Here is a 72,089-nt window from a genome sequence, read left to right as displayed (position 1 = left end):
ATCTAATTTAGAGTTATGGAGGACAAAATTGATAAATCATAACCATATGAGTTACCTACACTACATGTAAGAGTTATTGTACGAATTTTATGGGCTCAAAGTTTTTGCTTTGTAATAAGTCTGCCAACCTTACCCTAAGTTACCCTATACTGTTGACATTTACTCTCAAACTCAGTTTTCCCATAGTTCTTGTATGGAATTGGAATATACATTTTAGAAGTGGAAAATACATAAAATTTCATTTGAACTTCTATTTTCCTCCTCACTGCAAGATCACATGTGCCATTCAGTGCTTGGAAATCTCAGGTATCTTCTAGTAGCCTTAGAAGGCTTACTTCCATGAAGTTATTCCTTGTGAGGGCATGTTTCTTACCTTAGTTTAATTCCATGGTTCTTAATTTCTTCTCTGTATGACATGCTACATGGCTGAGTTCCCTCTGAGTTGGTGATCAGCCAAGGACAATGTAAATGGTATTAATTACTGCAGCCCTAAAGTGTATTGGAAAGACCCAGAAGCTTCGGGGTATTCTAGGAAAAGAGGAAGGCATTCATAGTGTGGGGCTGTACTTTGGGAGCTTGGAGAGTTCCCCACTTCATATACAAACACCAACTGTGCAACAGTTGATTGCACAGAGAAACACTGGCAGTGCTTTTCCTGAAAATGGCACAAGTATGTTCCTGATGCAATGGCTGCAGTCTCTAACTTTTCTTTGACAAACAATTAAACTACTTTGAAGAAAATTTTTATTTTAAAGACGTATATATTCCTGCACCTGAGCTGGAAAATTGGCATGAGATAATTCAGGTAGACAGTAAAATGGTAATAAAGCTATCAGCAAAGAAAACTAGGCCATGCAGTGTGACCAGGTGTCATGCCTACATTTCAGCTTCTACTGCCTCTGTCTCATCCGATTCTTTAAAACATGAGAGGAGTTGCCATGCATGTGTGAAATCCAATTGCTTACTGTCGGTCTCCCACTGCCATTCCCAAGCACCAGCACTGCCTGTAGATATTATCTTTAATCTTTCCTACATGTATCTTTTTTTTTTTTTTTCTTTTTTTTTTCTCCCCCCTTTTTTTTTTTTTCTGGAAGCTTTCCCCTCCTATGCTCTGGTAAACGTCTAATCTGCTAACAGTGAGCACAGCTGACTTGAGCAGTTCTGAAGCTGAATGCACGTCAATTTTAATTTGGGTTGTTATCACAACAAAATCCAGCCATGCTCCACTAGGAATGCATGTGCTGTACACCCAATTAAACCTAGCTCTTTGTTTAAGGTAAAATACCTTACAGATTAAGAATGATAATAGCGAGATATCAAAAGGGCTGGGCCACTACCCAGCCATGTTTAATACCAGCTTTTAAACAAAGCTTGCAGGCAGGGCTAGTGGGAACTGAAGAAGTGACAGCAGAGAAAAGGATGGAGCCAGAGCTGTCCTGTTGTCCAATCAATGTCCAGTCATTTGCTTGATGGGTCTTGGAAATTTCCCCCAGCAATGTTAGCACAGCTCTGGATTGTGTGGTGGGAAGTGCAAGCTGCTGTATAAAAACAGGGACATTATGCTGTTCGATAGCATGAGAGCTGCACATAACAGCTGGAATGCCTTAGAGAAAGCAAAGGAAATATCTGCTGAACAAGGAGTGCTTCTGGTGGCGTGGAAGTGTCAGATCAAGGTGGCACACTTGACGGCAGTGTTCCTGGGTGCGTAGCTGGTACAGCAGGTCTCTAGTCCTTGCTTCTCATCAGCTGTGCTCTGGAACAACAAAAGTGCCTCCCTGCCTCCTTGGCTGCCTCTCTCCAGCCACTGCATCTCTTGGAAAGGTGTCACGAATTTGGGTCTCATGGGGTCCTTAAAATAGCACTGTAAAAAATATTGATGATGAATGAGTAATAAATCCTTGAGAGCTTTTTTTTTTTCTTTTTTGTCTTTTTTTTTTTTCCTTTTTTTTTGTTTGTTTCCTGCTGAAACAAAAATGCAATGCAGGAAATCTGGATGTTGCTAATAGTTGTCTTCTTCAGTAAGGTAAACCTCCATTATGAGTCCAGCTCCGAATATCTCTGTACTTTAGAACACACATTTGTATGAAACATGCCAAGAAAAAATATCAGAATAAATAGGCATGCTACGCAGAAGACGAGATCTATTTGTTTAGTCTATATGCAAAATTGAATTGAAGCACAAGACCTGAAGTAAATTAATCCCATCCAAAGTACTACAGCACTATGTTATGTATTAAATAAATTTACCTACAGTGTTGCTGGGGAAAAAAAAAAAAGAAAGACCAATTCCAGAAAAAATGGCTACTGCAATTTTTGTCAGTTGGCAAGAATTTGGCAATACAAGGGATCCTTAGGACATTATTCTATTTATTTATTCATTTATGGTCATAAGGGCTTTTTTCCTCAAATAGTACACAGTCTAGGTAAAAGCTGAATCAGCTTAATGAAATACACAATAAATTAAACTCAGTATCAAACAAAACAACAAAACAAGTTTACTTAGGCGGTGACCCAGTGAGAAGACTTAACTTCCTAAACGTGAGAAACAAAGGACTAAAACCTCATTATGAGTGTGAGGTCAGCACAGAGCTCCGCCACTGCTCCTTTAGTGGCAGGGATTTTAATCATAACAGAAGCTATCTCAGCATTTAGTGAACAGCATAAATGAGCTGTAGATGGCTGATACTTTTAGAAGCCTCTGAGAATACAATAGTTGCTAACGGACATTGTCAGACTGATGAAGAAAGACCCCAGCAAGCAAAGCCTTGACACACTTTTTATAATGATGCATCCATTGAGGAAACAGGAGTTGTTTTCCAGGGCTGCTCTGACCGGTGTTAAGTACCTTTCCCTTTTGCAAATGGTGTCCCTGGTCACCAGCTAAAGAGGTGGCTGCCACCACCACCATGGTATAAAGTAGAAATAGGCTGATTTCTAGTGCTTCTTTCAGTTTTAGCAGTGTGAAGTCTTTTCCTATATAACAGCTCCTCATAAGCTTTGCAGCAGCCTGCCTTGCTTTTCCTAAGTAATGCGGACACCAAAGGTTCAGAAAGTGTCTGACTGCAATTGTTTTCTTTTTGTTTGTTTGTTTTTACATGTGATCTTATTCTTTTCCCAGCACACTTTCCTGCACCTGAAGAATGAACAGTATTTGCTGCAGCATTGAATTTCCTGGTTTGGGGAGGGAATGATGAGTAGATGGTGTTTTTCATACATGGCCTCACAGAACCTGAATCCACAGAGCCTCTCATGTACACTACTGGGAGTACCGAGTCTCTGGCAGTTTTCAGTGGTTCTAGGAAAGTACTCTAGAAAAAGAAATTCTGTATTGACTTTAAGCCTGAGTGCAGGTTAAAAGGCCTAGGACCTAGGACATTGTTAATAATACAAGAAAAGACCTGTTATTTTCTCTTCAACATATAATGAGGAATGCTTAGACTAGTAGAAAATGAGCCAAAAAGTAAAAAACCAAACAAACAAAGAAACAAACATGTAAAAACCAAAACAAAATGAAAAAGGAAGGAAGAAAGGAAGGAAAAAGGAAGGAAGGAAGGAAGGAAGGAAGGAAGGAAGGAAGGAAGGAAGGAAGGAAGGAAGGAAGGAAGGAAGGAAGGAAGGAAGGAAGGAAGGAAGGAAGGAAGGAAGGAAAGGAAGGAAGGAAGGAAGGAAGGAAGGAAGGAAGGAAGGAAGGAAGGAAGGAAGGAAGGAAGGAAGGAAGGAAGGAAGGAAGGAAGGAAGGAAGGAAGGAAGGAGAGAAAGAGAAGAGAAAGAAAGAAAGAAAGAAAGAAAGAAAGAAAGAAAGAAAGAAAGAAAGAAAAGAAAGAAAGAAAGAAAGAAAGAAAGAAAGAAAGAAGGAAAGAAGGAAAGAAGGAAAGAAGGAAGGAAGGAAGGAAGGAAGGAAGGAAGGAAGGAAGGAAGGAAGGAAGGAAGGAAGGAAGGAAGGAAGGAAAGAAAGAAAGAAAGAAAGAAAGAAAGAAAGAAAGAAAGAAAGAAAGAAAGAAAGAAAGAAAGAAAGAAAAAAGAAAGAAAGAAAGAAAGAAAGAAAGGAAGAAAGGAAGAAAGGAAGAAAAAGAAAAAGAAAACGATCACTGTTGTTTCTAAATGATCAGTATTGTTTCTAATAGTGTACAATACAATATAGACTTTTGGAAAGTAATGAATAATACTGTACAACTGCAGCCCATCAACTTTTTCTAACATTATTCTAATTTTAAAAGTAGATCCAACAGCAGATTGAGACGATACATCTCTTTAACTTAAAAATAAATATCAAATGGGAAGCCTACAGTTTGGAAGTAAAAACAAACATTTCTGTTGGGTTTTAATACCCCCTCTGAAGCATGCTGTAAATCCAGAAGACCAAAAGCAAATTGATTTTAACATACATACAGCAAAGGCAAGCCCTTGACTCTCCAACTATTTTTCAGCATGCATAGCTATACAAGTGCAAACACAAAAGAACTGGGTGATACAAAAATCAGTTGAAATAAAAGTGTTGGACAGCTGAAGTGTGTGTGACATTGCTGGGTTTCACTTCAGGACACCACGTCACAGAGCCCAAATCTTCCATCCTTTCTGTTTGCTAAGTAGTCTCTGAAGCAGTGAAGCCACAGGTTTCTGGGGCCTACAGGCCTGTCCGTTACCATCCTTGGAAGGAACTGCACAAATGTGGCTTCCTTTTGTCCCTTGTGTCTTCTCCTCATTGCTCTGTTCCATCTATGAACATCTGTGGACAAAAATTGCTACCTGCTACCTGCAGCACTCATCCAAGAGATGGCCTCTAGTCCGCCTCGTGAGCTGCCACTGACCCGTGCCATCACTGCTGACCACAGAGCACATGCTGCTTCTGACAGGTGGAAAAAGGATGTAGGTTTACTGTCAAGACCAAATGTAATCTGAAAGTGAAAACCTCAGCTTCTGATCTGCAAACTGAGCTAAATGACATCAGTTCAGACAAGCATGAATTTAACTTCTTGTTGTTATACAAATTAATTTGTTTGCTTGCACTGTTAAATGTGTTTCATTTTTCACTCCTTCTGTGTTGCAAGTGTTGCGTGTACCTTCCTGGTTTGCCTAAGTTTAGAAGTGGAAGTAAGGAATTTGGAGCATCCCCTCTGAGCTGGCAGTGATTGTCACCACAAGATCTGGATCTCCCTCTGGATCTGGCTGCAGGCTGCAAGCCCCCTTCCTCTCCTGCATAATCCCCTCCGCATGCCCTGAAATTTCACCCCAAAAACTAAACCATATTTAAATGGAAATCCTGAGGTCTTCTTTCAGGTTGGAAATCAGGACAAATTTCTTCTCAGAAAAAGTAGTTAGGCATTTAGCTGGTTGCTCAGGAGGTGATAGAGTCAACGTCCCTGGAGGTGTTTAATGAAAGGCTGGACGTGGTGCTTAGGGACATGGTTTAGTGGGTGATAGTGGTGGTAGGGGGATGGTTGGACCAGATGATCTTGAAGGTCTTTTCCAACCTTAATGATTCTATGATTCTATAAATGCACTTGATTTATTCATATATGAAGCAAGAGGTGCCTTCTTCAAACTGCCTCTGAAATGGAACAGAACAATCAGAAATCCTCCATCACTTTTTCTGTAACACAGTGCCTGAGGGAAAACCTTCAAGTTTCTTCTGCTCAGTAGAGGTAGAAGAAAAGCTAGGTGGAGACCAGAGTGCAGCATCTTCTAAAGCCCAAAGAAAATGGAGAACTTGGAAGGGGAAGAGAAAGCCAAGCTTCAAAACATGTCAAAGGTAAAGCCTTTAATATTTACAATATTTAGGTTAAAAAAAATGTATTTTATTTTTATTTGCCATGATGGAATAGTCCAGGAGATAAAATACATTTGTGAGTCCACTCTTTTTCATCTAATGATATTTCAGTAGTCTAAAGGCATAAGATGAGCACAACTTTAACTACCATGGCTTTAAAATTGACATTCCCTATAAAAAGATCAAGCACAGCACACTGGTGTATTTCTGTGAACATTGTCACTTCAAAGATGAAGGTTTTGCAACAACCATCAAAATAAGAAAATGGAGGGACTGACTCTTGTCAGGAGACTGTAATCTTACAAAGCCTGAGTAAAACAGGAAACAGATGTAGAATGACATTGGCTTGGAAAATATTGTCTCATTAAGGATGAGCTACTCTGGCAAATAGGGCAGATGGATCTTGTGCTCTTATATACTTAAATCTGAAGATTTAAATTCAAACATCCCACATGCAATCCATGAAGGGACTTCAGGGCGGATGAAATGGAAAAGCAGCAGCCTTGAGCACACTGCTTGTTGTGGCACATCAGCAGGAGATCTCATGGTTTCCAGGAGCCTTTTCATGCCATCTAAAAGGCAGACTTACCTTAACAGATACCCAAATGTCTCCAAGATCTCCTCCGCAGAAAATATTACTTTCTAATTCTTCAGTCGGATCCTCCACCTGGGATCATGTGCTAAGATTCACCTGTAAAATTTAACAGCTGAAAGTCGAGGAGCCTGCCCCTTTCCACTGGTGGGTTAAAGAAAGTTTAAGACAAGAAAGTTTAAAATACTTACATCAAAGATATCCTCACTGAAAAATATTTCATCTCTCTTTCAATAGTAATGGATTGGTAATGGGTCAACTCATTTGCCTGTTTTGGTTCCTAAAGAAGGTCAACTTCTCTATTCAAACCCTGGTGTTACTGTACATCCATTCAGTGTGACTGTGACTGTAGAAAAAAAGGAAAGAGATAAGTTAGCAAACTAGTGGGGAGACTAGAGGTCCAAACTTAAAGATGGTTTCCATAAGGGCATGATACAAGATGACTAAGAGCAAAACACAGAAGCCACCCTACAGAATATACTGATGAATTATCTATTGATGAATTTTTAAAAATTATCTATTGATGAAGTATCTATTGGGTTTTTATTTACTTGTCTCTTACAACAAATTTTAAGAGAATTCAGTAGAAAGTCATACCTACCTGGCATCTGGAATTTACAGTTATGGGAATTAAAGTGTGTACTTGATGAAATATATTTCTACCCTTAAGATATATTACATTTAGCCACTAATGGGATCTCCTGCTGTTTGTTATACTTAGCTGCCGCCTTCTTGTTAAAGATATCTGTTTAAAAGATGTTTAAATGGTTAACACATTTCAATTATAGATATATTAGTGAGGAAAATTAGTCTTTGAATATTGACTGTTGTGCAAATATTTATGAAAAATAGGTGCTCCGCCATTTTTATAGTAACTTGAATTCATAATGGTAACTTGTAGCCATTTCCCCAAAGTAATGCTAGCAGATATGCACTGTTTGCAAAGTGATCAGTCATTCTGGTTTCAAGGCCAGTCATCTTCAAGGCCAGGTTGTATGGGGCTTTGAGCAACCTGTTTTAAAGGGAGATGTCCCGGTCTTTGGCAGAGAGGTTGGAACTAGATGATCTTTAAGGCCTTTTCCAACACAAACCATTCTGTTTGGAGTCTTTCCATGATTCCATGATACTAAGGTTCTACGATTTTAGATAACCTGCACCAGTTAACATTTGCAAACTCTAATTTCTAGGAAGCACAATCTGAAAGTATTGAAATATTTATTGCACCCCTTTCACCTGTTTGTGGGAGAGAATCAGTTCACTTCTAGCAGTCCCTAAAATATTCTTTCAGCAATACCACTTCTGTCTTCACTTCTGGTTTTGTGGTTCTACATGTGTTAGGGAGCCCTGCTTCCAATGTAAGGTTATCAGTAGTCAACGTCAGCTGCAGGGACTGAGTCACCATCAGCCTTGTATGCAAAAACTGCTCTAAGATAGGTAGATATCACAGAAGTTAGTTGTGCTTGTGCAAAACCAGCATTGCTCGTTGTTTCTGCTTCCACAAGAAGAACATCATGTGGAGGAAGTACAAGGTTGAGGAATTCTGAAACACAGTGTCTGCACAGCCACCACCTACCTGTGGCAGCCTCTCTCTGCAGCTAGCTCCTGCACTGAGAGGAGACATTTACTAGTAAGGGGTCAGAATCATTTCCCTCATGCCTAAAATACCCTGAAAACATCAGTCTAAACAGCATATCTAACCAGGTACACAAAAGTTGATTTTTATTTTATTTATTATTATTATTATTATTATTTTCCTTCCTGATCCTTAAACTTTGTGTCCTGGGCTAGGAATTGGGCAAACATTCCCATGAAGAGAATCTCTTAGGCTTCAGCAGGTGAAAGAAAGGAGCCAGTATTGAGGAATGAGCTCTCCTGACACTGAACAGAGCAGACGTGGTTGGCCAGGGTGTAGCCGTCCTGTCTGCATGCCTGTCCAGAGCAGAGGCATTTGCTTGTCTGTGCTGAGAGCGCATATATTTAAGTACAACTCTGAGACTGATAGAGACCTCTGATAAGGACAGGTCATGCAGATGTTCTTGGCTTTGTAAAACACGTTTTTTTTCCTTCATGTCTCTCCTTCCATAGGTTTGGGCTTCTGATCGACTTTGCTAAACAGTCTGCTGATATCTAATTCATTTATTGGTAAGAAATTTAGCTATCCAAGTGAATATGCAGACCTCATAGCAATATAACCAATGTCATGCTGGTTTTCAGCAGTGGTCTTGTTTCTTGGAGAAGCTATTATCATTTCCTTCAGAAGAGAGATTGTGCAGTAGGGATCCAAGGCAGGAGCTGGCAGCTGCTAGGATGTATCAAAGGACATACAAATATTTTCACTGCATTCTGAACTACATTTCAGACTTGGAAATGAAAATTGCAAACTACAATAAAACTCTGGAAATCACCAACCCATGATTTAACTTGTAAGTTAGTGCCATGCTAAAATGCCCTGTAGTGTCAGGAGTTCCTGTCTGGCTGACTGGGAGAGCTTCTGTTCTCCCCAAAACTTTATTTTTTTCTTTTTTTTTCCCCTAGCTTCTACTACAATTGTGTAGTTCTAGTTTTGCATTTTGTTTTTCCCTTCATTTCAGTGATCCTTTAATAAACGGAGCTCATTAATTTAGTTTGCACTGTGAAAATTACACTCTTTCTTACCATTCTGCAGTTTATTCAATTATGTTTATAGGGTAACTACCTTACCCATGCTGACATTACAAGAAAAAGTGATGAATTTCTTGCTATGCCTTCATTAAGCCATTCATTATTTTCTGTATTGTATCTCTTTTCTCCTTCCTCGGTATTCCTCAAAAGCTGTTGTGTTTTGTCTCAACTGACTTCATGAGAAACACTGAGGTTCTCATGGTGCTGTTGGGAAATGTATACTGCAGAAGCTCATTCGACTGATTTATGTAATTAGGAAAATGTACAAGCCATGGCTCCAGGTCATGTCTGTAATGAAATCCAAATGCAGGTAATGAATTTGAATTTCAGATTAAAAGTTTTGCAAGCCATGTTAAACAATTCCAAACTTGCTTGAAAAAATTGATGTTAAAATTAAAAGCAGAGGAAATTTCAGAGAGATACAGCTGCTTCTACAGTTCCATACAGCTGTAGTAGTTGTCTCTATCTTTCTCACCTGCCTCCATGCAGAGCTTTGTCACAGGCTTTGATCAGCTGCAGTTTGGGTGTTTCAGGATTGTCAGAGTGAAGTGATGAAGCAGAAAGCAGTTGATGTCTATGTGTGCTGTTTAAAAAATGTCAGCTTGTAAACACATGTCAGCAAGTTTATACTCAGACTCAAAACCACAAATGATTTTCCCACAAGATGAGATGAGATACAAGCATTGTGAGTAGCAATGGTCAGAGTTTACTCAGGAGTTTATAGAGTATTTTGAAGAATGAAAGAAAGAAGCAGTATTGGAAAATGAATGAAAAGGAATCCCTGCTGAAATGTTTTTCATTCATTCCTCATGTTGTTGTCTACACATATGGTTTAGACCCAGGGAATTGTCTGTGCTTTTTTTTTTTTTTTTTTTTTCTTCCCATGTGAGTAATACAATGGACTTAGTGGTTTCAGATAAAAGTCTACTAAGCTCAGAAAATTTTATTGCCACTGCTGAGATATCATCATCACAAAGGAAAGGAAAGATTACCAGTAACGTTCCCAAACTCTGCATACTACCTAATTAGAAAAAGTAATCAAAATCTAGGATTTGAATTTTGCTCTTAGCCTGTCTTTCTCAGATGGGCTCTTTGCATCTTTTCTCAGATGCTCTCTTTGCATCTAACAAATCTTAAACATGGAGAAACATCAGGAAAAAGAACATTGAAATTTCCTGAAGATTAACAGCAAGTAACAATGCAGTAAGATAAAAGAGGCAAATGGAAAGTAGAAGGATTAAAAGCTAAAAACAGTGAAGGATGGCTGTTGATAAATTTCAGGGAAGATTCTATACTATAAAATTTTGTTGTCTGCAGAAGATGCTAGGACAGTCATGTGTCACTGGCTGAAGCAGTCTTGGTAATAAGGCATTTTAATAAAACTAGCATCTTTTAATATTGCAACCCACTACAGATTTCCAGGCCACTATGAACCATTAGGCTGACCTCCTTTCTAACACAGGCTGTGCCATTTCATTGACTCTTTTCTTCAGCTTTTATTCGGTTGTAGCATGTCTTTTAGGTCAAATGCAATTTTGACTGAGAACTCCCAGAAATGTAGAGCCCATCACTTCTCTTGGTAATTTGTTCTCATTGTAAATCAGCATCAAAAAGATCTGTGTCTTACTTCTGGTTTGATTTGCTAGGTTGTGATGTGATTTGTTCTAAGACCTTCCCAACAGGTTAAAGAAGCATTTTGAAGCTGGTATTTTGTGGTTCTTGAAAACAGTTCTTAGGGGGGGTTGTTTGTTTGTTTTTCATTTTGTTTTTAAAGCGAGAATTATGCTTCCTTAAAAAAACAACTCACATTTTACCAATTAAAGATTAAAATGCCTTAAAGTATTTGAACAAAAGTAGGATATTTTATACTAATTGGCTCTTGCTAATATTTTATAATCTATATTTTAAATTTACATAATATGAGCAAACCATTGGAAGACACATGCACACCTTTAAGATTTTACCTGTAATCTGTCACTGAGGAAAAGATTCAGAAGGTGACGCATAGGTTTGGCATAATAATATCATCTAAGTGCAAGGGTAACTGGCAAGTCCTTAATAGAGGATCAGCCCTAAATGAGATCAGAAGAATTTATTTCCCATTGCACAGAGCCAAAGTAAGACTGACCCTCATCCCTCAAGGCAAACAATGTAAACAGAAAAAATCCCCATCCCTGCAGATTAACAGATTTAACAGACTTAAAGCACTGATCCCCACAGGGTTTGTACATAAGGCAGTGGGAAAGGACTGGATTTGTGGCAGAAGGTCCTGGCTCCTGCAATGAGGCAAGGCAGAGCATCTCCATTTGCTTAACCTGCTTCTGTAGGAGCATGAAGATGTGGAGGGGGAGATGGAGGAAGCTAGGGACTGCTCTAGAGAACACTATGCTTGGCCAGGTAGAAAGCACAGCCCTCTAGGCTGGGGTCTCATCACACTTTTGCTTCTTTCACACCCATTTAACTCCATTAAAAGATGAAATAACAACAAGCAATGCACTTGCCAACATCATGAATCTTTTAAGTACCTCTGAACTACTGTGAACATGCCCAGGAAACTAGGCAGAAACAGGCAAGGCCCTCAACAGCCCCAAACTTGTGTCAATTATAGGAAAAAAAAAAAAGGCAAACCAAAACGACAAAAAAAAAGACCAGACACAGACTACCAGAAACGCTACATCCCTAAAGCACGTGTAAGTATGGTAGCTGGCAGTAACCACGAGGCATGTTTTGTGCTGGTGGGATTGCTTTTTCCCCACCACCTCACCCCCCACTCTCTTTTCTGTTAAAGACAAGGTGCTTAGTTTCAAGACTATTTTTGCCACCATTATTTACAAGCAAGGTAATTACAGTGCTCCGTCCCAGCTCTGGCCTTCTTTCTAATTGACAACATTTCACTCACAGAAACATTATTCATCATGTAATCGAATGATTGTCTCTTTTTCCTAGCTTGCCCTTCACTGTCGGTATCCATTTATCCTACTGACAGTATCCATACGTCTTTTTGGATTTCCTGTAATCTGTATGCTAGGAAAGCAAGAACATTTCAGAAGGGAACAAAAGAGAGAGGAAGGAGTCCTCTCTAAGTTGTTTCACTGTTTGTTGACCTAAGAGTAGTCATCGCCTTTGCCCCATATGGCTGGGCAGCTGTCCCTCATTTTATCAGGAGCAGAGAGAGGCATGCAGTCTGCTGCCAGCAACATCAGTGAGGCAAAAAAATCTCTGAAGCAACAAGGTCAGTGCCCCCAGTGCTTCCCTTCACACCCCAGAGGCCAAACCTAAACAAACAGTTGTGTCTCCATCTCCCTTGTATAACCTTAACTTCAAAACCTGCCCCGTCCCAATATATCTGGTAACAGCAATAAGTCAGCAGAATTGAGCCATAAAACTTCTCAAGGGGTTAGTGCTGAGGATCACAGTCATTTGCTACGTGTCATCTGAAAGACAGGGGCTTGTTTCCTTTTTAGACATCCCTAGCTGAGGAATCATTTCCTGTTTAAAATACAGGATTTATTACTAGCTTGCTTGCTTCTTAAGGGCTGTGGTGGTGGGGGGGTTGTACAGATGACAACTGATAACTGAATCTGCTTCTCTGGGAACTGTTGGCTAACAGTTTCAGAAGTGTTTGATGTCCCCCATTCCCCCAGCTTCTGGTTTTCTTACGCTTCAGAGAAGCTGAATTACTAGAAATTGTCAACCTTTGAAAATCAATCCACTTGACAGACTTTTTTTCTTTTGTTGGCCTGTGTCTGTGTGTGCATGTGTAATTTTCTGGTAAATCAGGTTTCAACTGTAATTAACCCATTCAAAACATTGTTTTTCTGTGCTTAGCTGTCAAACAGTGCTGCACAGAGACTTTTCTCATGTCAGATTCTCATTATATTCAGATTTCAGCATATCAGTTACTGGCCTGAGGAAATCAGAGCTAGGTCATGATTGCATTATCTGATCCGCACACGCACACAGGTAAATCTAGACTCATGCAAGTGAAGAATTTCACACTGGGTCTAGGCCATTAGGCTGCTAAATGGAGGGAAAGAGTTGGAGTAATTCCTGGAAACTGCAAAAGTGAACATCTTGCACATTACTGTGCTTGTCCAAGCAGAAGTGTGTATCCCAAGCAGTGGGGAAGAATCATAGGAAGATGCTTTATATTTATACCTGTATGAATCACTACGTATAAGGGGTGCTTAGGAAGGGGTGCTTAGGAGATGTAAAGTTTAGGTGAGCTTTTTAAAATCAAGGTCATCACCTCTTTCTCCCTAAGAAGAGAACTAGAACCATAGAGTCTACAGAGATTACTCTCCTGTGAAAAATCAGGTATTCTGCATGTCAACAGCTCTACCCTCAGCCCTTTGCAGCGTGCTAGTTTTGAGCATGATGGAGAGCATTTTTGTTAAAGGCAAATAGCTTTTGAGTGGCTCAATGATTCTTCTATGGCTAGGGTGATTAGTGGGCCACAAATAACTGAGATTTCCTTAGTCTCCTCTGTGGGGCCCGACCTAGCCTTGCTGTAGCAATGAGCCTGCTTCTGCAAAGTGCTGAGTATCTTTGGTTCCCTGGAGTTTACTGAAAGAGCAGACGGTGGTCAACATCTCATAAACCTGTGCCAATGCTCAGCACTGAAATGAATGGAATGGAATTACTGAATTAACCAGTTTTAGCTAAACTTCATTAAAGAGAAGTATGCCTTCCTAGGTCATAATTTGGAAAAAGAAGTTCTAAATGAAAACAAATCACATTAAACTGTAATGTTGTCTTTCTTCTGAGACTGCACAGCAGATCCATGTGTATGGTACCATTCTTCTGTGAGGGCAGGGGATGGGAGGGCAGGGGATGGGAGGGCAGGGGAGGGGAGGGCAGAGGAGGGCAGGGGAGGGCAGGGGAGGGCAGGGCAGGGGAGGGGAGGGGAGGGGAGGGGAGGGGAGGGGAGGGGAGGGGAGGGGAGGGGAGGGGAGGGGAGGGAAGGGAAGGGAAGGGAAGGGAAGGGAAGGGAAGGGAAGGGAAGGGAAGGGAAGGGAAGGGAAGGGAAGGGAAGGGAAGGGAAGGGAAGGGAAGGGAAGGGAAGGGAAGGGAAGGGAAGGGAAGGGAAGGGAAGGGAAGGGAAGGGAAGGGAAGGGAAGGGAAGGGAAGGGAAGGGAAGGGAAGGGAAGGGAAGGGAAGGGAAGGGAAGGGAAGGGAAGGGAAGGGAAGTCAAACATTTATTGCAAACCCTGAAAACACTTGGACTAGTACATAATTTTACAATATCAAATGAAGTGAACATGCAAAAAGAGAACACAAAAAGATATCTGAACACACAAAGATATCTAATGCATTTATTAAGCAAAAAGGGAGAATTGTGAGTGATGTTTTTTTCCTATTGTGACATGTAGGTATGGTGACTTCTGAAACATTATTTGTAGGAAATAAGAGGTGATAAAAAGTCTTCAGAAAAAAGTTTTTGATTGAATTAAAGCACATTATTTTAGCAAAGTGTGCTTTTGTCTGAAATGGTCTCTCTGCTGTTGTCATAAGCACACACCTCTTATTCTCAGCACTGCAAGGGATGAGAAAGAAAAAAACAAATCTTCTCTATTTTTACATTCTGTTTATCTCTTTCTTTAGAATGAACTTTAAATCTGTCTTCTGTCATCCAGGTCAGTCAGCACTTGTACGCCAAAGGATTCATCACTAGGCAACATATTTCAAAAATCTGGAAAACAGAAAAAGATCTACTTAATACAACTGAAATAGAAGAAGTGAATAAAATTATTTACTTAGGAAACTAACATTTTGCTATGCCAACTGCAAAAACAGCTTTTACCAATCAGTCAATGTATCACTTTTTTTCTTTCATTTTCTTTTCTTTTGCTTCTATTTTACCCTGCATTTCTTTCATCCTTAAGTGAAAGAACTTCATTTCTTGTTAATTTCATGAAGAAATTAATTTCATCCTAAAATGAAATTCCAGGCGATTTTTCAGTTAACTTCATGAACTGTGGTCAATAAACAGGCTATGTACTAGGTTTAAAGACAATAATAAGCACTTCATTTCATGCAGTTGTTATCAAAACTTAAATAGTCTGGGAATGTAGAAGTTTAATTTCTCAGCAAGCTACTGTAACACAGAAACAAGCCTGTGCTCATCAGTGAAATATTAGTTGGCAATTGGCTTGTGGATTGTTAGTCTGTAAAATAAGCAAACCATTAATCAGCCTCTCCGAAGCACTAATGCTGAATCAGCTGAAGAGTTCAAACAAAGCAGCAGTCCTGCATGGGAATATTTAAAAATGATTTAGCTGGTGGAAGCTGCTGCAAAGTGCCAGCTGTTGGACAGAGATCTGGACATCTTTCCAAAGACAAATGTCTTTTAATAGATGTGTATATATAAAAAGTTAAAGGTGACAGATTCACCCAGGCTAGACAATGATCTTGAAGAGTTCGTCCTGATGTCTCCTGGTAGCAGTGAGAACATCTTCAGCGATACTTTCTCATATGTCTCCTTTTAAGCAAAGCGAGCCTGTGTGAGTGCTGGGCTGCCATTTATAGCAGTTTCTTCAACAGTCAGAGGGCAAAGAGCTTGGGTGACTTCAGGGAAATACCCTGTCGAAGCCAGATCTAAGTGACATGGAGAAAGGAAAGAAAAAGGAAAACTGGATGAAAGAGGGATGCTGATGGATAGTGAAGGTGGCTGAATGTTTCTCTAGAGTACAGCAGGCAAGCTGTACGTGTAGTGGGCAAGAGGGTGTCCAGCAGTCACTGGCACAGGCTCAAGCGTCATCTCAGAGGCTGATCTTGGCCCAAAACCCCAACTTAGGGCCCGTTCAGATGTGTGTTCCCAGAATGCACAGCGAGTGGAAGGGGCTGTATCCCCATGTGGTATGTAGCCTTATCCATACAGGAAAGAATCATTGGGGTTTAACAGAAGATTAGAAACTTGGAGACATCTCTTCTTGTGGTTGACTCTGCAGAGCATTAACCAAGAATAAGGAATAACCTTTACATGACCATCTGGAAAAACAGAATGTTTCTCGTTTCTGGTAGGTCCTGAGAGACTCCTCCAGAGTTTTGGGGACTTTATAAATGAGAGTGTGAAGCAAATGGGTAAGCATGTGTCCTTTGTTTTGTTTGTGGAATGTCACCACAGCCTCTGAGATAAAAATTAGAACCAGTGTGTACACATGTAGCAGTAATACACAGAGAAATCAAAATAGGAGCTCTTGTGTCAGAATTTCCTGCTTGGAAAACAGAATGTTTCATGAATAATAAAAACATAATGTTATTACAGCATAGCTGTGCTTTTAAGAGGGCTGCAATAAAATTTAAAAATTAGTTCAATCTTTCTTCATTCTATGTGTGCACATACATAAATGAGCAAAGTAATGGGAAATTGTTCACCCTCAAAACGTTTTGTCTTGTATTCAGATCTTGGACATGAGGATTGAGTAACATGCCCATTGGGGTTTTTCCAAATCTGCACATAAGCTGAGATTTTGCAGTTCTTTTTTAAGATGCATTGTTTTACAATGGAGATGCTAGTCATCCAAAATTAAACTTGATAGAGGAGCATGTGAAACCTCATCTTCACTGACACTCCTCAGCAAGAACTTTGCTCAATCTGTTGCTGCATTTGGAAGGGAGAGATTTTACCCGTCTGCTCTAACACATCAGCTATTTTACTCCATTCAGCTGATGTTAGAGTTGTCATTAAGTTTTAAAACAGAGCTGGCATCAAAAGTAACTGAAGCATGCCATGTGCTTGAATCCTAGCCATGTGTGAAAGGTGGCTTTAGCCACCAGTGGTAGTTATTCCCTGTGAGAACTGGAAACCTGGAGAAAGTGGTGAATCAAATATTCTTCACATTTTGTTGGGAAGATAAGAGTTAACACGGACCCTTGGCAACACATAGAAAATAAGTTTAAACTGTGCTGCTTTGAAAAGTACTTACATTTTAGTGCATTGTCAGCTATTTCTTCATTCCTTGGCCCAAACTTTCCATTATTTTTTCTTGTCATAACAGCACCACAGTATAAGTGAAGCTGCCTTGGTTTTTACCAGCTAGTGTCTGAAGCCTGATATGCTCACCAGCAACTTTGGCTAATGTAGAAGTGGTAAAGAAACCCACATGGAAAAGACATTACTGTTGCATCAAGAAATAAAACAAAGTTCATATTTAAGAACAGGTCATGTAGTAGGTAGCTTAATGTTTTTATGGTCCATGCATTTGATTAAAAATCACTGTATATGTACCAGCTGTCTGCCAGGGAGCCCAGAGGCCCAGGAGGGGTTGGGGTGTGCTGTGCACCTGTGTGGGAGACAGGCCTGGGGCTGGGTGGTGCTCAGCCCCACAGGTGGTCAGGGAGCATCCACCTTGGCACCTGGAGGCATGGACAAGAGTGTTCTCAGGTTTGTATGGCCACCGTCCCAACACATAAGCATTGTGATCCAAGCTGCAGTGTTAGCCCTGTCTGCAGACTCTTGCCTAGGGTCCGGGTGGTTTCATCACCAGTATATCTATCACCAAACAAAACTGTAATTTGACACTTTCCTTTCCTTATGGTATCCCTCCTCACTGATCATTTTGATTCCCTTCAGCTGGTGGAGGTAAATGTCTGCATAAACCTAACAGTTCTCAAGTACAGTCAACAGAGAGGCACAAAGCTACAGCTCATGCTGATCTTGGTTATGCATTCCTGTGCTTCCAGATCATATATGAAAAGCTGTACGGAAAGCCTTTGTTGTAGAGCAGAACAGATGAAGCATTCAAAATTACATTCCTATGGACCCACAGATTTACAGTCTCTCATGGGTTAATCCTGTGTTTTATTTAATTTTAATTTATTTAGAAATCCAGATGCTAAGCAGATGTGCTTGTAAAACAAAACAAAACAAAACAAAACAGTAATTTCCTATGAGAGCTGAGAAACTCACACAACAAACATAACCTTCTTGAAGAGTAACTGAAAGACCATTTTTTGTACTATGTGCTATACTTGACTCAGTATGACATGTACTGTGACCTGTGTCATGAAAACAGAGTCAGGCTGCTGTCAGATGTCCATGTGAAGAACAGGAAGGAGTTGAATGTGCTAAAGCAAAACCAACCTTACTGAGAACTTTTTTGAGGTGAAACTTGCATTGATCTTCAGCACAGTTCACGTAGTCTTTCCGTGGGAGCAAACTGTCCCCTAGACTTTTTCTTGCGTTGTAAGTCTGTGAGACAGATCAGCTGCCGAACCACCCATCAGCTCCACATGCTCATCTGCCTCTGCAGTTCCCACCGCCTGCTATGGGGAGAGCACAGAGCAAGGAGCACCAATGCCAGGTCTTCCCGCCCCTCCACCCACAGTGCCTTTGGGGAGAGATGAGAAAATAGTCACATGTTTTTGTAGTGAGGCTTTTACCCACAAGCGCTTGCCCGCAGTCACCTCTGAGGGGTTATTTGATCACCTCATGGCTTTCAGGGGCTGCTCACCATTTCGAGTTCCTGCTCAAGAACACATATCAAGCAAGCACTGCTAAGTACGCTGTGCGTACTTCGGGATTTCGGTAGTTCGGTCTCCTTAAAGACATAGTTCTCCTATCTTCAAATTGAGTAGGTCACTCTGCAAGTACCTAAGTCTATCCACAGGAATGGTGGGAATGTGAATGCGAGAACCACGCAGCAGAAAGCAATATGACTGCTGATTATTGTGGGAAATTCTGATTTTATATGCCTCCCAGAAATCCAGCCATTGTCAGTTAATCAGATTCTGTAAGTATCTGGAGTGTTCTCAAAAGCATGAGATTGCAAGATTAAGTTACTTATTTTGAAATTTCATAGTCCTAAGCACAGTAAGGCTAAGCTAAGGAAAATACTGCTGGCATCAGTTTACCTTAATAGTAGTTTCAAATTGTAATCATCATACCATATGACTGGACTAAAAGTCAAAATCATTTCTCAGAAGTGCAGACAGGAAGATTTATAATTAGCCAAGCATTTGGTCATCTTCATTTTTTAAGTTAAGTATCCTGGTTTATCAGTTGGAAATTTACAGTATTTCCCAATTATTTTTTCATGTCATTATGAGCAATAAGCTCAGTGAATCATTTCTATCAGAAATATGAGCTGATCACATTACGATGTGTGGTACACTCGGAGAATCTGACTTGGTTCATGCATTCCATCATACCAAAATGTTAATTTTTCTTCATGCCACTTTCTAGCCCAGAGCAGCTAAAGCTGCATGTGGCTTTCCTTGAATTACAGATTTATTAATAAATAAAGTGTCACTGATTTCTCTAGGTGCCTCATCATAGATGTGTTACTTGAAGAAGCCAACGTCTATCTATCACACTACTTGTCAGAGCAGAATGTGAAAGCAGACGAAGAAGAGAGAGACATGCTCTTCTCTAAACCCGTTGACCTTCAGATAACCTCTCTTTGACAAAAGAGGTTTTGCAGTTTGTGTTGCTTCTGCTGCTGACAATAAGTTAAGCTCCCAAAGAGATCTTGTCTAAACCTCTACATCCTTTGTCTGGTAAGATTATTTGCTATTACTCCTTTGCACACAAAGAGACTCTGAAGAGGCACAGCACAGGTATTTAAAAAAAATAAAAATAAATAAAGAGCAAGAGAGAACCCAAGACACACCATGCAGAACTTTAAAAATGTCTCTCTTTAATGGAGCAGAAAACAAGTTTCCAAAGATAGAAAAATCATTACATTTCCTTGGAAGATTAGTCAGTATAGTTACATTTCCAAACTAAACAGATTACATTTTGCTGCATTATAAAATACATTTAGAAAACACTGTGTCAAGTACCACAGTACCATAGCTCTGAGCTCAGAGGGATTCTCATCTGTGGTACTCAGCAGTGCAGAATTAATGCTGGACTGCTGCATTTCTCTTCTGCTTCTACTTGATAGAGCCAGCTAAGGCTTTCTGGTCTAACCTTTGGCTTCTCATAGCTATTGTCTACCTCTCCAATCCCGCCTTCTGCCAGAACGTTCAGAGAGACAGCCCAACAAATTACTGTGACATTTCTGGAACAGCAGGAAAGGCACAGGTTACTGAAGCCTATTAACAGTATTTGAGAGGAAGATCTTTAGAAATATGGTGAAAGAACTGAGGAAGTAGCAAATTGCCTTCTTTTTCTGATAAACCTGTAAACACTTTTTTTTTTTTTTCTTGGAAATTGTTGGAGCTTGGCTGCGTGGTTCAGCTCGTGTCTAAAGGGAGTTCATCTCACCTTGTTCTTTGTATCCACTCCAAGGGCCAAATCCACAGAGGGCAATGACAAAACCCTCACCAGATTCAACTGTGATCAACTGTTTCACATAAGTAAATAGAAATTGCTTTTAAGAACAGTTTAAACATTTCAAATGGGAACCAGAGCAGTTACTGTCCTACTGAGTAAACATGGAGTTGCCCTTCAGGGCAGAGAGATGTACCAGGAACTTTTGTCTTAAAAACTTTTGAAAAATAAACCTTTCCATTGCTTGACTCCTGTTTCCAGTCTTAAAAAGTAACATTTCTGCTGATGGTAGACTTATGGAAAATGTTTTAGAGATCTAATAGAGAGGTCAAACTGTAATACCACACCTTTAAAACCACATTCAATTACAGCTTTACATGTGTAGGTGCAACTTTATTAAAAAAAAAAAAAAAAAAAGAGCTTCAAAAAGAACCAAGAAAAAATGTTATTATTATTATTATTATTAAATTTAAGGTGGTAAAAGTAGACAGTGAAATGTCAAATTCAAAAATTCAAATTGTCAGGAAACCCTTTGTTTGTGGTTGTAAATTAATTTTCACACTTACATGTACATTTCTGACCTAATGAAATAGCAGAATACTTTGCTGTTAAATATTTGTTGTCCATTCGGTATATCATATAAATGAGGTCTTTTTCTTCATATTTGCTTTCCCAACATGTCTTCTTTCCCAACATTCATTCTTTTTTATCCTTCTTACTTTATCTTCTCCTCTGTTTCTAATTTCTAATCAGCCTTCCACCCCACTCTTGCAGCAGTAGCTTTTCTCTCAGCACTTTTCTCTGTACTGTGTAATTGCTTCATTCATTTAATTTTATCTGTTTCTAGTCCTTCAGTTTGTAACTGCTGTTTGCTACCTCCATTAGCCTTGCTCTTCTTTGTTCTCGTTCTCTAACCTTACTTTTATTTATTTATTTATTTATTTAATCCCCTTCCAACTTTTCTGTAGTCAGGATATGAAAAATAAGCATTACAGGCCCACTTATAGGACCAGAGGTCCTGGAAAATTATATTAAAACCTCGCTTCATGTTCTTAAATTCCTACCCATTATCATTGCCAAAAGTCTTGAAAGTACTGCTGTAATTAGTGTAACAGTTTTAATGGATGCAATTGGTTAATAGATGTAACTATATCTGCCTGAACTTGTGGAGATTCTGAAATATTAGTCCACAAGATTTTCTTTTGTCTTGTACCCCCCCCTATTTCCCTGCAGGAAGAAAAGGAGAAATAATGCCATTTTTTATAGTAGGCATATAGAGAACTTCTGCTTTTAAATTATTCTGGCTGTAGGAGAGGTTAACATACGCTGTCTGGGTGTATATAGAGGCTAGCCTATTGTGTCTGTTGCCACAGTTGCCTTACTTCTGTCCTGTCCATCTTCATTCCCTGCAGATCACACACACACAGGCTCTTCTTGATCATGCTTTCTCCAAGGCCCCTGTCACAGAGACGCACAAACACATGCCAGCTCTTGGAAGATGACCATACTTTATACCAGTGATGAGATCTAGGAGATGGGTAGAAAATTCAGATAAGCAGAAGGTGATCATAGATAGTTTTTGATGTAGAATCATGGAATCATTTATGTTGGAAAAAACCTCTAAGATCATCAAGTCCAACCATTAACCTAGCATTGCCACGACTACCTCTAAATCATGTCCCTAAGCACCACATCTACATATCTTCTGAATACTTCCAGGGATGGTGACTCAACCACTCCCCTGGGCAGCCTGTTCCATTGCCTCACAACCCTTTCTGTGAAGAAATGTTTCCTAGTATCCAACGTAAACCTCCCCTGGTGCAACTTGAGGCCGTTTCATCTTGTCCTATTGCTTGTTGCTTGGGAGACAAGACCAATCTCCACCTCGCTACAGTCTATTTTAAGGTAGCTGTAGAGAGCAATAAAGATGCTCCCCTGAGCATCTTTTTCTCCAGTCTAAAAAACCACATTCCAACTTATCTCTAGACCCTTCACCAGCTTCATTGCCATTCTTTGGACATGCTCAAGCACCTCGATGTCCTTCTTGTAGTGAAGGGCCCAAAACTGAATACAGTATTCAAGCTGTGTCCTCACCAGTGCTGAGTACAGGAGGACAGTCACTTCCCTAGTCCTGTGTAAGTGCAAGAGAAACATTTAAACCCTTGTAAATTTTAACATACATTAACTAGGCATAACTAAAACCAGATATTTACTAGCAGATATTTACTAGGCAGATATTCTTCTAGGAAGAAGGTGGTGCTCCATTATAACTGGCACCATTTATCAGTTTTGTAGGGTCAGAATTTCTGCATTACATTTTCTTAGCCTTTAACAGATTAAGCATTTCAGGCCCTTCATGAGTTTGAGAAAAGAAGAAAAGGAGCAGCAAGACCAGCTCTTTGGAGGTGACAAGCTGTGGTAGGATGGAAGATAGGTTTGGTTAGCAAAGTGGCACTTAACCACAGCTGGCAGAAACAGGACCATTGGGGACCTTGTTTTGTGTGTCACTGCCATAGCTCATGGGGGAGACAACTGCAGCTTGCGACAACCATTTGTATTTTTGCAATTGACTTTATTGTGATGAATTAGTTTGTTAACAGACTCATTTTTTCCTATATATAGACTTGGCTAGTTGCACTCTCTGTACTGAAAGCGGTGTGGTGACAAGTCAGTGAGGATGCTTCATCATGATGTAATTAGTACACATACCAACCCTTCAGACCAGCAGCCAGCTGTGGCTCATTAGGATTTTGGCTGCAGGCTGCCTTTCATTTATGAGCAATGTTCTCCCCTTCGTATCTGATCAGCACATCCTCATGAAAATAAACCTCAGCAGCACATACAAGGCATAACGTGGTGTTCTTGGAAGAGCCAGCAACACCAGCCAAATGTCCTGGTATGAATGCACAGACCTTGTCACCTACAGTTGTGAGCCTCAGAGCAACCCGCCAAAAAAGAAACTTTCCACTGCTGCAGTTGTGCTGCTGTGAGAATCCCTGGGTCATATCTACCACAGTTATTTCCTCATGAGGTGCCAGATGGAGCTGAACATTGATCCTTTTGTCCTAATGCCTTTTCCATGCCAATACCAGCTCTGATATGGGGGACTAGCAAAGCCTGTGTCCTGCTCCTTGTTCCCCTCTGCTAAGTGTGACCAGCAGAGAGACCAGGTGCAGTTCACAGTGACCCCTCGCCATGGCCACCTTGCAGAAACCCCCTGCAAAGGGCAGGACAAACGGCACAGAGAAAGACAGCCCCCTGGTTGCGCTCCCTGGGAAGTCTGGGTCCAAGCCCAGCTGCACAGGTGACACCTACCTCCGCAGTTCAAGTAGCAAACTGGACATCCCCGGGTAGCCTTTCTGTACATCTTGCTCAGGCCTCACTTCATCAGGCAGCGGGACCCCTGAGAAGGGTGTGGACCAAGCATGGAGCTGCTTCTGCGCAGGGAGAAAAGGAGGCTTTCTGCTACGGAGGGGTGCTGGTAGGTGTGTGTGGGGATATTAGTTAACAGATTAAATACCCATGTCCCAGTCAGACCATTACATTGGGAAGTCATTTTTCCTGTAAGTGCTGCTGTGCCACAAGGGCATGCCTTCATCTTTTTTTCTTTCCTGTAGTTGAACTCAAGGCCTTCTCCCTTCAGTAGAAAGCCCTTTTCTGCTGTCAGAGAGAAAATGATTCATGTGTTAAAGACACCCTTCCCTTCAGACAGCAAGGCCCACAGCACTGATAAATGTTCCGGTGGTCGCTCAGCGGTAGGCACGGCTGCCATGGTCATCCCGGCCTGCAGTGTGGGGGCAATGGCGGCCGCAGGTGGGGAGGCACAAAATGGCGCTTCCCCCCCACTGCGCTCCAGCTGCAGGACTGCCCCTGCTTGCTGTGGGATCCGTGTGCGAGGGGATTTCCTGCGTGACCGCCGCTGCGTGAGCGTGCCGGAGCGTTTTGGAGCGGATTGATTTTTGTTGGAATTCCTCCAGCTGAGCTCAGTAATTGAGATGTTCCTTAAGCTGCGGTGGGGCACACTATAGAGTATCATTAGGATTATTCTTGTGTCGGAAATATAGGAAATTGAGCTGTTTAGGCAAACAGCCAGTGTAAACAAATATTGGTGTATGCTGTAGATAAAGCCAGGCAATCAAGCTGCTTCCTTCTAGGGAAATAACAAAAATATGTATGAAACTACCCTTACCCTTTTAATGGACTTTTAAAAATTATTCCCTCAAGCTACATATGGGTGACTTTAAATGCATTGTTAACATCTTTAGACCATGTTTGGTTTCCTAGTACAGGAAGTAATAACAGTAAAGCAAATAAACTCTTTAATAAAACTGGCACATGAGCAGAAGCAAGGATAATATCATGATATCACATTCAACAGCACTAATAATATTAATGAAGCAATAGTTGCTAATAAGTACTTTAAGATGTAGCAACAACTCATTTCTAATTAGCCAGGGTTTCTGCTAAAAAAAAAAAAAAATCATTAAAAGGAGATACTACAAAGTTCCCCAGGGTATACAAGGCACAGTGTGCCAGATGTTTCAGTTGAATAGTGTCTTGGTAAAAGGATAAGGACATAAAAGAAATTCCTGCTCCGTGTGAGAAAGTATAAAAGAAAAGGTGTGAGGGGTTGCCTGGGAAGTGAATTCCAGACTGCTATGTATAGCTGCACAGTGCTACTGCTGGTCCATTGGAGCATGAACAAGGAACCAGGGGGAAGCATTTTACCGTGGGTCCAGCATGGTGTTGTGCAGCCAGCTTCTCTGATCATGATGCAAGGTGAGTGAGAAGTTCTTCTTTCTGGCTCTGCCCTCCCTAAGTCATAAGCCATCCATCAGTGCAGGATCACAGCTAATAAACTGTCTGAAGAAACAGGCGAAGTGAGATGAAAATGAGGCTTACGGAATCAAGGGACTGCCATGTCCTACTTGACATTTCTGAACGCTCGGGCTATGACCTTTGGCAGAACACCCTGAGTCCTGTGCTGGGCTTGTTTCACAGGCTTGCTGTGCTGTCACCGTGCTTGTTCCTACGCAAACAACTGCAACAACACAAAAACATGTTTCTTTTCATTACACTGTATAGAGATATGTCACTTGCTGGTTTTTTTTTTTTTGGTTTTTTTTTGGTTTTTTTTCAGAGCTGCATGTCAGAAGCTTAGGAAAACTATGATCTGTGGGAACATGACCTAAAAATGCAGCAGAGGCATTGAGAACAACACCTCAACAGGAGGTTGCATGGTGGCTGGCGCTATGCTCCCTCACCCACACACAGGACAACATGGAGCACTGCCTCCCTGGGCATCAACAGCCACTAAGACCAGCATGCCTAGCTCTTGGGAGGGCACAGCCTGGTGGGACATACCTCCTCCCCAATACTGCCCCAGAACCACAGTCAATACAGCATATATGAATGATTTGTGCCAGGGCTAGAAGGCCATAGACAATTCCAGTCCAGATCTTTCCAAGTCAAAAAAATAGCTTACTCTTATTACTGCCATTGACAGTTTTCTGCAATGGCCATAAAATGCAAGATTCAAGCTGATTACAATCTAATTTATGTAATCTCACACAATAACAGTACTTTAAAGCAGTAAGATTTGAGAATAATTCCACTGAGTTGTCAGCAAGTTACAAGTCTGCTGTAAGCAGAAAATGTCACAGACAAAATTGAAGTTTTTACCTGTCAGGGTAATTGCTCCACAATTCAAGGGCTGCAGAAAGGTTTCAGCAAATTCAAACTGTTTCTCTGTTGTGAAAGAAAGCAGAAAGTAATGTTAAAAAAATAAAAAAAAAGAAAAAGAAAAAAAAGAAAGAAAAAAGAAAAGAATCTTTTTAATGGTACAGTGAAACTCTGTATGGCTTTTGAATCAATGAGAAGCATTACTAACAAGTTGGAGGGAAAGCTAGAACTTGCTCTATTTCCAGAGTTTTTGGAGACTGTTCTATATTACAGTTAAGTTTTATGTGTTGAGATGAAAGAATATTTATTCTTATTGTCTTTAACTGTAACGGAAACTGGGCCTGGAAAAATCATGTCAATAAATCAAAACATCACACTGTATTTACATATACAATCTCTATTTCTTCCATAACAGTCTGAAAAGTTCAGAACTCCCCCCCCCCTTTTTTTTTTATTTTTTTTGTTGCTGGACCTTCATGTTAGAAGATCAAAAAGATCTGATAAAATGCAGATGCAGGCAATTTTGTTTTAATCCAGACCACATGAGCCACTAGCAGACAGCACATAACCATTTGGAAATGTATGATTTGTAAGCAGCTTTGGAAACAATGTATACCAGATTGCACTATATGGTTGGCCATTTTCCTCTTGGTAAATGATACAGTTCTGAACTCATCCTCTCTACTTAAACTGAGAATTATAGTATACACTTGTACAGTCTCAGTGGCTAGTGCAGCTTTAGACGAAAAAGGCTAGAATTCGTAAATTGTTCATTTTGTCTTCTTCCTTCAGTAGAAATTTGCTCTAACCCTGTATCTCATGAAATGCCTTTAAAAAGTTTATTTTTTACATAACATAATGCAAATAAAAAGACAATTAACAAATACTAAAAAAAAAAAAAAGTTAAAGCAGGAAATCCTATTTCAAGATAAGAAATAAAAGCATCATTTTTTCCTACACTCAGGTGGACATTGCAGAACTGCTGTCACCAGTAATTCCACAATGCTGGGAAATGTCACGAGTGTTGCCACTTTAATTATTTTTTTTTTCCCAATCCAAGATCATCCAGTTTTTGTTGTTTGTTTGTTTGTTCTACTGTTTTTTGTTTGTTTGTTTGTTTCCTTTAAAGAAAGTTTGAGCCAAATTTTCAAAAGCAGCCTTTGTGCATGAAGGTTTTAAACATGAGCTATGATGTCTGGAAACATCATCACAAGAATTTACTCCCTCTGTGTGTATGTTCTTATACATGCATGAACTGTTGGGAGGCTGTATACATTATGGTTAGCCATTGGCTTCCAGGTTGTAACACAAGGCTTTGATTTCTTCTCTGCTGATTAAATTGACAAGTAGTCTCCATTAGGCTAAATGAGAGCATGATACTCTTCAGAAGCAGTGCTAGATCATTTCAAGGAAGGTAAATTTTATAATGTATCTTTCTGTTCCTTCACACTGATGATGCAAGAATGCAAGAACAATAAAAAAGTTTGAATATAATTGTGGGAAAAACAAACTAACAAACAAACTGGATGCCATGTCCATATGAGCAAGTGGTAAGAGCTTTATTTTGGCCACCAGCCAAAGAGGTCCATAAAGCTGACATATAAATATGAAAGAAAATGACGTGAAAGGGGAAAGTCTTTATAGAATCATGGAATCAGAATGGCTCAGGTTGGAAGGGACCTTAAAGGCCGTTCAGTTCCAACCCCCCTGCCATAGACAGGGACACCTCCCACTAAATCAGGTTGCCATGGGCCTTGTCCAAATTGGTCTTAAACACCTCCAGGGATGGAGCATCCACAACCTCTCTGGACAACCTGTGCCAGTGCCTCACCACCCTCTGAGTGGAAAATTTCCTCCTAAGCTCTAATCTAAATCTCCTCTCTTTCAGTTTAAAACCATTCCCCCTTGTCTTGTCATTATCCAGCTGAGCAAAAAGTTGCTCTCCATCTCTTTTATAAGCCCCCTTTAAGTGTTGAAAAGCTGCAATAAGATCACCCCAGAGCCTTCTCTTTAAGCTGAACAGCCTCAGCTCTCTCAGCCTTAAATCATCTCAGTCTTGATCATGTTTATACTATTCAACTTCACTGGAGTTATTTTGATGTACATTGTGAAACAAAAGTTGTGTTGCTGTGTAGATATGTCTCATAGACAAGAAAAATATTAGAGCATTTTCTACACTGTGAGATTTTTTAGAGCACAGTATAGGAAGAAATCTGTGCTCTTAGATCTGAAGGTCCCCCGCCAACAGACAACAAGGCATCCATTGCTGCAGAATATGGACTATATATTTTAGTGGTTCCACACTCTCACCTTAAAATGTACTTAAAGAATGTTTAAAGTAATTGTCAGAATAGAATGAGCTGCCAAAATGGCCAAAGGTGGCCATGCTGTGATATGAGAAACCAGGCATTTATTTAGGACACTGATGATAGGGACTGTCCACGGGTCTATTGCTGGAAGTGTCTATCCCACATGATGCAGAAACCTTGTGGGTATGTGCCTATCACATAGTACAACATCTGACAGAAATGCTCACTCATGATTGCTGGAAATATGGAAGGTTTCTGGGTATCTGATGGCAAGCAGAAATCATTCAGATTGGTGTCACAACTGTGAGGAACCAGCTAAAAAGCTTCTGGGAAGAGCGTGGCAGAACTAAGCCGTCTGGACTGACCGGTTCTAAGGGCAGGGGCCCCCTCTGTGCCTTTCCTTCCCTCCCACTGAGACTGTCTGTCTCCTTTCCCTGAACAGCTCCTCTGCTAACCATTTGTAATCAATACCTTCCAAAGGCTTTGCACTCGAATGGCTGCAGTGCCGAGATCTGGCTGAGCTAAGGGGAGGTATGGAAAGGGTGCTCAGGGTATACCAGCTGGCTGGTGCATTTTCACTCTTTCAGCAGAAGCGCTGTTTTAATTTTGACCAACAATGTGAACAGTTCATTTCTTCCCAAAGAACAAACGAGTGTTTCTTCAGGGAGCCAGCACAGCAGTGCTGCCTGTGTTCGCTGTCAGGAAGCGTTGAACAGCAGGGCAAGTTCAGCTCTCTCACAGGGCTGGTGTGCGTCATCCCCTGTGACGCACACTTCCTGTGGAGCCCACTCCACCTCGGAGCATCCTTTCAGAAAGTCTGTGTGAACTCCACCAACACAGGCAGGGGGCTGCCAAAAAAAGCCACGTACTTCTCACTTTGGGACAGAAACAGCATCTGCTGAGTATTTCCCTGAGTCTGAACACTGCAAAGTCTGCAGTTTTTCAACAACTCTTTTATTAGAGGAGGGGAAAAGTCTTCAAATCTTTTGGGAAATCTCTGGACAACTATTTCCATTAATAATTCCTGAAGAAGTCTTGAATCCCTCATTGACTAGGATAACATTCCCATAGCATGTTCCAAGTTCTGCAAAAGCCATTAATACAGACTTCTTTGAGCAGCACAGCTCTATGGGCTAGAGAACATTTGCCATGCACAGTATCTAATTGGCTCCATATAGCTTGAATAACTGTGTCACAAAAGAGTTGGAAGAGGACTGAAATCTTTTACCATGGCTCTCTGTATCTTTAGATATGAGATCAATGTGGGATTTGTTTAAAGTGTAAAAGGCTTCTTTCTTACCTCATATTTCTGCAAGTACCTCAAGTGCTATAGAGCAGGCAAAATTAAAATTCACAAGAATAAGCTGCATGTCCTCTATTCCTCACAGCAAAACAGCAAATACACAAACAACAATATGGACAATATGGAACTCAGTCACAGCCTGTCAAGAACACAAGGTGTTATGCAGGCAGTAGGTAGGTTTTCAAACACTGTGTCCAGGTTTTCCAGTATAAGCTGCAGTTTGGTGGGACAGACTTTCAGAGTCTCACAGATACCTAAGAAAAATAATCCAGACAGTGAGTTATCCAAAGTGAAGTAGTTTTGAAAAATCTGAATGTGCTTTGAGATTTTTTGTTGTTGTTGTTATTGTTGTTTGTTTGTTTGTTTGTTTTAACATTTAATAACATTTTTTCAAGTTATACAGCTATCAGATCTGATATCTTTATCTGAAGAGGAAATTGGACGACAGTTTCTCTGATCCCCTCCACACTATCACACATTAGCAGGACAGGAAAGGCAGCAGAATTACACACAAGGGAGCTCTGGGAGTGCATGAGCAACTGTTATTCTAGATGGGCCCTGTCAGAAGGAAGTGAACAAAAATATACATGTTTCTATTTATAGACATACTATGAATGTTGCGATTGTTAAGACCTTTTCCTTAAGACAACAAATCACTGCCTTTGAAAATATTTTGTGCTACCTTAGATACATTCTGAAACTCAGTAAAGATGCATTGCATTTTAAAAAAAGATTTACTGGATTTTACAAGAAGCTAGATGTAAAGTTACTAAGGAATATTACAAAGCTCTTTGGTCTGGAGCTCCCTCATAGCAATGCCCCTCATCTGTGATTGCTATGGCTACGCTAAGCCTAATGCTGCAACATATAGTTTAATAATCGCAAGTGACAAAATGGCATCACTTAGTTTACCTCAACAGAAACTACTCATTAAATTATAGAATCTTCATAAAATCATAGAACAACCCGGTTTGGAAGGGGCCTCAAGAGATTATCAAGCCCAGCCTTTTGTGGGAAAAGGGAGTCTAGCTGAGATTATCCAGCACCCTATCCAATTATTCCTGCTGCCCCTTGTCTTCTCTATGTGGCTCACTGTGAAGCAAGGGGCTTCTTTCTTCTTTGTAGCCACCCTTTAAGTACTGGAACACTGCGAAGAGGTTCCCCAGAGCCTTCTCTTCCCCAGGGTGAAAAGACCTACCTCCTTCAGTCTCACATCATGGGGCAGGCTCTCCAGCCCTTTGATCATCTTCATGGCCCTCCTTTGAACCCTCTCCAGTTGGCCTTATTGAATTATGGGGACCAGAACTGGACACAGTGCTCCAAGTGCGGCCTGACAAGTGCTGAGCAGACTGGGATGGTCTCCATTTGCAGCATCCCCTACAGATGCAGCGCAGGATTGAATTTGCCTTCATTGCTGCAGCGTCCCACCGCCGGCTCTTGTTCAGCTGGTTGTCCGCCAGGACCCCGGGTCCCTTTTGGCAAGGCTGCTCCCCAGCCACACAGACCTCATAGATCTGTACTGGGCACTTTGGTGGTGGTGTCCCAGGTGCAGGGCCTTGCGCTTGTCTCTGTTAAACGTCATACAGTTCTTGCTCGCCCACACTTCCAGCCTGTCCAGAGCCCATAAATGGCTCTCCCTTATGAGGTATGCAACTCACCACACAGCTTAGTATCATCAGCAAGCTTGTGAGGGTGCTTTCAAACCAACTGTGTATCTTTAACAACATCCTGGCTATTGAATGTATTATGGAGAGACAGCACACCAGATATTATAGAGAGACAGCACACAAGTTTCCAGGTGATGGAATTTACCTGCTGTATAAGTATGGAATACCTCAAAACTCCTTTTTGCAGCTATAAGAGTTGTTATATTTGTTCTTAAATTCAGCACATGCGGTGAATGTGCTGTAGAATTCTCACAGCTTCCTATGTAACATGATTAATTCCAATTGTACATACCTAAAATAAAGTATGTTTTATTTAAACTAATTACTTTGGTGAAATGCATTAAAAATAATTTATCTGTTGTCTACTTACTTGATTACATTTCTAATCCAAACATACTAATAGGAACGAGACAAACTAAAACCAGAAACAATTTTCAAAGACGTTTCTAGTCTAGATTTAAGGGCAATAAAAATAAAAATACAAACAATAATAGTATAAATTACATCAATTTTGCTTGTCTCTGGATAAGAAGATCTGATTCAGTCTGAGTTTCACATGGGTAAATCCAGAGAAGTTTTTATTAAAATCAACATACTAGAAGCACTTTCTTGTTATTTCATCAATTATGCTTTAAAATTGAGTTGTTTCCTTTATGTGCAAAGTAACTTGGCTGTTATCAGTAAGTGCTTGCTTGGCACTACGAATTAGGATAATGTCTGGAGGTGCTTTTAAAGGCTGCATCTTGCTCTTGGAGAAATTAATTTAGCTCATTCATGGCAGTGCATTGAGATCTGTGAAACAATGAACTAGATGTTCTGTAGTTTCCAGCAGTGTGCAAACAGACTACATTTCCATAAAGGAATTACATATGGTAATTGAGCCTTCCACAAGTTATACCTTCAGTAGTAATTTTTCAATTTCAGAGTAATGTAATATATGATCAGCATTGTACTCACTTTACACAGGCCTGCTTCTTTCTATTGCCTATCTCTGGTTAATCTCTGTCCAGGACTGCTGGTAGTATAATGACACATGCCCTCCTACATTGCCATGGAGTTTATACTTGTGAAATCTCTCCCACTCTCTTGGGACAGGGACATGCAAGTAGTGAGCTATTAAATCTTTCAGGACTATTTCATAGAGCATTCCCCTGCAAGGCTGCAATTCCAAAAAAATTAGCCAGTCTGTGTGAAGAATTGGGGTCTGTTCAAATATAACCCAATTGTTCAGTCCCAGTTTAAATTAAATCCATCTGTCTTAGATCTGAATTGCTTCTCTCATAGGTGGCTTTGTGTTTCTTGCTCGTCTAAACTTCTAAAAACTACCCTGGTAGGTGCTGCAACAGGCATGAGACCAGACCAGACTAGGGCTAGAGAGATCATCCAAGTACAGGAGCAACTTGCCCAGAAAGGAATAGGAAGCTGGTGAGGCCATGGTTCAGCTACCCCCAAGAATACAACCAAGAGCAGTAAATTGCCTTGTGATCCATTACTGTTTAGCTCTACGGGAAATTTTGGTAGATACTCACCTTTCTTCAGAGTTGCTGGAGAGCAGAACAAAACACCAAGTGTCAACATCAATCTGCCTTCTGGGATTAGCTCTCTCCAAGTACTAGGCTCTGATTTAAATGGAGGCTTGAGAAAGAAAAATAGTGTTTGCATCATATTGTTACAAGTATGGACGAAGCAAATTAAAAGTAAGGGGTAACAAAGCATTATATGACAGGACTCTAATTGGGAGTTCCAGATGTGCTGTCTATAAGACAAGATCAGATCATTGAAAATCATATTTGGGTAATAACTGTTTAGATGCAAGGACTCAGGGGGGTAAAATGGACTATAGGTCCAGCAATATGAATATTATGTTAGTATCAACTACTAGAATAAGTGAGATGAAACAAGGCCTCAGGAAAATATCAGGAGTTTTATCCAGTTCATACTAAATGCAGTCTGATAGCTGGGTATTGAGAAAGACATGTCAGACTGAAATGGAGGGGTTATGCCAAGGGCTACAAGTCAGGTGGGAAAGAGAAGTCTTGTGAGGCACTGATAGGCACTGTAGAGTTGATAATAAAAACAGACTAATAAATTCAAAGAAAGAAGGAAGTTGAGGGACATGTCTAGTAATGGGGAAAAAAATAAAGGAGGGTCCCTAGCATAAAAGTAGGGATAGTTCATAGTGAGTTTACAGCAGAATTAAGAAAATACAGAGATGCGTGTAGAATTAAAACTGAATGTTGGATGTGGATCCCCATCACATCCACTTAGGCAGATCACATTATGAAGTCCATAAAAGCCACACAGCTTTCAGCATCATCCCACTTGTATAATTTCCCCAAAATACTTCACGTTTTGTCTGCTGGCAGCCGTGTAGCATTCAGTAGAAGTGGATTTTTTTCAACATACTCACTAGTGTCAGAACACTTGCTATTTTTTGGTACTGGTGGCAAACATTTGTCAACTGAGTGAGGTCAGTTCTGCCAACGTGGAGGGGTGTTATGAGTCCCATCTCATACATGACTATTTCATTATCAGAGAAGAACTGAACTGAATTATATTACTGGAGTTTTCAAATCAAACCATATGAAGAATATAAGACTGTCCTTTTGTAGTTAGTCTAACAGAACCATAAAGACCTTGGTGTGGGCTGTTCAGGGCTGGGTGACACATTTACCCTCCCATTAGCGGGTCCCAATTCCTCTGAATACAGACCCATGTTCTATAAGAGAACCACCCAAAGCCTGTGGGGGTCAAGACAAGTCTTTCTGTTGGCTTAAACTCAGATCTTGTTTTCAGTGGTATACATACAGCAGCTGGAAAATACATGGAAACTCTCATAAATTTTCAAGATTTGCAAGCTTGCTCACAAGAGAACCAGGAGATTTATATTCTACACTGAAATATTCTGTGCTGATTTATAGACATGAAACAGTCAAAGCTGCCTACATGTCATTGTTTACTAGTGACATAAATAAAAATGGGCTGAACTCAGTTAACGAAGTGTACGTGCTTTCATTTCTCAGCACGTCCTGTATTTATAGGAAGAGGTTCTTTTAAGCGGGAAAGTATTCTTTCTCATCTAAATATGGCGGTAGTGAAGCACTTTTGTTTAGTTTTGTTTGCTTCTGAAAGTTTTCATATGAAATTTAATATGAATTCTCTAAATATTGCCACTTCTTCCAGTCTTTCCTAAGATGTTTGTAAAGTGATCATTCCTGAATCATAAATCATGTAAGTATTTGTGGAAGTCACTCTGTCCTGGCTTAACTAACTGGTAATGAAGTCTTGACAAATCAGCTTCTAGCCCATTGCATTCAAAAAGCTTTATGTTCCAGTTCCTATCAATTCAGAAATAATCTCTGTGGTCATTAAAGCAAACAAAACCAAAACAGATAGCAAACCAAACCAAACCAAACCAAAAGTCCCTTGCTTCCCAGTAGATTCTTCTCTTCAGTGTAATGAGTAGCACCCAGGTCTACTACCTGCTGGGAAAATTATTTTTTTTACAGTGTTTATTTTGTAGTGCTTATAGTAACACCTTGATTAAAAAATAATAATAATAATAATAAAAAGTCTCAGCAAATCTACAGAAGTTTAAAGATTACACCTTTGTTATGTGGACCTCTGTTTTCAACGTTGTGATATAAATCTCTTAGAAGGCTTCAACATTAAATAGCCTTTAATACAGACAGATTCTGGAAAGATGGTGTAAAACGTGGTAGGCAGACTTCACAATTTTCATGTACAGTGCCAACCAGCAACAGACCAGTTTAGACTGTAGAAGTGGTTTTGTGCTGAAATATCCTTGGAATACTTGCAAGACCTTACTGTCTTGAGAAGCTCTTACAAAGCAGAGTTGTTGTCATGGAATGACTTTAGAGTGTGGTGTCTTTCTTGAACTTAACATACTTGATTTTTGTCCAAAACTTCCAAGAGCTGACTGGTCTATACCCTCGGTCGTCCTGCTCTGACTTTCTGTAAGGTCCTCCAGACTCCCAGTGGCTTTCTCTAACTCTGCCTTAAGCTACTGCTATCAACTCCATCACTCAGTCTTAGAGCTCATTCCCTTTCCTGAATGTTTATACTGCAAATCTTTCCACAAAGCCCTTTCCCTCGCATTATTCCTTCCTTTCATTATCCAAAGCATTTCAGAAAGTATTTAGATTTTGGTGTTTTTAAGGATAATTTTGGAAAAACAAACAAGCAAACAAAACAACAACAACAACAACAAAAAAAAACAGAATCATTATTTCCCTTCAAGTTCATTCACTAGAACACTTAATTGGGAAGAAAAATGAAATACAGATTAAATGTAAATCTTTTGCTGTTAGAATTAAAATAGTGAGATACTGAGTGAGCACCTGCATAAAAGTAAAATCAAATCTTAAGCTGCAGAATATTAGATATTCTCAAAATAATTAGAAATGATGTTTCCAGTCCATTTCAGAACTAACAACTGATAAATGAAAAAGGTAGATTTTTAATTAGGAAATTGAACACTCTCTTTCTCTCCAAATGTAAAATAATTATACTTCAATTAAAATACTAAAATATTTTATAATAAACTTATTTAAATTAATCACTTTTTCATGAAACAGAAGGCTGATACTCGGGTCCATAGTTGCCCAGTGATTTCTAGACTCTTGCATTTATGCTTGTGATGGAACACCTGTCAGTTACTTGTTCAAATGTGTTGGGGAATATGCATAGATAATACATACATACATACAGGAAAGCTTGTTCAACTGTCAGATTTCAAGAAAGGTGTATGTTATTTCAGTAAGTTTGCGGACAACACCAAGCTAGGGGGAAGTGTTGATCTGCTGGAGGATAGGAAGGCCCTGCAGAGGGTCCTGGACAGGTCCGTCCTGGATCAATGGGCAGAGGCCAAGGGGATGAGGTTCAACATGGCTAAGTGCAGCGCCCTGCACTTTGGTCACAACAACCCCATGCGGCGCTACAGGCTTGGGGCAGAGTGGCTGGAAAGTTGTGCAGAGGAAAAGGATCTGGGGGTGTTGGTCTAAGGTCACCTGAAAATGAGCCAGCAGTGTGCCCCAGGGCTAAGAATGCCAGTGGCATCCTGGCTTGTATCAAGAATAGTGTAGCCAGTAGGACCAGAGAGGTAATCATCCTCCTGTACTCTGCTCTGATGAGGCTGCACCTTGAGTACTGTGTTCAGCCTTGGGCCCCTCAGTACAAGAAGGACATCGAGGCCCTGGAGCGTGTCCAGAGAAGGACAAGAAAACTGGTGAGGGATCTGGAGCACAAGTCTTATGAGGAACTGCTGATGGAGCTGGGGTTGTTTAGTCTGGAGAAGAGGAGGCTAAGGGAAGACCTCATTGCTCTCTACAGCTACTTGAAAGGAAGGTGTGGGGAGCTGGGGGTCAGCCTCTTCTCGCAGGTAATCAGCAATAGGACTAGAGGGAATGGCCTCAAGTTGTGCCAGGGGAGGTTTAGGTTGGAAATGAGGAGACAATTCTTCCCAGAAAGAGTAGTCAGGCATTGGAACGGGTTGCCCAGGGAGGTGGTGGCATCACCATCCCTGGGGGTGTTCAAGGAAAGATTGGACGTGGTGCTTAGGGACGTGGTTTAGTGGATGATATTGGTAGTAGGAGGATGGTTAGACCAGATGATCTTGAAGATCTCTTCCAACCTTAATGATTCTACGATCGTATTCCTAATGAATAATACATCTAACTCTTTTCTAAACATTTTAATATTTGTTTCCAAGGATTGCATAAAGTTCCATAAATAATGATATTCTTGAACTGACAGGACCAGTTACATTTATGTTTACATTTAAGTTATATAACATAAATATGTATTAATGCAGGAATTCTAATATATAATCAGCAACAGTTCTTTATTTTTTATTAGATTTATGTTTGATTCTGACATATGTTTCTAAGAGCCAATATTACAGAATTTATGTTCCTAATTACTGTTGAAAATGCTTTTAAATATTCCTTCTTTCAGGTTACATTGTCTGTTAAATTCTGCTTCCTATCAGACCCATACTCAATAGCTTCATTTGCAAATCTTGTTTTTGTATCCAAAAGTTTCTGATTCAGTCCTCTGTGTTGGTTATGGTAGCAAACATCTCAGAAACACAAGAGAAAGAGAAGCAACAACTGACCTTGAGTTAAACGACTGTTTAGTTCAAAGACTTATCGTGTTGTATCAAAGTCTCTGAGGCACAAGAATATGAGTGGTTTGTAAAAATACATATTTGAATTAGAAAAATAATAGGTAGGTCAATCCTATGATATCACAGATTGCTATGTCCATCTCCTTTCCAGTTGAGTTCCATATTTATTCAGGAGTTCCCCATTCAGCTGCACCAACTGACTTTGAAAATACCAAAGTTAAATCTGCAAATTATTTCTTTTTCTTAGGCTTCAGAAAATGTGAAAGTCCACTTAGTCATACTTATAAAGAGACGATGTGCGGGGCTTGTAATGTAAGCATGTTTTCCTGCAAAAACCCAAAGTATAGTCTGAACATGAGGCAGAGACAGTCATTTGGAACGATAAAAATCATCCCAACACACATAAACATACTAAAGGACTGTGGAGCTACTGCTTTTGTTGGTGAGCTATGGGGAACCTCCCCTGCCACTGCACGTCAATATAGGTCAATGGTGTCTTGCAATAGGGAGACATCCTGGCTGCCTTGTACACCTCTTCATCTGCTGTCTCTGTGAAAGGATTCAGGTGAAAGGCAGCTTTGGAGGTGTTGGGGCTGCTCTTCTGCACTCATGATTCTGTGCAAATAGTTAAAGCAGTCACTTTTGGAAAGCAGCTCAGTGCATTAGACAGAGAGATGAAGTACTAAGCATCTTTCATCATTGATGTTAACCAGTGAGATCAGAAGTCCTCACTGACTCCTAGTCAATGGTAAGAGGTAAACTGCAATATTGTGCCTTTCTCTCCCAATGAGACTTAATAGCTGTGGTCCTGCAGTTCTCCCTCACAAGTCTTTTGTCACACAGCTACAGCAACTCTACCAAATGCTCCTCAGTGCTTCAGAATTTCTTACCAGTTCTTCAGCCCACAGCCAGGATCCCCCACCTTGGCTGTCGTGCTCTGTTGCTGTGTATATGCTTCACTCTTTCACTTGCTGGAGTTTTCTCTCCACAGTCTTGGGAAACTACAGAAACTATTTTTACGTCTACCAAATAACACTCATAGACAGTGTCCAGACACTCAGGCTTCTCTTTTAGTTGTAAATATCTACTTTCTCAGAAAAAAAAAAAAATAATAATAATACAGGGTGATACTTGTAAACAAAAGTTTTCAATATTCCAAAGTCAGACTAAATTCCATTTCTGATTTTCAATTACATTTTTTGTAAAAATAAATACATAAATATGTCAACTAGCTGCTAAGTAGGCTCCACTAGGCTATTCAAAACAACATTTCATTTTGGTTAATGCAATCAAATATCTTCTTTTATAGTTAGGCTGTGATTAGTAGTTATGCATGGAAAAATAGAATAAGAATCCCAGATGCCCAGAGCAGCAGAGACTACTCAGATTTTGTATCTGCCTGCATATAAGTAGCCATGTCTAACTTTGGTTTATACTCCTTCTTTCATGCATAGGTGCAGAGAAAACAAGTAAGGAACAAGAGGTGCCCTTTTCTAGCAATCTGAAGTTGAAAAAGATATAAGAATTATAAGCAGAAAAAGCTCAGAAATATTCCTATTTTCAGACATTGTTCCTACAACTTAAGCATACCTGACTGAAATGTACTTACAAAGGCAATAGCAAGCATGCGTCTGACATGGAAAATGATACTTCGGGAAAAGGGTACCAAAATGCAGAGAGTACTGGGAAAGTTCCTTACCTTACCTACCTGCTCTGTATCTTCTCCTCAAACAATCATTTTTCCTTATGAAAATAGTAGAAAAGGGGCTAACGTTGCCTCTCTCACATAAGGAAAATTTCCAGTTCTTAACAGAAATCTCAGAGAATATATAGGTAGAAAAATGAGCAGTTTAAAGATTGCAAGGAAATAGTTTTAAAATGGTAGTTTATGTTAAAATTGTGTAGAAATCAGTTCTGTTGCTTAATTCTTACAAAACTCATGGAAATCAGTTAGTGTTTTCCTGCAAACTTCATGACAATTATTGGCAAATTGTATTTTTAAAGTATAATCATTACAAAAGATAAATAAGCTGACCACTATTGACAGCAATTGTTAGAATGATGAGTTAAATTCTGCACTCATTTGGGCACTTATCAATATGATGCAATACATATGTGCATCCTTATAAATTTTAGCTTAGAAATTATTGCTTATGTAGTGCACTACACCATAGATGCCAAGATATGAGATTTTCCAATTCTTTTATGAATGTTGACACAGACAAAAATTCAGGGTGTTGATCCAGACACAAATGTAGTAGCGAATCTTTACAAGTCAGAAAAAAAAGTCCTGAGAAATTGGGCTTGTTCATTTTAGTATTTCATCTCATTGCCCCTTATTATTCAACATGCATTGCTAGCTGTTATGACATTAACCATATGTCCCTTGGCTTTAAACAACGTTCTGTGAATTCTTCTATTTCTCTATGCAAATAAAATTTGTGTTTCCAAACATCATGATAAATCTGATAAAAACATAACAATGAAATTTGGAGTTTTTAAATAGCAGACGACACACCATGACTTGTTACTAAATAAATGCATCTATGAATACTAAGATACATGGTCCTTTGGTTAAAGTACATACATATCTCATGAACTTGTCTCACTGCCTGAGCAGCATTTAATGTCTACTAAACAAGTGCTGAAAAGTATGAAGACATGGCTACAGACAGTAAAAATATAAACGATTCTGAAATTTTTCTGTTACCATTTAATAACCTTGGTTCCACATGACATCCTGAAATTTTCTGCTTGGTCATCATAGGCAAACCTGTCGACGAGGTAAGCAGCAGCAGTGTGACCATGGAAAAAGAACAGGAATCAAGGACTTCAGAGGAAAAGACATGTCTTGTGTTCTCAGCAGGATAAAAAAGATACAGGTTGAGCAGAGAGAGAGATGTAACAAAAGACGGTAGAAAGGTTTAAAGACCAAGCACTGCCCTCTGCAGCACCACATTACCAGCAAGCAGAAGTCTTGGACATGAGCTCTAGCCACACCACCCACATCACAGAAGACAAAGGCAGGAACTGGAAGAATGATGAACCACCCACTGTATGAAAGGATCAGGTTCAAGACCATCTAAGGAACATGGAGGTGCACAAGTCCATGGGATCTGATGAGATAAATCCGCAGGTCCTGAGGGAACTGGTGGACGTAGCTGCCAAGCCACAGTCTGTAATATATGAGAAGCCATGGCAGTCCAGTGAAGTTCCCAGAGACTGGAAGAGGGGAAACATGACTCCCATTTTTAAAAAGGGAAAAAAGGAAGACCTGGGGAACTACAGCCTAGTCAGTCTCACCTCTGTGCCTGTCAAGATCATGGAGCAGATCCTCCTGGAAACTATGCTATGGCACATGGAAAATAAGGAGGTTACTGGGGACAGCCAATGTGGCTTTACTAAGAGCAGTTTGTGCCTGACAAATCTGGTGGCCTTCTACAGTGGGGTTACAACATTGGTAGATAGGGGAAGAGCAACTGACATCATCTACCTGGGCTTGTGCAAAGCATTTGACACTATTCTACACAACATCCTTGTCTATAAATTGGAGATATGAATTTGATGGATGGACTGTTCAGAGGATAAGGAACTGGCTGGATGGTTGCACTCAAACAGTTGCAGTCAACAGCTTGATAGCCAGGTGGAGACCAGTGATGAGTGTTGTTCTTCAGTGGTCTATTTTGAGACTAATTTGACATCTTTGTTGATGGTATGGACAGTGGGATTGAGTACACCCTCAGCAAGTTTGCAAACACCAAGCTGTGTGGTGTGATCAACATGCCAGAGGGAAGGGATATCATCCAAAGAGACCTTGACAGAATCAAGAGTTAGGCCCATGTGAACACCATGCATTTCAACAAGACTAAGTGCAAGGTCCTTCACCTGAGTCAGGGCAATCCCAAGCATGAATACAGTCTGTGTGGAGAATGGATTGAGAGCAGCCCTGAGGAGAAGGACATGGGGGTGTTGGTTGATGAGAAGCTCAAAATGCATTGGCAATATGCGCTTGCAGCCCAGAAAGCCAACCTGAAGCATAGCTCTCAGGTTGAAGGAGGTGATTGTTCTCCTCTCTTCTACTCTTATGACACCTCACCTGGAGTAATGTGTTCAGCTCTGGGGCCCCAGCATAAGTAAGACACCAATCTGTTAGAGCTGGTCCAGAAGAGTGCCAGGAGAACGTCAGAGGGCTGGAGACAGGCTGAGAGACGTAGTTTAGCCTGGAGAAGAGAAAGCTTTGGGGAGACCTTTTTGTGGCCTTCCAATACTTAAAAGGGGCCTATAACAAAGATATGGAGAGACCTTTTACCAGGGAGTGTAGTGACAGAATGACAGCTAATGGATTTAAATTAAAAGAGTGTAGGTTTAAATGAGATATTCAGAAGAAATTCATTACTCAGAGGGTGGTGAGGCACTGGCACAGGTTGCCCAGAGAAGCTGTGGATGCCCCATCCCTGGTAGTGTTCAAGGTCAGTTTGGATGGGGCTTTGAGCAACTGGGTCTAGTGGGAGGTGTCTCTGCCCATGGCAGGGGGTTTGGAATTAGATGGTCTTTAAGGTCCCTTCCAACCCAAACTATTTGTGATTCTATGAAAACATATTTCTCTTTTCCTCTCTTTCTCTCTCATTTTGCTTCTTTACTAGGAACAGGATTTTATTGTTTTAAGTGTTTCCATTTGATTTGGTTAGATTTTAGGATTTGTTTATTTATTTATTTATTTGGGTTCCTTTCTGCACTCTTTTCTATCTGTCCTTTGTTCTCCCAAGTTGGCAGGCAAGTACTTCTTTCTCAGGGATAAATGCCTCCTTATTCACTTTTGTTGGCTGCACATTGTGCTTTAGTAACACAAAAGAGAAGATTTAGCTCACAGGTCTGCACGTGAGTGTCTACCCTGAAAGCTCTGTACCATGATAGTGTTTGCCTTCAGGGTACCGTGTCCTTTAAAATACTTAGCTGTTTTTTACTCCATGAGGGAACACAAAGTATTATGGTAGGATCACACCACTCTTTCCATACATTAAATGACCTCATTTACATTGAATAGCAGGAGCTCAGACAAAGGCTGTGAAGGTCTGGGCACCATCTGACAGCCTGTTTTGATGTTTCAGCTTTGCACAAACAAGTCCTAGCTGGTTAATATTTCTCATATCACATGTGATATGGGCTACAGACAGAAAAATGAAATAAGACTCACTCTTTTTTTCACACTACAGTTTAATGCTATACACTATGCTGGTTCCCAGGATGAGGTTACGCAAGGCAGTGGTAGTTAAAAATGAGATTGCTATTTTTTTTCTGGCAAATTACACCTTTGAGAAAACACTAAAATCAAACCACAAAAAGCCAAACCTTGTTCACATCAAAGAACATTGATTTAAAATAAGGCAAAGAATTACTTGTGATGCACGGTAGTTTAACAGAAATGAGTATTCTCTCTTGAGAAGCCCCACACAGGAAGTAAGTAAGGTGAGCGAGTAGTGCCCACCTGATGAGTTACCCTTCCTTCTGTATCTGTAAAGTTATTTCAGAGTCTCAGTGTCATTGAAATCAACTTCATGGCCATACAGAATAGAAAACCGTGTAACCTTGACCCACGCCTAGACTTTCTGAAGGACTTTTATGGTTCATGTTTTTTCTCAAGATGGTTTTTTTAGAAGGGATAATCCAGCAACATTTATTTTTACTGATCTCCATGGTTTTCTGCTCCAAGTGAGAAATACAAACACCCACGTATATTTTTGTTCATGGAAATTGTGTAGAACTGTTTCCTGCTTCTCATTATCCTACAGCTCCCTGTATCTTCATTTGTTACTACTGGCATTAAATCTATGCATGTTCATTAACTGCGAGCTACAAAAATCACAGATGCACAGGGAGTAGGAGAGAAGTTTCTCACAGAGATCTAATGGTCGAAATGTAAATCTGCCTCCTGCTGAGATGTAAATTCAAACCTAAGTGCAGCCAATATCCTGGAAGGCATTGTCATTCCAAGCCATTGCTACTAATCTTATTATTTTGCCTCCTCTTTGCTAGACTGGCAGTGTCAGCACCACAACAGTAAAAATGCCAAACAAAGGAAGGAATAATTGAGTTTTTCAGTTTGACTTCATTCTGGAAGACATACGAATATATATTTGTGTAGAAAGACTAGAAGGAACTCAGTACATAGAGTATGAGAGTAATGAAGATAACTGAAGTAGAGTCTGAGGTGTGAACAATAAAAGAGATTATTTAGTCTGAGTTACTGAAAGAGGGCAGAATAATTTAAATGTTGAAGGCAAGCTGGAGAAAGTCCAGAGAACACAGAGGGAGTGACAAGAACTTAAGAAACATGTTCTGTAAGGAAGGGTTGAGTGAAAAATGTTTATTTCATCTAGAAGACAGGGGGACATGATAACAGTTGTCTGATACTTAAAGTCTTATTGTTAAGAGTCTGGTGACCTACTGCTCTCTTATAACCATGGAGGAAGGGAAGAGGGGAGGAATGTTGGGGTGAAGCTTGAATTATTACAGTAGAGATTTATAATAGAAATTATAGTTGGTGGTGGCGGTTTTTTTTTCCTTTTTTTTTTCTTTTTTTCTTCATTTTCTGATGACGGGTTAGTGGAATACGAAAATGAGCTAACTCATCTAGCAGAGAGACCTGAACACATTTGGGGCTCAATTCATGTAATATGTTCTTTAGCTAACTACCTTAGAATGAGATTAATCATGTCTGGGAAGTACCCTTTTCTATCTGTAGGCTCTGAAGAAAGCCTGGTGTGACTAACCCCCATGTAGTCATTCTTGTTCAGTTAGATGAATCCCCATCCCAGATGTCCGGCTTGGCTTGACAGTCCCAGAGCACAGGGACTGTCTTGGCACTCTGACAAAATATAAGGATGTTATTTTTTTCCTGAAGCTTTGTCAGGACACCAGATTTTCCCCATCTCTTCCTGTCAAACTGTAGCCCTGAGAAAAAACTCATTCCCAGAGCTATAGCAAGGAAGATGTCAGGACCTCTCCCGTCCCAGTTCTTGACCCATCCACACATCCCACTGCAGGATGGGGGCATCTCTACCTGCCTTACTGCCCTAAAAAAAAAAAAAAAAAAGACCATTGAGCATTTTTAAGAGATGATGAGAGGAACTTGGGTATAGTCTAGGTGTGATTCATCTTGACTTCTGTGCTGGTGCTCCAACTAAGCTCATCAGCTGAGATCCCACCCATTTTTCTGTGGTCATATAGTCAGTAAGAGGAATTGATGGAAAAGATGATGGAGTATTGAGTTCTACAAAAAACACACTAATAGTAAGATCTGTTAGACTGGGGAAGAAAATGATCTCAAGGTTAGGTAAAAGTGGATAGGGAGCATGTTGGAATATAGACTGCAACACTCCCAAGAGGACCTTGAGGACCTGGACTAGAAATAATCTCAGAGGTCTTTTTGAACATTAGTATCTACAAATTTCAGGTTACACTGACACAAGTGATATTTCTCTCTGTGTTCATACAAACAATGAAACTCCTGGCAAACAATGGTATTCAGCTAAGTAAAACTCCTGGAAGTAGCTAACGACTTCTATCTGCAGGAGAATGTTACAAACTCTTCGGTAATTAGTATGAAAAATTCTCTTTTTTTGACTTGCTGTGATATAGTTACGTGTCAAAAACTCTGAAACCCTTGCAAATAAATTCATCTGATCTACAAGATTTTTGTTTAAAGCAGCTTCTCTCTACATATTAAAAGTATTTTTCCAAACCTGTTTTCAAGACACACCTTTATTTTATTCATTTATTCACACCTTTATTTTATTCATTTTTTTAGAACTCCTGATGGAAACTGGATCCTGCCATCAGGAACTCCTTCATCTTTCCAGAACATGGCCAAGTTCTTGAAGACTTGTGGTCTTTATCAGTGCAAGTCAAGGTGGGCTCTGACCTGAGTACAGGGAACCCAGGTTAAAAACTTGCCTCCTCTCCTTCTCCCTCATTCACTGCTCATTCTCCAGAGACTACACCTTCCATAGATAACAGTAGGTGCAGCTGCTTCCCCAACAAGTTTTGAATAATGATCTTTGTTAAGGTAAGTGGTAAAGTAAGAGCAAGAGAAAGGTTACAGGGTGACTGAGAATGACAGCATTTTAATGCTGCTCAGTCAAAGCCAAGAAAATAGTTAACTCAGTATAACCAAGTGCATGTTTATAGACTGAGCAGGGTAGAAATGGGACTGAGCAAAACCATGGAAAATATGTCAGAGTCCTTCTTACATCAATGCATACTCTTCACTTGCATACTGCCAAGAGCTTCCTCCTGATGCCCAGTTGCTCTAGGGAACTGTCTCCAGATGCAGGGAATTTTTGATTGAACAAAGATGTTGGGATGAGGTACACCACAGATGGTTGGTGTGGTCTTCTCTCAGAGACAGTGCCCAACGGAGCTGGCCCAATGAGTGACAGAGTGCTCTTCTGGATGTTTTCTGTTTGGATGTAGGTTGTACTTCTGACCATTCACAATAACACCATCTTCCACTCAGTAATGAACATTTAATTCCTCCATACTCCTAACCATTTCGGGTCCTGGGCAGCAACGGACTAGTTCCCCAAACTCTTTCCAGCTTCAGGAGATACTGAGATACATAGAGATACACACTCAACAATTAATAACAAGATGTAGTATTGCTTTTAATTGCTTTTCCAGAAATGCTCCCCTGTTCTCCTCATGAAAGTTTCTGGACTGGTGACTCAAAAGAGCAGTCCTCCCTTGTTACTCAGAGACCTCAGTGGAGAATTCACTTGCCCCAGGATGAGTATAAGCTTAAGTGGTTTGGTGGCTTAAAGCCAGTTTGCTCAGCAGCTTCACTGTCAAATTAGGAGCCCACAAAGTAGACTGAAAAGGTAGATGAAAAATCCATCAGTCCTACGTAGCACATTTCACCTACCCCGGATCCTGCTCAGAAGCATTAAGATATTCTAATTTCTCAGATGCAAAGTCATTCTGCTTTTAGCCACTTCAAAATCACAAAGTACTGTATGCTTTCAGGGAAACTCTTAGGGAGTATAAGATGCTATCGGTGCACGTAAAGGTATACAATCAGGCAGAGTTATGGAAATATTGAACACATCGGGCTTGAGTCAGAATTCACAAAGGGTTTCATAGAGGCAAAAAGCTTCAGTCCTGACTCACACAAATGAATGCCAGATGAGATCTTTGATGTTTGTATTCAGAATACAAACACTTCTGTAAAGTGGCAGCTAATTCAGTCATGACAACAATAACAACAACAACAACAACAACAACAAAAGGTCATGAAGAAAACAGTAGCAGCACTTTGCACTAAGATTCACTCCTACTCATAACTAAAGCCATGTGTTAAACTTTGCATTTGCTTTCCTTTGACTTGGCCTTAGATTTTTAACGACTTTCCTGTGGCCCTTCTCAGATGTCTTGTCTAATGTTACACTCACATACACTTTTTCTGCAAAGCAGAACTCGTTATCAGGATTTTCATAGCAATTCTGTAAAACTGGAACATGCACATGTCTTTTAAAAATCATTCCATCAGAGTTCTGTTTCCACAGTCTCACTCTTATTTCGTTTGCCCTAAATAGTCATTTGAGTAACTTATTAAAATGTTAGAATTTCAAAATATAATGCTTCTCCAGTCCTTTTCATCTCATTGGAGATATTTCACAAATGTGCATGAAATAAGATTAATGAAAGTTAAAATTAGATAAATATTACAGCAATGCTTTTGCAACTGGAGAAATGGAAAGAGAAAAGTTTACTGCAACATAGAAACAGAACAATATTTGGAGTAAAGTTAATAATGCACTAGTATTGCACAAAGGTGAATTTCTTTCACTCCAAGAACAACTAAACTGAAAACACAAGAAAATTCAGCCATTTATTTCCACACTAAATAATACTCTCCATGCCATCTTTGATTAAGGTAGTTTTATTTAAGCTGGAGAAGACTTGCACAGGAGGTGAAAGAAAGTCTTCCAAACAAGACTTTGGACAGGGGAGAATTTAATCCCTGAAAATTTGTCAGACTGAAGGCACAGACCTGAAAAGGTATCACCAGACACTTAAAACCTAGAAAACAACAATTAGCAGAAGTTATTATATTGCTTATATTGCTAATTTAAGCTGAATGTTTAGAATATAGTAGAGTAGAGTAGAGTAGAGTAGAGTGGAGTAGAGTAGAGTAGAGTAGAGTAGAGTGGAGTAGAGTAGAGTGGAGTGGAGTGGAGTGGAGTGGAGTGGAGTGGAGTGGAGTAGAGTAGAGCACAATACAATACAATACAATACAATTGTTCAGTTGGAAGGGACCTTCAAAGACCATCTAGTCCAACTGACTGAGCACTTCATGGCTAACCAAAATATAAAACATATTAATGAGAACGTTGTGCAAATGCATCTTGAACACTGACAGACATGGGGCATCAACCACCTCCCTAGGAAGCCGGTTCCAGTGTTTGACCACCCTCATGGTATAGAATTTCTTCCTGATGTCCACTCTGAACCTTCCATGGTGCAGCTTTGTGTCACTCTGTGTGTCCTGACATGGGTTCCCAGGGATAAGAGGCCAACACCTACCTCTGCCCTTCCACTCCTCGGGAAGTTGCAGAGAGCCACGAGGTCACCTCTTGGCCTCCTCTTCTCCAGACTGGACAACCTGAGTGTCCTTAACTTATCCTCACAGGGCATGCCTTCCAGCCCTTTTACCAGTTTGTTGCCCTTCTCTGGATGAATTTGAGTATCTTAATATCCTTTTTATATTGTGGAGTCCAGAACTGCACACAATATTCAAGGTGTAGCTTCACCAATGCTAAATACAGCAGGACACTCACGTCTTTTGGATGGCTGACTATGCTGTGTTTAATGCACCCCAAAATGTGGTTTGCCCACTTGGCTGGCAGGGCAAACTGCTGGCTCATGCTGAGCCTGCTGTAGCCAGCATCCCCAGATCCCTTCCTGCTGAGCTGCTGCAGCCACTCACCTCCCAGTCTGTGCCCGTGTCTGGCACCACTCCATCCCAGGTGCAGCATTGTTCAATGCTTCAATCTATCTAGGCCCCTTTGCAAAACCTCTCATTCCTCCAGGGAGTCAACAGCCCTTCCCAGTTTAGTGTCATCAGCAAACTTTCTGAGGATATATTCCAATCCTGCATTCAGATCATTGATAACAATATTGAATAGAACTGGACCTAATACTGAGTCCTGGTGGACTCACTATTAGACCACTACTAGTAAAAACTGAGACAAAAAAGACATTAAACACCTCTGTCTTTTGTTCATCCCTACTTGATAGTTGACCATCTTCATCGACTATCAGTCCAATGTTTTCCTTAGACCTTTTCTTGCTGATGACATACTTAAAAAGCTTTTTCATTGATCAATAAATGAGATAAAATGGAAGAGAAGATAATCAAGATACACTATTCCCTACAAACATAACAGAGAAACCTGAGAAAAAGGTGGAACAGGAGGTAAAGTAACTTCACTAGTTATGTGGGTAAGTTTATTGTTAATTTTTCAAGGCTAAAGTTGTGATGTTCCCTGTTCAATACAGATTTTTTTACTGTTCATTCCTAACCAATAGGTCTAACAGCATTAATACTTTGATGAAACTTTAGGTGTAAGAGTGCACAGCAATCATAGTGTATTATTCCCTCACCCACCTTCCTAGTTCTCATGTAACATCTGGAGCTGGAGAAAGTGCTGGTATAAGTAAGTGACAGAGAAAGCAAAAAGTATGAAAAGACATAGCCCTGATGGAAGATCTATATTTTGGAGATGCAGAGGTAGAAATGCTTGGGCTCTTTACCTCTTTTTCATCACAGGGATATTAAACTTGTAGACATTTTCTTTTCATTTATAAATGAGGCAATAAAACCTCAATCCACGCAAACTGGGTCTCAGACTCTCCCAGCATCTGTGCAAAACAAGCCAACTTACAAAGAAGAAGCCATAGGATGAGGACTGTGTAGCTGTAAGAGGTTACAACTGCCTTAGACTCAGTGATCATTCCGATATCAGTTATGCACTGGATTTTCTTTATGCTATCTGAACAGTAGCATCTAGATAATTCCTAGAAATCTTTTCTGAAATTTTGTAGGAATGCCAGATATGGTATGCCAAAACTGTGAACTGGTATAAAACAAAAAATCTTCAGCTAGCCCTAACCGATGTGTGTGTTCTTCTACCAGGCATATCAAATTTGAGGGAAAGGACGGGCTTGGGACAAATGTGTACATAAATAATTTTGCCCTAGCTTTCCAAGGAAAAACAATTAAAACCCATCTTCCTTATTGCTTCTGGAGTGGTACAAATAGTGCTGGGGACTGGTATAAATCAAAGATCAACGTTCACTACATGCAAATTTTACAGTCCCCTAAGTAGGGCCTTATTAAGAAATTGATGCACCTATACAACTCTTCTCCCTTTTCTGCCTTCCAGCAACAACATGATGCACATGGGAAACATAAATTCAGAAAGCCTACAAGCAACAATGTGTCTGCATGCTGAAACGCTAATTTTTAGAGGCTGTAAAAACACTCACTGTTCTTTTATGGAATGATAAGATTTGGGACCCTCTCAGTCTGAGAAAGATTAGCCTCATAATGCTAAATAATCAAAGTAGCTCAAAGAAAGAATAATTCTTCTCATGGTGGTCAGAGAAATTTTATAAGGTGTAGGAAGCCAAAAGTCCTGGCAAAAGCAGCCACCACCAATCACAGCCAGGTAATCCACTGAGGATGGGATGACATTGGCCAGGTAATGCATGCTGTGGGCAGGGGATACCCCTTACCTGCTTCCAGCTGTACCTTCCAGCCCTGCGTGCGATGGGCTGCAAGCCTAAGCCCCATCATTAGCCTTTAGAAAGCAGAGAGCCACAAAGGAGTACTTTAGCGACCACTTATTTTGCATCACATGAAAGTTTTAAAGTATTTGCAGGGCTAGTATGTAGTATGGGACAGAAAATAGAGATGCTGTTAGTGCTGGGGTGAGGAAGGTATCAGACTGAAACGTGCCAGGACATTTCAGAAGGTGTTGTGAGAGTCACCATCATTCATTATCCTCAAAGACAGCTAGAAATACTAAACTGCACATTTTACATATTTCAAAATAATGTTCCCACTCCATGTTTTCCAGCCTGTGGATGTTTGCAGGTCAATTATTTGACAAAATACTGAAGAACACCTTTCCTCTTTTTAATCTTTATGGGTTTGTCCATGTTTACCACTTGAGCAATTCATTTTGTACAGAATTTTTTTATGGATTTTATATAAATTTTCCAAGGAGTTGAGGAAAATGAAAATTGCAGTCATTATTTTAGATTAAACACTTCTCAATGGTGTTTGATTCTTTAAATGGGAAATGGAACATCGATCATAGCAAACTAATTGTAATATCCTTCTTAAATATTTGATATTAAAAAAAAAAAACAACTTTTTTTTATATAAACCTTTGAGTCTTTTGTAAAAATGACTTGTCTAATTGTTTATTTTAAGTTCACTTAATATAGTCTTGTCAGTGCTAAAAATGTTGACTTTTGTCATGCTTAAATTAATAAATATAAGTCAAAGTACAGCATCTCGATTGAACACCTTTTCTGATTCAGGTCCTTGTATATAAGAAATGAAGGAAAAGGATGAAGCACAGAGAACCTCCTTGTGAAGACTGTTTCTGCCTCTTTTCCTGAAGAAAGATGTTTATTTAGTCTTCAGCAGATTTCACAATCTGGGGATACTTTTGGATACAAAAATGCTCTTAGATATTCATGTGGCAGCAAAGATCATGATAAGTGCTTTTTAATCTATATCAGACTGGGATACTGTGGCCATTTCACATGACCCATGTCTCAGTTTGAGACTGGATTGCCCCTCTGCACTCTGGATTAACCTTACTATTAAATCAGCTAGGAAACTGTAGTTTGTATATGATGGAAAGCCTCTTTTTTCATGCAATGAATGCATTGATCTGGTGTGGGTTGGCTCTTTGTGCTCTTTCACCCTGTAAGAGCAACAAAACACTTACAGATTTGGGTTGTTGTTCATCTGAAGAGCAGCTAATCCATTATGGACACTTTGTGTATCCCTGAATGTGTATAACTGTTTGGATGTGAATTTTGTTGTGGATTCAATGCGGCAGAGGCCTGTTAACTGTGATGTTAAAACACTGATTTACAGACTACAGTTGCTTCAGAAACTATATTCCCCAGGGCTGCTTAAAGTGACCGATCAAACCATTAACAATAAACAAGATCTTTATTGTATGGAACAATCTCACACAGTTTTCTCGTTTTCCTGTACCTCCATCTGCCTTTAAAATGCGGGCTTGTGTTTAGCACAACTTCTCTCTGTCTTTTCCACCAAGCAACCTGTCTGCAGGATGAAGTTACCTGCAAGGAGTCCACTCTAACTCTCAGCTACTCTCAGTCCTTGGTTCTCAGAAAAATCTTGTTCCAAAGTCCTGGAAAAATTTCTTGGGCCACTGGCAGTTTGTCAGATATAACGTATAGCTAGCTGCAGTTTTTACTGCAAATCCCACCTCCTCATTAAAGAGCTGCAAAGAGGCAGAAAGACAGAAAGACAAAACTTGCAGTGTGCCAGTTACTGCTCCTGGTCCTGGAGCACATCCAAAGTGTTAACCTGAGGGTAATTCTGGGACAGCTGCACTCTTCTGTTTTTCACATAAGATTCATTAACAAAGGCTTGAAAGAGGGGGAGAGAGAGAAAAAAAAAATCTGTAATCTAGTGGCTAGTATATTGTCACTGCAAAACATGGTCCTGGCTGTTCTGTGAATGATGACTACTGAAAAAAAAGGGTTTGATTTTAAACATACACTGCTCTTCTGCCTCTAAGGAACAACAGAAATGTTACATCCTAGGGCCAACAACATTCAGTTGTAAGGGATTTCCCAGAAGCACAAGCTCGTGGCTTATCCTTTGCTGCATGACAGGGAGGACAATGCAGAGAGAGGTGCCAGTGTCAGGGAGAAACACTCCCTTCCACCCAGACACACAGCTGTATGTCACACAGCTGACAGGCTGTGTAACTAAGGTTGCTTTAATCTTGCAGCTGCGTGGTATAGTTGGCAGCAACTCTATTACAAGTAGATCTGTTAAGGGTATGTGAGGCACCAACAGCAGTGCCTGTGGGGGTGTGTAGACATGCACAGACGTTTGAAAGCAAACTGAGAAAAAGAAGTTTCCTTTTTACATTCTTGCTCTCTCTTTGTGTGAACAGTAGACAAGAGAATTTTCCACAACTTAACAGTGGCATTCCACTCAGCCACACACAGGGCTGCTCTCAGGTAGCAGGGAAGATGAGGAGCCAGGACTACAGCAGGATCCAGGACTACAGCCCTAAAATTGCACTGCTTCTGACACTGGGTATTCTGCAGCCCATTCCCACCTGGCACAAAGTGGGATGTAACTGGCTGAGGCACAGCTAGCATCCACCTTGTGGCACAATGGCACTCCAGCTCCAAGACCTGGGAAGACAGGTGCTGAATTATTTGTTATTTATTTATATTTTATTAATATTGGTACATCAATTTTATTTGACACGCTGGCTTCTGAGCAGGGGAATGAGCCCCTCAAAACAATAAAACTGAATATTAGAGCAGAACAAGCACACAAAATATGGGCATTCATGGCAAGGCTCTATTTTATGGAATATCAAAGTTGAAGTAAAACTCTTTGATCCCTCGCTTCTACAGCACGTGAGGTAGCATGGACTCAGCAGACAGCAGATGCACTTACTAATTACTGCTAATTGCTGCTGTCTAGACACCATGTGAAGACTAAACTACCAGCCTTGTTTACAAACCAGCAAATACCTGCCTACTCTTCTGGTATTATTCTGGATCACTGCTTGCTCAGTTTCCAGTTCTGAGTTTGGGTATTGGAATGTAAGTGAGAATAAGAGTTTGCATAATTTGAGCAGTAATCTAGAAAACTGCATAAGGTAGTGAATTGGAGAGTCAAGCCCTCTTTAGCTAACAACATTATTTTTCCTTCATCAAATCCTCACTGTACTTTTATTGGTGTGTACCACTGGAGCAAGTAGTTTTCGGCATTAAACTCCCAGTCAAATGTCTACAAATGAGAAATGCTCATAAAGAAGCCTCCTAGCAAGTGAAAATCTCAAAAAGATTTTCTCACACCAAATATTCTGTTAAACATTTTTGACAAAGAGTTCATTCATTTTTGTTTGGTTTATTTTAAACTGATATCTGCTTAAACAGAAAATACCACACTGATGTAAAAAGTCTTAGCTTTTAGGAAATAAAAACTACAAGATGGACTCTCACAAAGTTGGAAATTTTTCCCATGTCTTTCTGGAAATAACTTTGTTTTGAATTCACAAGACTGTAAGACATTCTGCCTCTGCCAATCTTTCCTATAGATTATAAGGATGCAGCAACATCAAACAGTTCAGATATGACATGCATATAGTACCTAGCATCTTACCTCTGCTGTGAGTTATCTTTTGCATTTATCTTTTTTTTTTTTTCTGCCTCATGTTGTTTTCTCCCTTTTCAGCTGTCATAAAAACTAAGTGCAATATTTCATGGATCAGATGAACCAGGTTTAAAAATTGCACAGGAAAAAGCCTGCACAGAAATTCCCTACTTGTGTCATACTGTTCTTACATAAGAATAAATTCCAAATGAGGCTGTATTACAGAGAAAGTTTAAACAGAGTAATGGAAGTGGTAAATGAAAATAGAATAATGTGAAGAAATGAAATAATTAGGAAAGAGATTTTGGAACAGCAAAAAGCTTATCAGAAGAGTCCAACTAATGTACTGTTCTTTAAATAGTAGAGATTTTGACATAATTTTTCTTCCCTAAGTGTGAGAAAACCTGTCATCAAAAACACTACCAGAAGCCAAGTGAACCTGAATTTAAATTGCAGTTATTGAAACCAAAGTCTTTAATAAAGTGTCAAACTGTTGATGTTTCTATTTTTGCAGACAGTGCTCCTGCCTGAGATAAGGGCATACTATAAGGAGATACTAGAGCAATACCTAATTTTATAGTTTGAAGACAGCTGTGAATTGAATTGGCTGATCCAAAGCTGAAAAAATTTGAGTCAGCATGGATTAAGGCTAACCAGCAACCAACCAGCCAAACACAAAAAATCCTTGCTTAGAATACAGTGCAAGCTGAACTGTGTGAGGCTTCAGGTAACATCTTTTCAAATTGAAATGGAGAATCAGCAGAAGTAGAAAACTGATACCCTTAGCCAAAATATTCCTGTTGTATGGCATGTCTGTATGAGTTAGTCTTGCCTTGCAACAGCTTAGGAAGCCCTGGGCTCGGGCTGGGGCTGGCACACTGCACCTGCATGTATATGTGAACAGGGCAGAGAGGGTGAGGAAAGGTGTATAAGACATCAGTTCCCTACACGTGTTCCTTCTCTACCTTCATATACATTCATTGCTCTTTATCCCCCCTACTTAGCTGCAGTACAATTACTGTGAAATATTAATATTACTTCTTTTGACTTCCCAGGCTAGCTCAGTGTTTCAGGGTTTGAAACTTATTTGAGTTAGAAAGAAAGCCTTGTGAAAGGACGTGGGATTTTTGGACGGAGACACACACACACACACACACAAAACCCCTTCATTTACAAGAATAAAAAAAATAATGCTTTGCAAGTCTCACAGTAGACCCGACATCCAGCAACAGCTTTTCAGTTGATGGCTTCCTGCCTCCATAAGAGAAACCTGAGCCAAATGTCCTCTGTCGAGTCTTTGTTTAGGGTCGAACTGGTGCTTTTCCATAAGTCCTGAAAAGATTTTCTCAGTCTTTGAAACTTTGTGCCTTTCTCAGTTCTATCATTTTACTTTCTTCAAAATGTCTTGTCAAATCTCTTCTGCCCAGACCATTTGAATTTGTAAGCAACCTCCTGGTCACCTTATCTTCAGTTGGTATTATGTATTTTTTTCTCCCATGTAGCTCTTTAAAATGCAGTATTTAAAATGAAACATAGCACTTCTAAAGAAATCCTACCTGTTCTGTCTTTCCTGAGACCCTTTCACTTCAGACCAAAGTGTATTTTCTTTTGTATTTCCAAACTTTTGGATATGTTCCCTTAAAAACAACAACAACAACAAAAAAAAAAGAGCATGGGTTGATGTTCAAATTCGCACAGTCCCTCTGTCCACAGCTGGACACTTTCCATCTCTGACAAGTCCCAAGACACATCTTACTTTCTCCTGTTCTTAATATTTCTGCTAATGCCAGGTGGCTGTTCTGTCCTCCTATGTGTCTTCTTGGGAGAACTGAGCTTTCCAGTACACAGTTATGTCCCTCCGAAGCAAAAGCATTCCTCTGAGGGAATCATAGGGAACAATAAATCAGGAAAAGAGCAGATCACAAGTTGTACTCAGAGCCTGAAAGGGAGGAGAATAACCCTTTATAACGGACAGAAAAATGGCATTGGACCAACTGTGTTTGGTCATACTCTTATGAATAAAGAATTTCTTGTGTTTCAGTAAAACTCAGCATTTTGTAATGTACTTAAAATTAAAGGCCATGAATTGCTCTATAAATCTATAAATCTTGAGGTATCTCAATAGTCCTGGAAGCTGAAGAACCCATGAGTATTTGGTAACATAAACACAGGGGCAGATGAGGTTACGGGGTATGTGAGAGCACAAAATTTAACTTATTGGAAGACGTGCAGGAACTTCCTAAAGTACACAAGGCTACTGGGCCAAAAGTTACATGGGTTTTCTGCCTCTGTGTTAGTACCAAGGAAAAACATCCTTTGACTTCAGGTATTGTCCCTTATTTGTTGTATAAGGGAAGATGTATCAAGCTATCAGAAAGGCCTTATAAGGGAGAATTAACAACAAAATTAACTTTGCAGAAGACAGCACAAATGCAGTGCTGATGGGAAATCATAAAGACTGTCTAGTGAGCACCTTTCTTGAACTCTGAGTTGTCCATGAGAAGATTTGCTGAAGCTGGATTTCCAGCCAAGCTTGCAGAGATGCTTTCTTGAGACCTTGGCTGAATCAGTCCATGGTCACAACTCTGTGCTGTAGGATTCACAAACCTGAGATTGCAGCAACCACCATCACCCAAGGCTGCCACCAGGAGAGGTCAGAGGGTGTCTGTGGGACACCCCACTGTGCAAACACCAGCCCAATGCTCAAACCACAGCCATAACTCACAGGGATATTAGCCCACACTTCAAGCAGCACTGGCAGTGACACTGAAGATAGTCAGCTCAGCTCAGATTCTTTCACTGAGAAATTACCCTGCATCATTTCTCAAATCCCACTGAAGTGGATTCATTGCAAGGTTCATTGCACCAGCCCTTTGATTTCCAGTTTTCTGCAGAAGAGAATGCCAATACTCTTGCACGAGACAGCTAAAATGTATCTTGTTAGTGGCTATGTTGTACTGACTCAGCTAGTAGCCTGCTCAAAGCAGAAAATACCTGTTGCTGAGGAAGTTGGGGCTCTGCCACAGCTAGGGCCTGCTGCAGGGGGATCCAGGGAACCCACTTTCTACCTACATAAGTAGGTAGGGGACATCAGCTTTTTGTATCTATTGTTGGTATAAACAGGCAGTAGAGGTCTGCAGATGTCTGTGTCTCTCTCCACCACCTGTCTTGTGAAATTGCATATTTACTTTAGGAATTGTCCTCACCCTTCATATTTACAGCATAGGACTGTCTGTTTTGGCACTTGATCCACGTGTATTGGGTCCCCATCACTGAACAGTATTTTTAGTCTAAACAAATACGAGAGAGCAGTAATGAGTCTTCTGAGAATTATTGACACACCTGTACTATAACTTGGTCCCTACTGGCAAAATGCATTTCACAGTCCTATCCTATTTTCTTCCATAGTCCTGAAAACCAGCAGACAACTTGCCATGCTGCAGCTTCTAAAAGCGAGTCTGGTGTCACCCAAAGGACACAAGGCTGGCCACATGCCGTGCTTCTTGCACCAATGTGCAGCCCCAGCGCCGACACAGGCCATGCCTGCAGAGCACACTCACAGCCAGAGCAGGCAGCAGCAAGGCTGCATGAAGCACAGGACAGCTTTGTTTTCAGCTCACTTCATCTCGGGCAACCAAACCCCAGGCATTTCAGTACAAGACCCCCCAGGCCCCGGGGCAGTGGGGCAGTGCGGCATGCTGCTTGCACCAGGGCACTGCGGGACACTGGTCCGTCTCCTCTGGGGACCGCAGGCAGTGTCTGCTGCAAGGAAGGACCTGGCTCTCGGGACCAGCAGATGTTACTATTTATGGAGGAAATTTTTTTTGGCAGAAACAGCTTCCAAGGGACAGTAGCTAATGTTTAAACAGTGACTTTTTACCCAGGGAAAACAGACATGCTTTACTGTTTAGAACAGAAGGGGAGCAGGCTAGCGCCACAGGGATGTTTAGGCAGGACGCGATGGGTGCGTGACTCCTTGCTCAGCTGCCCTCCTGGTGCAGCTTTCCTGAGAGGAAGACCTGCATCCTGGCAGAGACACCAGCTGGCCAGACGTGGGCCAAGCCAAGCTGGGCACAAGAGCCAGTGTGGAGGGAAGGAGGGAGCCACCAAACAGAAGAGCAGAGCTCTTGCCTCTTGGAAGCTGCAGACCCAGCTGGCTCTGCCCAGGCAGAAATGCTCTCAGGCAAGGAAAGGAGGCTGTCCCTGCTGCCATGGAGGTTTTGAGCAAGTGGCTTCTGAGTTGCACACATACAACCGAGGGTGCACTTTACCCAGATGCTCACTCCAAGACGGTGAGTTAAATTGGAGATTGCCCTCCCTCTTATTCTTTTTTCATGCCCTATGAAAAATGCATCAGCAGAGCCTCTCTAGTCCAGGGATCACAGTGAAGATCACAGCACATACCAGCAGAATGGTACAGTCGTGTGTGCGCCACCCCCACCATGATGTTAGCCAGCTGGTCTGGATGTAGTCTAGTGCCGATACACAGATTCAGAGAAAGCAGTAAATCAGCTTGTGTTACAGCCAACCCCAGACACACAGAAATAATGAGTCATACCCATAATAACCCAGGGATTAGCCTTAAAGTTTTCTTTTTCTTTTTTTTTTTTTTTTTAAAGCATAATAATGGTGTGCTGCTTTTATTTTCCTGCCATTTTTGAATACTCCACATACACTTTGCTTGGATATAAAGTAACTATATTGGTTAAAACTGTGATTGTTCTTAAAATCCAGATCTAAAAAGACCCTAAAATAACCTGACTGACAGCACTGAGACTTTTACTGAAAAAAAAAAAAAGAAAAAAAAAAGATCATTGATCATTAACAATGGGCATTTCAGTACATTTGCAAAGGTTGGTATAGTTAAATTGCCCCCAAGCTTATGCTTAACGGAGGCTATGACAGGAACGGACTGCCTGAGGGTGTCGGGGTAAATATACGTAGAGAAGTCACTACACTGCAGTTATCTCTGTGCAGCACAACAACTTCTAATACGTCAACAACTTGAAAAGAACCTAAGAACCTCTCTTCTCCAGACAGCCTTTACCCCTTTATCTTAAAATAGGGTTGGGTGTTCCTGTGTTCCTGGCTTTTTAGGAAACTTCAGCCTGGACTTTTTAACCTTCCTGTCCCAAGTCTCCCGATAATTGAACTGACATAAATAAACCACATGCTTTTAAATGATGGCTCCGACTGCTTGTTTTTTGCCAGTGTTATAGCTAAGCCATGGCTGAGAAAGCCAAGACTTAAATAAATATCCATATATTTACTATGCTGCTGCTCCACTGACTACAAGGAAAACTCAGACAACCTTTGAACTATTGTGGCACCACGACAGCGAAGAAAGATACAGCATCTGATGTGCCTGGGGCTGCCATAAAATAACTGGCATCCCAGTCATTTGTGGTTCAGTGTAATGGGGCTTTGGGTTTAGCCACTCCAGCCAAACCAGTCCCTTTCTAAATTTCCCATGTTTTTATATTTAAACAAAGTCCAACTCTCCCAGGCTCTGTGAGGAGCAGCAAACCTGGTGGTCCCCATTTTCTGTTTTCTTTTAAAAGCTGGGACATACCGATGAATTTCCCCCAAACACCACCTATGCTTTCCCTGTACTTCACAGCCCCGGCAACCTCAGCTGCTGATCCCACAGAAACTTCCTCTGCTAATACTCTAAGGAATAGAAGCCATTTGTAGCCAAGCTGGTAGTAATGTTGTGGTTGCATGCATGTTTGTAAAGTTTGTTTTGTGTAGATTTAATCTGAGGCGAAATGACTGGACAGAATTTTGTTCTACTTCAGGCCATGCACAGATGTTTTGTCTGAGCTCTCCTTATCTCTGCTTGTGAATCTCAGCTCACACGACTTTCTGCTCTGAACCACAATAATATTCACAAGGAAATGGGCTGCTTTCAGAAGAAATGTTTAATTATTTGTCAAAAAAAAAAAAATCTCTGCAGACTGTAAAGCTTCAGCAAAAAATGTCTGTGTGGAGCTCACAGAGAAAAGAGCTCTTTCCCTCCCTTCTTCCCTTCCCCACCAACTTGCCCTGCAGGAAAGAAGACCTCTCTGTCAACATCTGGCAGACAGTGAGATGACTGAAAGGAGCCAGCGGCCAGCCCCCAAGCTTGTTTACGTTACCAAAGCTAATGCACAGGGCCAGGAGGCACTTCTAGTGAAGAATAAACAAGGAGGCACATCTCAGAGTGGAGGGAAGATTAAATATAGCTGTGGTTGGAAAGCTGGGCCACCAGCAGGTGCACAGGTGTGCCCCATGTAAGCCATTCCCTTTCCTGGGGAAGAGTCCCATGCTATGGACCCTCAGACTAAAACCTGAAAGAAAAGAAAAGGAAATTAAAAAAAAAAAAAAAGAGTAAAAAATCCACTGAGGAGTTTTCAGGACTGTAAAGAGAAAGTGACTCGGTGCTATGGGGAGTTTTGCTGAAGAGCGGAGGTAGTTAGACAAAGACCCTGCTAAAGCATCTGAGCTGGGCAGCTCAGGCAGCTGGAAGAAGAGACTGGTGGCATGTGGGGTAGTTTGTGGGGCAGCTGGATTTGCAGGTCCTCATGCCCTGGCCAGCGGCACCAAGCAGGGGTGCTTCTGCTTCTGTACGCACAGAGATGATAGCAGGACCGGGTACCTGCTGTACCACAGGAGGAGAATAATTACTTGTTATTGTATTCACTTCATTTTTGCACTGCCTTGGCTTCATAATTGTTAGTAAAATACTCTTTGGCAGGGCAATTCATTCTTCTTTGTAAATAGGGAAAATTAATTACCTAGGCAGCGAGTAGTTTAGTTTACTTTCCCAAGTGTCTGGGTGAGAGTTTGAGCCAGTCTTTTAATAGTGATCCCTCAGATTTGATCCTGGCTTTTCATAGAATCACAGAATTATTTGAGTTGGAAAAGACCTCTAAGATCATCTAGTCCAACCTTTAACCTAGCGCTGCCCAGTCCACCATTAAACCATGTCACTAAGCATTACATCCACACCTTTTTTTGTAGACTTCCAGGAATGGTGCCTCAAACTCTTCCCTAGGCAGCCTGTTCCAATACTTCACAACCCCTTCGGTGAAGAAATTTTTCCAAATATCCAACCTAAACCTCCCCTGGTGCGACGTAAGTCCATTTCCTCATGTCTTATCACTTGATACTTTGGAGAAGAAACTGACCCCCTCCTTGCTATAGCCTCCTTTAAGGTAATTGTAGAGCACAATAATGTCTCCCCTGAGCCTTTTCTCCAAGCTAAGCAACCTGGTTGTCTGAATGGGATACAAGATTATGATATCTGTGAAGATACAGCTAGTGTCCCTGAGCTGTGTGTAAACAGTTTCCAGCTGAGCACTGTTTGGTGATAATGTGATTCTCCATTTCTGTACTTTTTGATACATACTGATCCTGCACTCCAGTACTTTGTTCCTCTACTGATTTAAGTAAAGCTTCCGGTTCCGTAAGTCTTCCAATGACAGCATATAATCACTATTTAAGGGAGTTCAGCTGTTCTCTGATGTCTTCTAAGCAAAAGGAAGCTAGCAACTTCTTGTTTAGTCAGGGTCTACACAGAGAGCAATTTCCTCTCATCTTTACTTTGATGTATTACAATGGTGCTCTCCATTGCTGCAGTTGTGAGGCCATTTTAATCTCTTACACAGCAGCACTGCTTTTGTGCATGGGTCCACCTGTATGTTCCCCTGAGAAGTGAGACAATTCAGATGGCACAGCAAGCCACATGTTAAAAGACAGCAAGGCCATGATAAACTTCAGATGCACAGCCTTTCTACCGTTATTCCTCTTTCTTATAGAACCATAGAATCATCTAGGTTGGAACAGACTTTCAAGATCACCAAGTCCAACCATCAACCTGACCTACTGAGTCCCATCACTAAACCTTATCCCTTAGTGCAATGTCCACAGCTCTCCTAAATACCTCCAGGGATGGGGACGCCACCACTTCCCTGGGCAGCCCATTCCAATGCTTGACCAGCCTCTCCATGAGTAAATTCTTCCTAATATCCAATCTAAACCTCCCTGGCACAACTTGTATGTAGTACTGTTCTATATTTCCAATAATTTGTCCTATGGTATGCGAACCACACCCTGCTCTGTTGCACCAGTGTACTTTCTGTGACCTCTGCTTAACTGCAAAATGGAGTCCGATGTAGTCTGGCAGATTTTTCACTGACCAAGAAAATAAATAAAAATAAATCAGTATCACGCATTTAAATACCTCTGTCAGCTTATTTCACCTCCTAGGTACATGCTCATTATATAGTCATTATGATATCTGGGCATTTTATTGCTGTAGATCTATAGAAAACTATATTCCTCCATGTGTTTTTGGTGTTTCTGGACTGTTCCACAGCTGAGGGGCAACGCATAATGGAGGTCATTGTAACTTGCAGGCCTTTGCCTACAAGTTCTCCTGACTGGCTGCATTTATCAGTAACACTGAAGCTGAGCTCAAAATGACCTATTTTACGATAAGATGAAAAAGAGCAAATAAAAACTGGTTCATCAGCCTTTCAGGCCAAGGGCTGCCCCCTCTTTTTTTCCTAGCACAGTAGCATCCTTGGTTTGCTTGGAGTCTTTGGGCATTACTGCAATATAAACATTAAGAAATGATAAGAATATACCAGGAGAATAAAAACCAACCACTTATAAGTTCTTCCTTCCACAACAAGGGCAGTTAATAGTCTTAAAACACTGTGAGAAAGACATTTTCCCACTGAAAAATTCCACAGGAAATAAGAAAAGTCAGCAATATTTTGACATGACTTTCTAATTGCACTGTTACTCTTTGTATGGGAATTTAATGAGTATTAAAAGCATCTCAGTTTGTTAGTGTGCAATAGAAGAAACCCGACCTTGGTGACCATCCCCCAAAGCAAATATTTGTAAATGTTAAGATAGCAAATGAGGTGTTATTTAAATGAAGACACTCTAAAAAGTTTTCTGAAACCACTCAACTTTCCCAACCCACTGAATGAGGACTCGTTTGAATTAATTACAAAATTCTTTATATTTCTTTTCTTTCTTGTGATGGATTTCTGGGAAGATTAAGGGGGCTCACATCCATTCGCACAAACTCAGGCACAATACTGAACATTTACTCTCAGTCCATGAGACCAGATGGGGAAGCAGAGTCTTACTTGAACCTGGGAAGACATGGGAGCCCTTGGGTTTGGCCACCCTTCCCAGTGTCCTGTTCTGGGAAGCACCCTGGCAGGGTGTTCCTGGCTCATGCTAGTCACCCAAAGACATCTGTAGAACACAGGACTCTGCATTGCCAGCTCTTGTGCAGCTCAGTGGAGAAATGCTGCATTTCATTTTATGTTTAAAAACCATTAGAAACACTGGGCAACATTCAAGTAGACCAGGGATCCAGTTTTAAAAAATGAGTGTCATATTTATTAAAATAATATTTTATATTATTTATATTATTTATTTAATATAATAATATTAAAATAATGGTATTTATGCCTTGGAAAACAACATTAACACCAACCTGGGATGCAGTGAAAAATAAAAAGTGTACTTACACAATCCAAAAGCAGACAACAATTACAAGAGCTTTAAAGGCCAGTGAAAAGAAACAAAAACTTAATTATTTCTGTCTATACTTCAGATCAGCTCCACAAGACTTTATGTTATGTAGCAGCCCTCTGCCTTTCAAGGCATTTCATGCTCTTTTAATGCACACTCTCATTGTCCTTTCCTTTAAAGAGATGAATTAGAGACAAGGAACATTCAACTGTTATACAAGTGTACCTGACATTGTGTTCTTCATTAAGTCTGTCCTTCTTATCCCTGATCAGTCCCTATGAACATAATTCAGTCAAAGTGCTAATTTTAACCATTTTATTCTGGATAATATTCTGTGACCTTCTTATTCATGGGGAAACTGATTCAAAGCAAAATTCAGTTCTCAGGCCACAGTTTCAGGAAACTGATTGCATTCAAAATATCTCTTTTTTTTTTTTTTTTTTTTCCATATTTTTACCTAAATGAATCCACAACAGGGCTAACTCCCAAGCCTGTCAAACGTACACTGGCATGACTGCTAGACTACTGTCCTGGTTTCAGTTAGGACAGAGTTAATTTTCCTCCTAGTAGCTGGTAGGGTGCTATGTTTTGGATTAGGATGAGAAGAGCCCCACGTTGGGCGCCAAAAGGACTGTTGTGGTTTAACCCAGCAGGCAGCTAAACACCACACAACCGTTCGCTCACCCTCCTCCCTCCCTCTCTGGGATGGGGGAGAGAAATGGGAAAGTGAAGCCTGTGAGTTGAGATAAAGACAGTTTATTAAGACAGGAAAATAATAATAATAATAATAATAATAATAATAATAATAATAATAATAATAATAGTATTACTAATAATAACATGTACAAAACAAGTGATGCACAATGCAATTGCTCACCACCCGCTGACCGATGCCCAGCCTATCCCCGAGCAGCCGGCCCCCCCACCCTGGCTAGCCACCCCTATGTATTATTTAGCATGACATCAGATGGTATGGAATACCCCTTTGGCCAGTTTGGGTCAGCTGTCCTGGGTCTGTCCCCTCCCAGCTCCTGCTGCACCCCTAGCCTGCTCGCTGGCAGGACAGAGCGAGAAGCTGAAAAGTCCTTGGCTTGGTGTAAGCACTGCTCTGCAACAATTAAAACATCGGCATGTTATCAGCGCTCTTCTCATCCTAATCCAAAACATAGCACCCTACCAGCTACTAGGAGGAAAATTAACTCTGTCCTAACTGGAACCAGGACAACTACCAAGGAAGGAGGAAGGGAGCAGCTTAGGACCACCAAGGAGGGGGAAGCAACTGGGAGCTGCTCAAGCCAACCCCACAGCCTGGAGAAAAATCCATGGGCACCTGGCCTTTGGCTGCAAATGCTTGAAATATAGATATTCCCACTGGCCTCCATATGCCCCCTGAGCATAGCAAAATTTGACATTTGCAAATTGCTGTTAGCTCTTGACTGAGAGCTCACAGCAGTGTTCTGACTGTCGGAGCTGGTTTCTGCAAGGTCCCTGCCCAGGGCTAGGAGAGCACTGGAACATTGTGCTTTTCCCCAGTGGAGACCCCAGTGCTATATGGATGCTGTGCACAAAGCTCCATCTTGCAATGCTACATGTGTGTGGCCTCTCCAAGAACATAATATGATATGTTTGCACTCATGCATTAGAAATTAACACTCAAGGCAAGACGTTGCTGGAAATAGTGTTGGTTAAAGGCAGGGGCTATCTTTAGTCAAGTAATTTATCAGTTTGCAATCCTAGTTTTTCTGCAAATGTTTTCATTAACAGAACGAACCTGCAGCCACTACTGAAGATATAAAACAGCTTGAATGAAAGCACCAAAGCCAAAAATACCAACAGTGCCATAGTTATAGGTTCCTCTGTATGTGTGTAACACGTACTGACGGCTATGGGCAAAATACCAAGGAATGTATAGCAGAAAAATTGAAAATCAAAACAAAGAGACAGATGGACAGACGGAAGGATGGAAGTAAGCCTGGATCTAGAAAAGTTAGGTGGGCTGTACCCTGACACTTCCCATGTAGCAGGGTACTCAGAGTTACACAAAAGTGTTGTGGGAATTAGTGCCTTGGTTTGGATACACATACATTTTCATGGCTGACTTCCCTGTCACCCACTTACAATTTCAATAAAGCAAAGCAGCCAAGGAGCTGCATTTTGAGAATAAGCATAAGCAGTGTCGCAAACAAAAACCTCAGAAAACATATCCAGAAAGGATGTGGTAAACAACTGTCAGTCTGCATCCTTTTAAAAAATACCCAGGGGAAGTACACTTCATTACTGACTATGCATATTTACCACAGACTTAACCTTTTCATTGAATAATTGAGTATCCTTCATATTCTGAACCAGAAGAATGGTTTGGGAGAGTTGTTAGGGGGATTAGACTGCTTGTAAATAATCCTGGCATCCATCCATTTTCTTCTCCTCTCTAGAAAAAAAGAAAAAGTCCATCAATGAAGGAAGATCACTCCAGAGGGACCCGTTTCAGAGCAGTGATTTACATGGCTACAGTTGTTCAGGAGATGTTGAAAAAACGTTGCTAGTGACAGAGAGATATCTTCTATATTTATTTCAGAAGATCTTGGAGCAACCTAGCTGTCTTTTCTGGGTTCCAATGTGACTCATAGCACATGTAAAGAAATGGAAAAGCCATTAAAAACAGTAATTAAACATTATTTTTGCATGAGCACTATAAAGCATACCTACCCCAAAGGATTAAGGATGTTTGGATTTCTATTAAACTTGATATTAGCTAAAACTTCCTGTCTGTACAAAGACGTTGTTTGACAACTAGAACACTCCCGTAATCTACTTTAATCTAAATTATATGGATACGTACTCTCTAGACTGACATCATTTTAACATCATTTTTTTTGAAAACTGAAAGAGGACATATTGCAAGAGGATAGAGGTATAGACCACTGGATATTTGTAAATCCCAAGATGGTAGTTATGTCTCTAACCTATTTGGTCAGCAACCAGATTTATTTATTTATTTTTTTAATCCTCTGCTCTGCTACCAGGTGAAGTGGTCATTAGTGGGGGCAGGAGAGGATGTTAGTGTCTAGCACCTAATTTACACTCTGTGTTTTGTACTGGTTGGGGTTTTCAATACTTGTGAGGTGGAAAATGTTTTGGTTTTAATAGGCCAAGTGAAAAAAAAAAAAAAAAGTGTCACGATAAGATAGCTAATTTTTGGACAGCTAACAGATGTACCTAACACAGATGCATCACCTCCTCAGACTGTCCCACAACGGTCAGCAGAGAAAGAAGCACCTCCTACTGGAAGACTGCCTGAACATCTTTTTAGAGTATTGTGTGTGCATGCAGGCATGCATGTGCGTATCTGTGTCCCTCTCTGTCCATGTTATCTGGCTGCCTTCTCAAAGCAACCACCCCGCCAAGTACCTGCAGTAATGGACAAATTTGGCAGTGAGATATCAGCACCCTTCCTGCCACAAGCAGGGCTAAAAAACACAAGTAGAGAAATATTGGCTTTATATTATAAACTCTGTAACTGCTAAGAGTCTGCAGAAGAAGGCAGACATGGTTTACAGCTTTGTTTTTATTTTTCTGCAAGGCTAAATAAACTAGGACTTCTCATAGCAAATGAAGTTCACAGCCCTGATATATCAGTTTGCAAGCCACAAAACATTACTGAGACTTGAGAGGAGAATTTTCCCAGATGAATGTAAGTAATCAAAGCCCATACTTCAGTATTGCTCTTAACAATCTGCAGCATGATGAAAGATGAATCTTGTTCTTCCAGACAGGCATCCTAGCCCAACTTGTTGGGCTTTTCCGTCCATTCATGGGCAAGAGTACAGGATTTGATTCTTTCCAATATCAGTAGTCAAAATCTGATCATTAGGATCTGTCTGTCTCTGGTGTTCCCCAGAAGTATGTAAAGAAACTAATACAAACATGCTAAATGAGAACTTGAAGTGGTTGTTTGTTGTGCCCAATCAATTAGCCAAAATACTGCCTGTGGAAGTATGAGCTAGACTGGTGTGGTGGTTTTACTCGGGTGGGCAGCCGAGCTCCACCACAACCACGCTCTCACTCCCCCCCCACCCCCCCCAAAAGAGGAAGGGGGAGAAAATACAACACAAAGAGCTCGAGGTTTGAGGTGAGAATGATTTATTTAAAGGGAAAGGGAATGGGGAGAAGAAGAAACAAAAGAAACAATAAGGCCGTGTGGAAGCACAGAGAGAAAGAAAAAAAAGTTATTCTCTACTTCCCATCAACGAGCGATGTTTGGCCACGTCCTGGGAAGCAGGGCCTCAAAACGCATAGCAGTTGTTCAGGAGTACAGCCCCCTCCCCCACGAGAGCCTCCCCTTTTTATTGTTGAGTGTGACATCATATGGCATGGAATATCCCTTTGGTTGGTTCAGGTCAGCTGCCCTGGCGATGTCCCCTCTCCGTCACTTGCCCACCCCCAGCCTGCTGGCTCTTGGGGGCTTGGAGGGAGTCCTGGTGCTGTGCCAGCACTATGCAGCAGCAGACACAACACTGGAGTGATACCAGTGCTGTTCCAGCTACGAGCGCAGAGCACGGCACTGTATGGGCTGCTGCAGGGAAAGGTGACTCCATCCTAGACAGACCCAATACAACTGAATATGGTAGAAAGCTTCTAAAACTTTGCATTTGTGAAATACTCCAAGCGTGGAGCTGGATAAATATGCTCCATCAAGGGATGCATTAATTCTGTGTCAAGTGATAATGGAGAGTTACTATGGAAGAAGACAACTTTCTATTATCTATCTGTTACAGTTTCATAAAATACAACCCTCATGTACTTTTTATTAAGTAAGTGGGAGGATAATAGATATCCCATGCTACTTACTTTTTCTTTTCTTTTTTTTCTTTTTCCTAAGAACAATGTCTTAAAACTTTTAAAATCTCAGTAAAAGAAACAGCAGGTAAGAGCTCATGTTCTAGTTGTATCACATGATAGAAACACTGAAGCTCAGAAGGATATGAAACTGGAAGCAACGTAACCACATCAGTGTTGCTCAACAAAAGTGATTAGCTTAGCAGAAGAGAAGCAGTATTTTGGAACAAGACAATATCCATCCAGCATGGATGTTTCAACTTGTAATGGTGCTAGAGCCAGTACTTGCATCATTCTCTTGTACATAAGTATGCCCTAAAGCCCGGATTTATCCCACCTAATTTAAGGCTCCTAAAAGGCATATTTGTTAGGAAGATATTTGCCCTTGTGTCACCGTAAGTTATAAATAAATTATAAATTATAAATTATGTATACTTAATGAAGAGAAATAGACACTACCTCTTGGGTCTTTGGTGAATTCTAAGATAAGGTGCTGTTTTATTTAATTTCTTTGAAAGTAATATCTGTCCTTTCTTTCCAACTCTGCAGTTTTGAACCTAGACTCAAAATTAAAATATGGTAAGTTTTATTTTCTTTCTTCTGCCATATTGTTCTCCATTTATTTATCAATGTGAAACGTATTCTGTACATTAATACAAAATGGTAGTACAAAAGCTTTGGAGTGTCTGTGTATTCCACATTGTTTGGCAAAGAACTTCGAAAGCAACTCATCAAAAAATAGAAAGTGTATTACATATGCATTTATTTAATAGTGCTGCCCTGAATCCAGCTAATATTCAAAACAATTTGCATAACAATTTTCATTTCAGGAGCAACAAAATGAGAACTGTGGACAGTTTTGCATTTCTGAATCTCAAAGCCCAGCAGGAAAAAAAAAAAATGCAGAAAAGCTCCTTATGGGTCCTGCTGTGCAGGGTTGGTTGCTCAGGCTCAGGACCACACTACCAGATTTGTACAGCCTTTGACTGGTGCAGCAGGAATAAGTGACACAGGCAGCCTGACAGCAGGATCAGGATGAACTAGATGAGATGTGAATGATCTGTGAACCACACAGCCCAGCACTGTTGCGAGCATGTCTGAAAGCTAGCAGCACCCAGTCATGAGCAGTGAGGATCCTGCTTCCCCACGGCATTCCCAGGGCAGCCACATGCGTAGCTGCTTGAGATCAAAGTAATTGTAAAGTTTCCCACTGGAATTCCCAAAAGAGAATACAAGAAGCCTCCTGGGGGCTTCGTTGATGTGTGAGCCAGGTCAGCTTACAAAAATATGAAAGGAAATTCTTTTTGCCAAGACCCCATGAAGGAGCTGTTGGGGCTTCCTGTTAAATATTTTCTTGCTAGCAGTGGAGCACACTCTAGTCAGTATTTATGCTATGTCAGAGATTTGTACTCTTTTTCATTATTCATTCCACAATCCTCTGATATTTGAAGCCATTTGGAGCTTTATTCCAACCTGCCTCTGTCCAGAGCTGGCCCAAAGGGTAAGTCTGTAACATCTCTGGTTCATTCCAAAATCAAATTCTTTATTTATTTCAAGCACATTCCCAGGAAACATGAGGCTCAGCAGCAATTGTGTTCTGCTTGAAATTTATTACCAGTTGGCACTTCATGTAGCCTTTGCAATGACTGAGTCCAGAGCTTATCGAGGAAGAGGAGGCCTTTCCCATCATACCCCAAGCAGTCACTGCAAGAGCAAGATTTATTAATTAAAAAAAGAAGACATTTCACAGCACCAAGACCTGTATGTGTGAGAAATGGTAGAAAATCTGTTACAGCTTTCCCTGGAAGGCCAGTGGCTGCTGACAGTTCCTTCTCTCTGCATTTTGACCTGGACAAAGATGATGGTCACACAATGCCTACTTTTTTATTATTATTATTATTTATTTTTTTTATTTTCTGCCAGACAAGGCTGCTTCCTGTGGCCAGATGGCCATGACAAGCAAGGCGGTGTGGTGGAGTGCCCCTGCAGGCCTCCCCGCTGCCTTCGGCGTACACTGCCTGTACACAGGATTAGAGAGCCTCTAGCACAAAGGAGCAACTTTGAAAGCAAACCATAACGGGGATTTGTTTAGCTGGTTGATTTTTAGCTATCACACCCTTCACATAGGGTTGTCCTGTCAGATTTGATGCCGTTGGAGGTTGTCTGAAGGTGCCGCAGGCTCTCAGGATGTCGGAGGGCTGGCCTGCTCATGCTCGGAGCTGCTAGCATGGCTGAGTGCCTGATCCAGGGCGGACAGGGAGGGTGCCCAGCTCTGCAGCTGCTGCCTCACCCAGCCCCAAATACCTGGGGGCTTAAAGCTACCTCTGAGCCATCCTTACGACTCTCTTCTGCAGTCCTGGTGGGACGCAGTGGGTCCAAGGAGCAAAAATCCTCTGGCTCAGTGTGCAGCACTGCCTGTGTGGTGCAGTGCGGTGCCCAGCCAGCTCAGGCGCTACACCTCATGCTGGCTACTTTTGCAGCACTTCTTGCAATCATGAAAGAGTTTTCAGATGTTTATTCCTGGCTGTACCAGCTTGACGTTGTTTGTTCACATACTGTGCAACTAAAGCTAAAGTAAAGCAATTTACTGTGTCCTGTTGTAATGATAACTTCTGTCATACAACCACATTGCATACAAATACATTGGCCATTTCTTTTAAATAAAAGTAAAAACGCTCGGTGGAACTGTCAGTGCTTTTATTTTAGATACAATAAGGATCTAGCAGTTGTGCAGGAAACCACAGAAAGAAAATAATATATTCCACAAATAGAAACACCTCAGAACCTTTCAAACACAATTCAACACAATTTACAAATTCGACACAATTTACAAAATACTTTTGTAAAATGGGTAAAACATCAGTCTGTAAAATATCCTCAGCTAATTTTGCCTTCAGATTAACAAATAAACAGGAAACACCACTGACTCATTATAATCATGTAATTATTTAAACAAACTTTAGAGTTGGGACTTATTTACTACTCTCTGTTGCCTGGTCAGTCTGAGGTGTTCTGCATAAAGATGTGTTGATACACAACTTTTTCTCGCTCCGAGCCAGATGGTGTTTTAAGACTCTTCAGAATTGGATTTATGCAGAGGTATGTGGTAAAACCATGTAGATGTCTGCCATGGTGATATCGGCTTCATCCTTCTCGAGTCTTGCTGGTTGACCCCACCTGCTTTCCTCCCACCACCCCTCTCAGCCTCCTCTCCAGTCACCTGCTGGCCAAGACGCTTGCACTCCAAAATGGTGTTGGGTTTGGGTGCACATGCCTTTCACTCTGGGCTGCTCACATGGGACTGTGCCATGCAGTGATAACACAACAGCTGCCCCACTTTAGCCACCCTTTGCCTTCTCAAGCCAGGCACACAGCTCTGGCACAGGTAGGGTACCACCCTGCAAGGCTGTCATGTTGGCTCACTTTCTCAAATCACTCTTTTTCAGATGTTACCTCCCTCATGCCTTGAAATGGCAGTGTTGTCAGAAATTGTTTGAAGTTGGTCTCTGCTTTTCACCTCCAGATATACCCAATTGTAAGCAACAGTGAAGGTTGCTACCATGCCCATCTCACCTCTCTGATTAACCTGCCACAAGCCTGTTTTTTAAAAACAGTAGCAAACAGCACTCATAGAAGGCAGTATTTCTCAACAGGACAGAACCCCAGTACCAACATCGGTTCATCTTCCAAAAGTATATTTCCTTCTGCAGCTACTTAGAAGGACAATACCAGCTCCTTTCTCCCACCCAAGTAACCAGCAAAGAGACTCATAAGCTGCAGAAATAAAATATAAGTCTGCTGGCTGAGAATTAATGGAACACTTTCAATGTCATAGGTGATTCTGAGCCCAAATCTTCCTCTTGTGACCACAAAAAGAAAATCAGATGTTTTAAAGTTCGTGGTATCATAG

General features: G+C 40.8%; 1 protein-coding gene across 1 annotated transcript; it reads right to left on the bottom strand.

Annotated features, from left to right (window-relative positions):
* Window positions 1–20,145: 20,145 nt before the first annotated feature.
* On the bottom strand, window positions 20,146–64,236 carry LOC310889508 (uncharacterized protein). Its single transcript, XM_083817069.1, has 6 exons — window positions 64,221–64,236; window positions 32,729–32,834; window positions 25,921–25,986; window positions 25,141–25,279; window positions 23,554–23,675; window positions 20,146–21,696 (listed from the first exon to the last, which is right to left on the bottom strand). Exons 2-5 carry the CDS (start codon window positions 32,775–32,777, stop codon window positions 23,618–23,620), a joined length of 312 nt encoding a protein of 103 aa, XP_083673195.1. The 5' UTR covers window positions 32,778–32,834; window positions 64,221–64,236; the 3' UTR covers window positions 20,146–21,696; window positions 23,554–23,617.
* Between the last annotated feature and the right edge of the window lie 7,853 nt (window positions 64,237–72,089).

This window comes from Anser anser (assembly GCF_964211835.1).
Source record: "Anser anser genome assembly, chromosome: Z".
In the NCBI taxonomy this organism is placed as follows: domain Eukaryota; kingdom Metazoa; phylum Chordata; class Aves; order Anseriformes; family Anatidae; genus Anser; species Anser anser.
The sequence above is the reverse complement of the archived record's forward strand: the minus strand, read 5'-3'. Positions and strand labels throughout refer to the sequence as shown.

What these genes read in the sequence shown, in the direction of transcription:
- LOC310889508 (XM_083817069.1), bottom strand. Translation starts at nt 32,777, where the DNA reads ATGTTGACACTTGGTGTTTTGTTCTGCTCTCCAGCAACTCTGAAGAAA. An exon ending in TGGAGCAATTACCCTGACAG is followed by an intron (nt 25,280 to 25,920) that starts GTAAAAACTTCA and finishes GTGTTGTTGCAG; the next exon opens with TTGTTTGCGTAGGAACAAGC. An exon ending in CATGGCAGTCCCTTGATTCC is followed by an intron (nt 23,676 to 25,140) that starts GTAAGCCTCATT and finishes CTCCCTGCGCAG; the next exon opens with AAGCAGCTCCATGCTTGGTC.